General features: G+C 36.4%; 2 protein-coding genes across 2 annotated transcripts; one reads left to right on the top strand and one right to left on the bottom strand.

Annotated features, from left to right (window-relative positions):
* Window positions 1-13,253: 13,253 nt before the first annotated feature.
* On the bottom strand, window positions 13,254-26,502 carry LOC147069307 (SUN domain-containing protein 1-like). The gene is made up of 6 exons (XM_085950183.1): window positions 25,821-26,502; window positions 25,454-25,737; window positions 16,866-17,094; window positions 15,558-15,688; window positions 15,188-15,355; window positions 13,254-14,373 (listed from the first exon to the last, which is right to left on the bottom strand). Exons 2-6 carry the CDS (start codon window positions 25,664-25,666, stop codon window positions 14,149-14,151), a joined length of 966 nt encoding a protein of 321 aa, XP_085806309.1. The 5' UTR covers window positions 25,667-25,737; window positions 25,821-26,502; the 3' UTR covers window positions 13,254-14,148.
* Window positions 26,076-46,351, top strand: Polr3E (RNA polymerase III subunit E). Its single transcript, XM_085950182.1, has 7 exons — window positions 26,076-26,233; window positions 26,327-26,542; window positions 26,645-26,804; window positions 27,901-28,187; window positions 44,029-44,203; window positions 44,563-44,762; window positions 45,221-46,351. The coding sequence occupies exons 1-7, from the start codon at window positions 26,201-26,203 to the stop codon at window positions 45,671-45,673; spliced, it is 1,524 nt and encodes a 507-aa protein (XP_085806308.1). The 5' UTR covers window positions 26,076-26,200; the 3' UTR covers window positions 45,674-46,351.
* The last annotated feature ends 21,826 nt before the right edge of the window (window positions 46,352-68,177 follow it).

The following is a 68,177-nucleotide window of genomic DNA, read 5'->3' as shown; positions in this document are numbered from 1 at the left end:
AAATATAAAGAAAAAGTTGTTGAAGACTGGGAAACGTCTCACACTAAAGAAATATTTAAATACCTACACAATGAATACGCGCATTTAACTTGTGTTATAATCATCTCATTAATCTGACAGAGAAATCAATTTCACTTATTTCGAATATTCTATACTCATCTATTTAAAATTATTTGCCTATATTTGTTTATCATATAATCGAGCTTTTGCTGCCCTGATACTTACTGTATAATATTTCGTGATGAAGTTTAGTCACGCATGAGTCAAATCAGATAAAAATCCTCTTCAACTGATCCCGACGATCCTTCACCATTTTTATGCAATTTTATGTTAAGCATGTCAAATTATTTGTTACTTAAAAAATATAAAATAAAAAAGACGTTTTCCTTCAACGACCTTGAAAAAAACTATTCACCTATCTACCAATTATGCATACATTTTCGTAACACATCAGTACTTAACAGGAAAAAAAACATTAACACTGAATGGGATATGAAACCCTCAACTATTAATTACATTCTGGGATCTGACTCACTAATCACGCGGAAATTGTCTAATAATATGCAACTCAGGTACCCAACAAATTCGTTAATATTGCCGACCATTATCAGCTCTTGAAACCCAGGGGCAGACAATGTAATTAGGTGACAGACAGACATATTTTTGGCTTTGTTAGACTGATTTATTCAGGTTAGATGCCACCATGAGTGTAGTGTATTCACTACTAACACCAATAATTATTATTCTTATTGAAAATAATATGTACATATTTTTGTTAATAAAGCTATATTTATTAAAATAAACAGATTTAAGAATGTAGCATTAATTTTTAAACAGACCTCAGTAACACACATAAATATATTGAAACTTTTTGTTTCCTTATTATTCAGCTTTTATTTGTTCACATTTTGAAATCGAGACAATTGGTTAATCAATAAAGTAGACAATGGTTAGAACTAGGCACGTGCCCTTCTACAGCCTTACCGCTTCATCATTCCACTTTACTGAGTGCATTATTTTCGATTAAAGTTTCTTCTTAATTCAGAACCTTTTGAGATTTGTAGATGAACTCCACTAAATTGGTATGAACAATGTAGTCTATAAAGTATAAACTAGGTACTTATGCATGTTTCATCAATATTGGTCCAGTCGTTTTTTAATTATATCCGAATGAAACCGTAATTATTTTTCGTTACACCACTAAATAGAATGTACCTACTCCCCTATTGCGCCAAAAAGTAACCATTTCAAAAATATTAGCACCGACCGGGATTCGAAACAGCACTTAAGGTAGCCAATTAAGCTAGGTACCATACTGATCACTGCCAGTCACATTGACCGGAATCCGATGGATGAAGGTTCGAGTCTAGCTTTAATCTTTTAAAATTAATTTTAAAGAACGCAAAAAGTTGCGCAAACTGTTGATGTTAAGCGACTCACGTCCCTCAACAGACGTGGCGTCAAAGTGCGGGTCGCGTAACGATTTGGGGCCGGCTATACATACAGTCGACTCCCTCCCCTGCCCTTTGCTTCATCGCATGTACGTTCTCCATACGACATTTATGCCCGAAAATATTTCCATGGGTCGTGTGCGCCCGAGGGCCAACATAATAAGTTACGCGAGGAAGTAATTTCGGATTGGATTTTGTTTCTGAATAACTCGGCCGTGTATTCGAATTCAATTCGCGATTAAATAATAATATATAATACATTTTTGATTAAAGTTTTGTTGGTAACATTAAACCTATTCTAAGGTCGCGCCGCAGGTAATGCATTATTAACGAAAACAAACAAAATAACGCAAAAGCAAAAATTTCGTCGCATAACTTGAGTGGCGCTATAAATACGCCTCGAGCAGAATTCCCCATTTTGCTCGGTCTTCCGCACTCTTTCTCCGGATGATTGTTAACATCGCCAAAATGTTGTAAAACGTCTTTCACGAGTTTAGTACACTCAAATCCATGCAGTCAAATTATTTGGATTGACATAATACCAACATCTCAATATTAAAGTGGTGGATATTCAATTGGCAAAATAGGTCAAATGCATGAACGTAAATCTCTACTAATCGCTCTTATTTCAATTGGTTCACTTTTCGACACTAAGTACATACATTAATATAATAATTTTACAATATTAATGTAACTTTATAATGTTGCAGATGAGTGTAGACAAATTAATAAAAAAGGCAATAGTTATTGAGGTTGGTACCCATTTAGATGGTTTATAGTAGAGTACAGGACACCCCAATATTAGTCTAGTCATATTAGATCAAAATAATCCCTTAGGTACCTGGAAATAACTCCCCTAATGGGAAGACAACATTTATTTTCAAGCATATTGCTAGTGACCAGTAGTAACGTACTAAAAATCAACACTCGTATATTCATTTTATCTAAAGCCGCCATCTTTATTTACGATTTAAAATTTTTCAGTTCTGAGCACTAGTACCTACTTACTGTGCATATAATATGCAAAGTTTTCCTTTTAAGAGAATTAATTTCAAGCAAACTTCTATTTTGACTGGACTATATGTAATAATATTATGTAGTAAATACCTAGGTCTTTTGATAGATGCGGCTATATTTATAATCACAATAATATTACGGTTTTGTCGCCCAATAAAATGTAAGTAATTGAAATTATTTTATTTTTCATTTCTCTAACTTGATTATTATTTTCATCAGTGGTATTGGACGATCAAATTCGAATTGTCGCAATAAAACTTCGATAGCAACTTCAGTAAGTAATAACAATAAATTTTATCCCGAGAAACTATTGAATAATCGCATTTTAATTTTAGAGCTGCGATATCGTGAACTGGCAATTAACTGCAGCAGTCAACTTAGATTTGACTTTGATAAAATGAAAGAAAAAACGTCTTTATGGTATGAAGAAGTTTTATTGTTTTTGCTTTAAAAAGAAGCTTCACTGAAACGGAATCGTGGCCATGACAAAGATCGAATCGGTATAAATAAAAATGATTTCAAATTAAACACTATTGAATTTTAAAAATATATATATTATATATAACAAACCATGATTATTAAACATTTCAATGGTAGGTACCTACTATTATATACGTTTTTCTAATACTGTAACTATTTTTAATACAATTTTTTTGTTTTTAAACGTCATAATGTGCACGTCAATGCGATAGCACCTCTCCTGATCCAGATTTCTCTCTGATTGGCGACGGACAAAACATCGAGAGCGTCGACAGCTTCAAGTACTTGGGGGTACACATCACGGGAGATGGCATTTTGCAGAAAGAGCTCGCTATCCGAATGGGAATGGCTGGAGCAACATTCAACTCGATGCGAGATGTCTGGGACTCACGATTGTACTCGGTCAAAACCAAATGCCGCCTATTCGACGCTTGCATTCTGACGGTGCTGCTTTACGGTAGCGAATCATGGCACCTTACGAAGGCTCGGAGCAACCGTATACTGAGCTTCGAAAACAGATGTTCGCGACGAATACTGGGTGTGCAGTGGTATGACTTTAGAAGCATCGAGGAGATAAAAGAACGCACCAAGCAGCCTCTCATCACGCTGAAAGTGAAGAGGCGACGTTGGACCTGGCTCGGCCACGTGCTGCGGATGCCAGAAGAGAACTTTAACCTGGCTTGCCTGTTCTTCAAGCCGACTGGATTCCGGCGACCTGGAAGGCCGCTAAATACAATCTACAGAGTGTATACGGCGGAGCTACGGGATGCTGGTTTGACCTGGAACGAAGCAAGAAGACTGGCGAGCGACAGGGAATCTTGGAGGCGCCGCGTGGTGTCCATAAGGGGCGGATATGGCCAAAGAAGAAGAAGAATGTGCACGTCTTACGTTTATAATTTCTAAACTTCGATATATTGATATTTATGATAATGAAGACGCGCATCATATGTTCCGGATGATGCCGAGAGAAGCACTCTTGTGGCACAGCTCTCTGTAGGCTATCGAGCCACCAAAATCGTGGTCTTCCTGCACTCCATTTCTCGACTGGTCCAGTAAATGCGAGGCGTTGGGTCGGTCGTCGGTCGATATTGTTCATATATTATGCATCCGGGCCATTTATCAAAAAAGTAAAACGTTGAAAATACCTGCTATCTTTGTAGGTAATACGAATTTGTAAATTTCGGTTCAGTTACGTATTAGAGACATTTAAAAAATAAAATATCCTCTATAATGAGAAAAAATAACAAGCCTAAAAAAGTCGACCTGACTTTTATGACAATAACGGAATGCTGTATTTTTTCTTCTCGCGGGAGAGCGGGCTTATCAAGGAAATTGTAACAAAAAAGTTATTATGCCTGTCTTGAAGAAGCGACAGTAAACGGTTATCAAAATGGCGACATTGTTTGCCTCGCCCGGCCGCCTGTCTGGCGTGAAGGCCTTTTTCACAGGGCGCCGGAAGTTTTTGTTGCAAAAGAAAATTATTATTGGCAGACCCGAAATGAGTAGCGGTGTGGCCCCGGGCGTAAATATCACCAGTTCTGTCCCGAGGACACCTACAGTGTAGGAGCATCTCCGCATACTGGAAGCCGGTAGCTACTTACATTGTTTTATTATTATAATAATTATTATTTAGATTCAATAATTATTCTTTAGTGAGTATTGTTTCAGCGGTGAAGAAAATATTGGCCGATTTTTCTGCCATTAACAGGAGACGCTCGATTGAAATTATACTTACACTTTTCTTTAGTACCTAATCTTCTTAAAATATAAACTAAGTCGGTGTCACGAGATGCAAGATACACATGAAAAGGTCAGACATGTGAGCGTAACGAGGTCAAGACGGCAAACACATAATCGTGAAGAACATACAATCTAAGTGAAGAGATCTTCACGTTCGCAATATGACTCCACAATTATTCTGAATGACACAAATTGATCTTTGTGACGACGGGACAGTCTAAGGAACGGACCGTCAGACGGGCCGATGGGCCCGAGTGCTGACTCTTTCCCTTTCTTACACATTTCAGAATATTCCCAAAAGATGTTTCTTGTATCCTGTTTTCAAAAACTATTCGACTCATGAACATTTTGAAGAGGTGACAAGTCCAAGCTCATAGAGCCTGCCAGCTAAACCACCAGGTCCATTCAAAAATGTATTGGTAAAAGTACCGGAATCAAAGCGGTTATCCCCATTCGCTATCTCCAGATTAAGGCAACAGCTGACAAGGCGATCTCCGCTAAAATATTTTGGAGATAAGTTAGGTACATAATATTATCATCTGATTCCGAATACGCTGAATAAGTTTGTAAGATTATTGCGCCACCTCCATATTCTTTCAATGCTTGCAATGGTTTTAGAATACTCTCGGTTGTCGTAAGGATGTCTTCCTGGACCGGGGCATCAGGCGCGCATACTGAAAATGAATATTACAAAATAAAAAAAATATTATTGAAATTATACGGAGGAGGGGCACTTCTATGGATACATTTTAATGGCCAGACACTCCGCGCTTGGATTGTAGTAATAAAAACCATACTTGATGCCATAGCTAATGCGGGGTTATTCAAATATATCACTTCCAGGATCAATAAAAAAGTGATAAATGTGATATTATGTCGTATTCAGACAGCTAATTCCCAAGTTAACCGTCAGTCGTGATATTTTTTAACACGGCTGCACATGACCGCGTTACCGCGAGCTGTCAAATGTCGTTGAGTAGGTAATACAGTCTAATCGGTTGCATTTGGAATCAACTAAGACGCTGTGTGGTGTGTTAACAAGTATTGCTATTAATTATTTCGAGTGATATCCATGTTATTTAGGAGCAATAAAAATAACAGAAATGTGTTAACGTGTTACCTATTTAGAATAGCCTGCTGGTGAGATGCACTCCTAAAAGTCAATGCAACCCGTCACACTCCCAAAGAGCTATCGTGTGCTATATTATAACAGTTATCAGTTGTGACCGTCGGTGTATAATTGCGCCGCGCTGTTTTACTTATAGTAGATTGGTATAGATTATATTTAGACACGTCGCATGGGTCATTTGTGACTTTTTTCTTTTCTTCTGCGCATAACATGAGCATAAGATGTACCCCAAAAGATCTAAAACCTGAGTACAGACCTGGCGCATTGAAAAATATTCCTTTCAAAATATTTTGACGGCGTCTTCCCGTTCAGTGTTCCTCCCTGAGATTAATGCGCGAAATATCTTTTGAATTTGTCACGAAGTTGTCCAAGCCGAAATATACATTAAGTGCGCGACTTTTGTGTTAATTCGCGCCCTTTTATGCCGCAAACTGCTGAAAAATTGTTTCTCTCCATTGTGAGCAGTTGTAAACTATTATTATTTCTTTCTTACACTGGAGAAGATTAATGTCGGTGATTATAATAGCGTCGCCGGCGCCGTTTTTAAGATAGACCTTTCAAAGCTACGAATACTAATTGTAGGTACTTACTTTAAATACCTACCTGCATGTAGGTATTTATTTACCATGTATATTCCACATTGTGCAAGCGTATTATGAGACGCTCCCTTCATTTACTTATATCCATCTTTTGATGTGTCAACCTCTTCTTACCTCATACGCATCAAAGTGTGTGCGCGTGTCGGCTAAGTCAGGTCAGTCCAAGTCAGTCAGGCCGCCTTAGGGTACCTACGCTGGATTTACGAAATGTTAAGGTTTCATGGAATTACGTGGCAATGGATTACAAGGAACCGAGAGGAGTAGATTGAGCTTGAGGAAATATTCATCTAACATTGTACTAAAACAGACTGATGATGGCATGATCAGGGGCGGATAAAGTCAAGTGGAGGCCCTGAGCGTTCAAAAATTCGTGACCCCCAAATTCAAGTTTTATACAATACATAGAAACTCTCATTAATTTATTAACATAAATTATAACAAATGTAATAGAAATAAAATAAAATAAAATAAAACATTTTTTAAATATTAAATTTTTGTCTCGCTTTATTTCTTGAAAATTCGTCAATTATTTTGGCAGTGTCAATTCGGTTTAAAATTTCTTGCTCTATATACAAAATGGCCATTATTCTTCCATAGTAGGTAGGTACTTCTCAAATATTTTTTTACACACTTTAAAAATTGTTAAAAAAAATCAATAATATTTCTACATTTGGGAATGTGCAAGACATTTATTTCTTTGGCGGCTCGATAGATGTCTGGTGTGGTTTTAATAGTGTCCTTGTTTTCTTTAAGAAATATTAAAAAAATGGTCAAATTCATCTTCAAAAGTACAAACATCAATTGAATGTCCTCTTTGTAAATACCTATCCATCAACTTTTTTATCGCGTTATTTTTTTCTTCCATTGATAGATTCCAATCAAAATATATTTGAAAAGGCTCTATAACTATTTCATATGTTTGTGTTCTTTGCGACAGTTCTTTAGATAGACCTTTCGCAAGTCTTTCAACTCACCCCGCTTCATCTCGTAGGTCTTCTAATGCCGGTCGACCTATATAGTGAGTCACTTCCTCTCGGCTATTGCTGAACTAACATTCACGTCAGGAAAGATCATTAAATTTGGTGCATTCTTTTATTAATCGGAAACTAAGATTTGAGTAGCGAGACCATAATAAAGTAAACGATGAACTGCACCCAATCACAGAAAATTATCAAAATCCGTCTGTAAGACAATTCTTTAAAGACATTCTAAGATCTCGGGGCCCCCTTGGTACTTCGGGGCCCCACGCGGCCGCTTAGTCCGCTTACCGCTAGACCCGCCCCTGGTCATGATGCTACAAAGAATCAAACAGGAACGTTTGCTTTATTTTAGCAATATAGATACAAGTCGAACAAACAAGAAGACAGCTAAATAGATACTTACCTACAGTGCTCGAAATGGAAAATTTCACGAACAGGAACGCTCTATAATTTTCCAAAAAAAAGTATGCTTGATTTTTTTCGTTACACACGTACGTACTTTGGATGTATAAATGCAACAATAAACTTTCAACTTCTTACGTGGATGTGTATTGAGCAAGTGGGCAAGGATTGTCAGCGCCGCAGGCAAAAGAACCTCGTCTCAACAAAGTATACCGTCAAAAATTGTATTATTCTTTATTCTTACTTTATCTACCACCCATATCAGCAGGCATGATACTTCTACCACCACTCGTCACTGCTTATAACTTATATTACTGTCTCATTTGGGATAGTTCAGTTTGTTAATTAATTAGACTTAAAAAAACAACATATCCACATACCTACCATAAAGATTCAAATTGAAAATTAATTTAAATATAGCAAATTTTACAGATTATAGATTCAAGACGAGCACAGAATATTTAAAAAAATCAAAGAAATAGCAATTAGCAATTGCAGATTAGTTCTGCAGTACAGTATGTAAGCATACTTAAGATAAATCAATCGGATAAAGCCATGGATGGTATCCACACAGCTTCAAACAAAGGATCATCAACGATTTCTTTTGAACCTTCTCCACCATAAGGGCTATTAGGCCATACCTAGTTCTAAGAAAAGTTTCAAGCCATCATCACCAAACAACGTAATTATAGCATTTTAAATTACCAATGGTGTATCATTAATTATCGGCTTATGAGCTTTGAGAATCGATGTCTCCGCCGAATCTTAGGGGTACACTGGTACGACTGCGTTACAAACACCCGAGTTCGTGAGCAGACACAACAGCCTTCGGTGATTGAAGTTATCACGAAGAGATGATTTACGTGGCTGGGACACATATTTCGGATGCCGCCAAAGAGTGCGGGACTTCGTACCCTTGTGGCACAGCCTCAAGGGTTCCGTCATCGTTGCCGCCCCTCCCTCACCCTGCAGCGGTGCTACAATAGCGACCTATGTGCTGCAGGTCTGACATGGCGGGAGGCGCAGGAGTTGGCGATGGACCGAGGGAAGTGGCGCCAACTTGTGCTTGCCCTATTCCCCAATGTTGGGACGTGACAGGGTGGAAGAAGAAGAAGAAGTATCATTAATTATATAAGATAAAACATGACGGAAGGTGCAACTCGAGTTGCTAAACACGATTCCTATTGAATAATATAAAATTGTCATTAATCAGTAGGTACCTATTTATATTCAACATTATAATGACTAATATTGTAGTGTATGTAGGATGTACCTATATCATGGGCCCCAAATCGTGAAGCAAGCCCCCAGGCTAGGATCTTTGGTGGGGCCCCCTTCCTATCGCTAAGAATAAAGGCAGTATGTACGCGGTAACAATAATCTGTATATTTAGTGTTTTATTGTATATTTTAATACATCCATAGGAATTATGGAGATGTCGAGTATTGATACACAATTAAAAATGGTATCGTATAACCACATAACTTTAAATAATATTATTTTTTTTTTATTGACTTTTTTTTACTATTAAAGCAAATTTGTGATATGTGTTTATCTCACTTATCTGGTCGATTCGCCTCGCCGGGCCCCTCCTGAGCCCGGGCCTCCAGGCTAGAGCCCTCTCAGTCCCCCCTTTGTGGGGGCCATGACCTATATGTTACAATGATGATGCTTTGGTTACCATTATTGTAATATACCTACACTTACCACCTCAGATTAAAGAACTTACCACCGTATTTATTTAATCTATGACTATCACCTAAAATTATTAAATGTCCGCACTGAAGACGTACCTACCTAATTTGTGAGTGTATTTTAAACTAAACGACTCAATCTATGATGTTTGTCCTTACTCATTATTATTGCCACGGTGATGAATGATGATAATACAGAACAATAATTTATTATTATGAGAGTAATAAATTTTTATTGGAGGATATTGCTATTTTTTAAAAACAAATTTACAAACAACAAGTAACTAAAAGTTCTCTATATAGTAGGTATGTATTACTTCTATTATTTTTAAAGTAGCAAGTTACAACGTATGTAATTATAACACAATAGAAACGTCCCTTAAAAATAAACTAATTACGGTAGGCTATTCAATAGTTTCATACCAAAAACATTTTTGTAGGAAAATGGCATAATGGCATTCATTATTCATTGTAAAAATAAGGGTTTACGACACGTCATAAATATTTTTTAACACGAGTCAATGTTGTTGAGATGATATTGAATCAGAAAACCCTGTTTCCACTGTATTGTCGATCTTAAATGCTTATCGGAGTGAATTCTTAATGTTTTAGCAGATTTACACGAAGTACCTACTACTTAATTAAGCGCCTTCATTAAATTTATAAATATCCACTCAAATTTATCATTTTCAAAACGATAAAATTCTGATTGTGGCCACTGGCCAACAGAAATCAGTTTGGATACCAACGACAAAATATATATATAATAATTATATAAAAAGGTATCGCCTATTGAGATGTTTAACCAAATTTTAAGAGAACAAATTTAAATAATACAAAATGTTTTAAAAAACAAGCGATTATCACTAATAAGTATATTTTAGCGGAATTGTACGATTTAAATTACCAAATTTTATCATATTAATTTTACCACCGAAAACTCAATTCATTTGCCCGCAATAATATACGTGGGTATAAAATTAACACGGCGATTAGATGGCGATGAAAATAAATAAGTTTTATCACTCAAAATAAAATATAAGTAATAAATTAGTAGGTAAGTAAATTCGCAATGCATACCAGTCAAAGATAAAAGCGAGACTGTACTGAGATGTTTCATACTTTAGAAATTATTATACAAATATGTAGGTGCCTACTTTATTTTTTATTGAATTTAAGTTATTTAAGTACAAAAGGTTTTCAAACAATGTCAGCAAAGGCACAATTTTTTTGTAGCTTACTTGTTTTTTGTACGGTTACTTTTTTCATGTAAGTATGCAATTATTTGGAGTGTTTGGACAATGCATTTAGGCACGGATGTATCGACACAAAAAAGAAAATTGAAAGAAATTTAGGGATGTCATAAATTTTATTTTTAACCCTTGCGTGCCCGGCATAACATAACTTCGTTAATTTTTAATTTTGAGAAAAACTTTAAAAGATACATTCATATATAATTATCTCAATCTAACGAACCGCAACGCAATTTTAAATTAATCCACGAGCCGGAACGGTATATTTTGGAATTCCACGAACCACAACGGCGCTCCGGTGCGTTCCTGTCCATTCCGAGCGCTGCTTACCTACTAACATTTTAATTCTCAAATTATGATAAAACCGTTTAACTCGTCAAAAAATGTATGATACATTTTTTATGTAGAATTTGGAAATGTTTCTTTCATCACGGAATACAATATTGGTTAATGAAATATTACCCAACAAGCGTTTTAGTCGCAATTTTACCAAGATACCTATCTAGCATCGTTTGCCCAAAGGCACCGACAGGACAGTGACAGCCGGCATATTCGTAATCAGAGAAAAAAAACTGAGACAAAATCAGTCAAAAAACCTATGTGTCTCGAGAATACCAGGGCGATCAAACGATAAATTTATTCGTGTTCGCGTGTAACAAGATAAAATCCTGAACAGCCATACTTTATATGACCTTAGGAATCTTTTCGCGCTGTCGCTTGTTGGTACATATTCGGACAGCGCCTTTACTTCATTTTTGTATTGACTACACACGAGATTATCCTAATAAAAAAAAATACCGTGCTCGATCCTAAACGAATCATAAAGGCCTCCACAGGGTGGAAGTTATTTTCACTTTTTACAATGAATATTTTGTGTTAGTCATTCGTCCAAACCAATCACGCCTTGTACCTACTACCTAGATCAAATTAATATACCTACATTAAAAAATAGCATACCGTACCTACTTACATTCATTTTTGACCGTCCACAGGTTTGAACCGCGACCCACGGCTTCGTACACGTAAAAAATGGCCGCCGCCCTACGCGCTATATCGTAGCTGTTGAATAGGCATTCATCATAATTATTTATTGATAATGTTTGAATATTAAGTAAGACGTCAAATAACTTCACATTATGGTTACCTACCTATTACATAATAAATTATAACAAATACGCGTTTTGCACTTTTTTGCACCTTTTAATACACTGATATCTACGCCTCTTTCCCTGATTACCTCGCATAAAATTAGATCAAATCTAATGATATTCACTCGTATTAATATAATAATATGTAATAATAAGAAAATCAATAGAGATAATAAACGTAAAAAAAATATTTTTAGAATAATATATTTTCATCGTAGAGCCCGAGTGCAAAGTTATGAATCATAATATACTCTAAGTAGGTACTAATTGGACTCACTATTTTTTGTTTTTGTTTGGGTGGGCCTCAGGTCCAAACTGATTCTCATGCCAATCAGTAAACAAAGAGTACATACCCTAGCAGTGACGTCCCTAGACAAAATGCCGCCCCATTTGTATACGGTATTTTTTATCATCAGTTCATGACTACAATATCTAATAAATGTATTGTATGGATACATCACTAACAAAATATATACCTACCACTAAAACATACGAAATTAAATTTAGATATAAAAAGCGAATAGATAGGTAATAATAATAGGATAGGTAATTATGTTAGACACTTCACATCACCAAATCATCGAGTCTGGTTCCATGTGGTGGATATTTCCGACACATTTGGTTTGGCAATAGGTACACAGATTTATTATTTTCACACTATTTTACAACGTTTTCATTAGCTCGTATTCTTGTTTGTCCGGTGGTTGTTTGTCCAGTACAAATCTTGCAATTGATTTTTAACTAACTTTTAGAATATATCAGAACACGGTGCCAATGCATTCTTTTAAAACTTTTAGCTACCTATCTTTAAGCAGAATTGAATTCATTTTCAGTTAATTCTGTTTTGCATGGAAAGTTATTTCAGAAAAATCCGTAAAAAGTAAAAGACTATTATTGGTTGCTAAGGGGGTGGTCCTAGCAACAAAATTATTAATATATACGTGCGTTATTATGGAATTCAAAATGAAATGTCAAAATGACATTTCAGTATTATTTATTTGTTTGTTTGTTTTTTATTTACTTGATATCAAGTACAAGTTTGAGCATATTGAGCATAATAATTCAACAGAAAATTTAGAAACATTGTATATAAAAAGTTCTTTTTATTTTGTAATTATTTACTATGTTATTATTGTACCTACAACATGTAAACAAAATAATTTTAGCTATTTATATACCAAATGATTCTCCTCGATTTGCCGCCCTTCGACATTGATCAACATTGATCGCGTCTATGACCTGGATGGGTGACCGCTTGTTTTATTATCTTAATGTGTTTCTTAAATTATTAATTTATATTAACTTTTTGACAAGGATAATCTTATCGCTGGGGTCAATCAAAAAAAAACGTTTAGAACTCACAGTGTACAATCTCTTTATTTTACAAACATACGAAACACCATCAACCTCCAAATATCCGCCTGAATCAGTAGCCTGATGTTGAGTACTCCACTACATAGAAGTACATTGGAATAGTGTGTAAAACTCCCACCTCCGCACCCGTTATGTATATGCAGCCACGTCATACGCGGCCGGCTAACATAACCCTTACGTGTGCCAGATCAAAGAATTTAAGCCCTCATTTTGTCCCGAGCAGAGCCGCACAGGACTGGTGATGCAACCTTGCACCGAAGTGCGAATGCATGATGTTAATTTATATGGCAACTATCAGAGTGACTTTAATTTGAAGAGTCGCAAGGGGAGTCGAGAGTGTCCCGCTCCCCGTACGCTCTGGCGAATTTAGTAAAGGCCGCAAAAGTACATTGGAATGTGGATATGTGTCTTCAATCGCTCTCAGACATATACATGTTTCAATGTACTTCGATGTCCGATCTTAATAAGATCATAATATGGGCCTCCTTGTAAAATTTACAGCACTTTTATTGTCAGGTTAAATGTTATTTTTTTTTAAATTGAATACCTACAAAGTTACATTTCAGTTTTTCCAAATGCCTCAGCTTAGGCTCTATTTTGTTGATTCATAGAAAATATACTAAAAATTTGCTTACATTATTAATTTTCAATCAAAATTATGTACTTTTTGATTTTAATAACTATGAAACAGGACCACTGCATTTTGGCGCCAAACTTTGTAAGCCTGTACACTTCGGTAATGAAAGGTAAAACTGTCTATCTCCATCACAATACAACAAATTTATTCAAAAGACATTGGATTCAAACAATTTACTGTATAGATTATAGAAAAACACAATTATTGACAAGTACAACACGTTATTGTTTATCTATTTTTTGTATTAATCCTTCGGCAGTTCAGCTGTGTCTATTATTCCATGCACTCGCAGCCGATAAATACAAGTGTAGGCCGGGTGTCCCCAGTTGGAGTCGATCTTCAGGCGGACGATTCTGTAAGAGGTCGTCGTCGTCTTCTGCACGTTGAACATTTGTCTCGAGGAGCCGTCTCTGTCGTACGTGAACCTCCCAAAGAAGAACCCCATCGCCTCGTTTATATCAGTGAGACCCTGACAAATCGAAAAGAAGAAAATTAATATCCTTATGATAAATAACATATAGGTAGAGGGTACCCGCTCATATCTATTCATTTAATGCTCGCTGATAACAAATTTTGTATACAAGATCTTTTCAAAAGTATTCTACCTTTGGCTGGGAAAAATACAATTCTTATTAATTTAGTAATATGGTAAGCTGCATAGAAAGTGATGATTTCTTCATTTTGAAATACGTATATGGTAACACGTTAATCGATTTGAATGAAATATACAATCGAAAATCTTCATTTACTGTGAACAGGTTACCGCATCACATTCGAATATAATCAATAAATGGCACTACCATCCTATTTTGCAATTCAGTGCTGCGGCCTGTCTATTTATGGTCAACCTTGGTTTAAAGTAGTATGCAGAAGTACCTAATATAATTAGTAGATAATGAATTTACAATTACAATGAATTCAGTCTGCACAATGGTACCAATTTACCTCCGAATTTAGCGAACCTTTGAAACATATCATAAGGACTAGTATATTAGTTAAGAATTTCATCATGATTCCGAGAGATGGCAGTATGTGTACAATATATTAAATTATTTAAAATAATCGACAGGGTAATGAGTATAAAGTAGTGTGAATACACACTCATTTTCAATGGCGGGTCTTGCATGCACGGATTTGTCATACATTCGGTTATGTTGTAATTACCACCCTCAACCTTAATATGCCAAGTTTGCCATAGATTTGACAAAATGGTTCAGGGGTTGCAAGCAATATTATAAAAAAAAGGTTGTGAATCACCAGTGTAAAAATTTTTGTATACGTACATAAATGCTAAACACTTTGGGCGCAGATGTTATTTCTTGAGTGGGCGAAATTGCAACGGGAATATGCTCCAACGTCACCCCTGAGATGTGCACCCGCCCCACTAGCCTGATCACGACCTCTCCATGCGAACCGACGAACGCAAAGCACCGCCCGGGCTGGACGTCAGGCTGTAAATATCGCTCAAACATTATTATCACATCTGCAATATTTTTCTGTATTTAAAATTCACTGTATTGTATCCGTGAGCCACTGAGGAGATTACCTACCAACAAAAGTATCCATAGAGGTGATACAGACTCACCCAAACTATTTAGCTACCCTTGAAGGCATATTCAGGCAACCGGACTGGAATAGACTCAGTATATTTACCTGTATCAATGACTTAGCGGCGTCGGTCGGTGGGTACCAGACGCTCATGAAGGAGTTCCACATATTAGGCAACGCTTTTTTTGTCTCAATTTGATATGGTTTTGTATTTCGAATGCTGAGAATCTTTCCACCTACAAAAAACAAAGGTAATTTGCCTTCCATTATTATCGCAAGCCTACAAGAAGTATTTCATACTATAGACATAAACCATGATTATGTTTTCACCGTTAAAAGAACTACTTGGCCTAGTTCAGTACAATAGCCTTGCTTGACTTCTGACACGTATACTCTGTATTCAGTAAGCGGAGTAAGCCCCATCAGAGTCAAGTGAGCTATTCCATTTATTTATTACTAGGTCTGGTACATCATCAGACTACATCACTGAATCGTGGTGATCATCTAATCAATTATTTAACCAACTTGTAATTATGTATTTTCATTGTAAAACTTAAAATAAACTATTTTAAGTGCAACCCACCGATTACAAATTTAGTAATGTATGTAAATCAGGGACAGACTGATAAAAAACTACTCCCTCATCCTATATGTTTTGTTTTGGCCGGACGCCCACTTTTTTTGCATTTATATCTGGAAACCAACCATCAGGGGATATTTGAAATTGATATTACAAAAAAGTTTTTAATGGACTGCCAGAAAATGACAAAACTCCACTTCGTCGGTTCTAACAATATAGGGAATGGGACAACTGGGCGTCAGGACAATCGGATGCCGCCGTGTTGAATGACATAAATAGATGTTTGTTACGATTTTATATAGCAAGTAGACGAAGAATTTCAATCAGTTTCTATCTGCTAGTTAGTAGTTTTAATTCATTTTGCTCTACACAATGTTTTTTATTCCGGATTGACAATTATTATCATGCCCGAGGCTATACATAAAAAGAAAAGAACTCTCTTTTCTTGTTGAAACTTAAACATATGCACAATTAAATCATTATTTATGTGTTATTATAATTTAAATATAAATGATATTATTAAATATATATTTTTAAAGTACTGATAATTCATGAATGTTTATTTATTTTCGAATTTCATTCGATTGCGTGGCACCCAGTTGTGTCGGCGCCGAATTGTCGTAGATCCACAGTATAGTCTACAAGCTCTAGGAAGTTTCATTAATATTGGTTTAGTAGTTTTTGAGTTATTATGGAACAAACGTGGAAAATCATATTTAATTTTATTAAGTGCCTACCTGTAAGTAAGTGTTTACAATACTTAATCTATTTTTTACATGACATAAGTACCTATTTATAATACTGTCTTCTTCAATAAAAAATTAAATAATAACCTGCCGATTCCAGCGCAAAGTCTACCTTGGAAGTTTTGTCTGCGTCGTATTTGGCAAACTCGACACTCATCAAGTCGTCGATGTCGTCATTATCCGGTGACATCTGCGATTGCACGCACGCGCTGGCAAGGCGGCTCGATGACTCCGCCAGGTCGGGCAATGTGTGAGATATGCCTCGTATCTCCGACATCAACATATCCTGAGACCGGGCAGCCCCATTCATGTCTTTCTGTAACGAGCAATTGCAGTTTGCGGTTTTTCAAAATGTAAAAAAAAAAAATTTAGATACCAAACAAAACTTATCAGCGTCACCAAACTTACAATGGAACAGAACAGGGAACGGGTCAAAATCCAAAGTTAATTGTCAGATAGCTTTGGTAGAAGACGCAATCTCATGTCTACTGTTAAACGTCGCACTCGACAAACTAATTTGAGACACAAAAATAAATTGCTCTCGGACCATTTTCGCAAAGTCTGTACAGCTTCTGTGGCATATGGATGACATTAATATCACCAGTTTCTCAAAAGAAGATGCCAGTGAGGCTTTCATTGTCCTACCTACAGCGAGCGGTGGGAAAAGTAAAAATGCAATGTGCCGCTGCATGACATGACATGGAAGGACGACTGTCGACATGACATCTCAGTGTTTAATAGTCCAAAATGAAAATTTACTTCGAGAAGACCACAACTTTGACGATTCGATGACCGACAGAGAGAGTTGAAAGCGCGAGGGGTGATCGACCGGAGAAGCGAATGAAGGAGGCTGTAGTGCCAGAAGAGAGGAAGATTGTTTGCACCATAACAATATATTATAACTTCATTGGTTCAGTCGGAAGCCAACAGCGGTGGAGTGAGGTTGTACAACTTCGCTTGCGTATTCGTGTCGCTATTCGCCTGGTTACTCGCGAACGTTTATAAATACGTGATACAACAAAAATAATATTGTTTGTAAATGAATTTGACAATAAACTCAACATGTGTGGTCCCATGTGATTTTGACAATCAGTGCCAGTGCTTGAGAAAAAATGAAAAATATTTATTGTTGCACGGATAGTGCACTTTGTGCGGGGAGTGCGTCAAACGCTGTGAAGCGAGGGGTTGTCCACACTGTTTTTTGTTCACACTGTTGCGCGAATTCCAAGACCGCGTGAACGGCAAAAACAATAAAATGGAAAACACCACAATGGAAGTGAATAAAACCAAAAAAACGAAGAAGAAAAGAAACGATGATGAAGAGGAAGTGGTTGGAGAAAAAGAAGAAGAATGGCAGACGGTGACCTCTGGAAAAAAACCCAGAAGAGACTCTGGGGTCACTCCAAAGGGAAACCAAAACATCGTCATGATAGCGACGGGAAGTAAAATTCCATTAAAGCTGAAAATAGCGCAGATGCTGCATAAGGCAGGAGTAAAAGTACAGAAAATTTACAATAAAAATTTAAAGACGTACATCCAAGTAGAAGACGAAAAAGAAGCAGATAAAGTGAAACAAGCTGGAGAACTCAAAGATCTCGGTTTTGTGACCAAAGAGAATGACTCCTGCTCTTATGGAGTAATAAGAAAAGTCGATATTGATACGGACCTCCAAGAACTGCAAATGGAAATCAAAAGTGATGCAAAAGTAATCAACCTTAAGAGGTTGACAAGAAAAGGTGATACAGGAGAGCTGACAAAGACCTCGTCAGTCAGTATTAAATTTGGGGAGAAAATATTGCCGAGAACAATTTACATATATGGAGTCTCTTTTGCTATAGAACCGTATGTATTCAGGGTTATGCAATGCTACAAATGCTGGCGATATGGGCATATCGCGAACAATTGCGGACGTACAGTAGAAACGTGTCCTAAGTGTGGTGAAAACCACAAAACCTGCGAAAAAAATGAGGAAATTACGTGCATCAATTGCAAAGGTAACCACGCGGCAAACAGCCAAAAATGCCCAAAGTGGCAAGAGGAAAAGAATTGCAAAGAAGCAATGAAAAAAATGAACATACCTTTCAAGGAAGCAAAAAAAAATATGTTAAATAATAGCTATGCTGACATATTAAAACAAAAAAAAATCGTAGGAAGAGATGAAAGCGAAACAATTCAAAAAACTAAGGAAAGCACAAAGAAAGAAGAAGCGGTGGTAGAAGCTTCAGGCTCAACAATAATAGCTACAGGTAGTAGCGTAAAGCCTACAAAAAATAAGAAAAATTCAAAGGGGACAGAGGTTAACGCGATGGGAGAAATTATGAAAGTCTTGCTGAAAGGGGGAGACTGGCAGCAGATCATTAAACAACTAATAATTAAAGCAGTGGACTGGGTATGCAAACACTTCAAAGAAGGACACTTAGGGGAAATTCTAGGAGAGGTTCTGCAGCAAAATGGATAATAAAAAACAAATTAGGATTTTACAATGGAATGCCAGAAGTATGAAGCAAAAGAAGGATGATATAGAACTCTACTTAATAAAACAAAAAATTTCAATAGCATTAATCTCAGAGACTTGGCTGAGGTCTGAATTAGAATATCTGAAATTCAATGATTACACGATGTATAGATAAGACAGAGGGGATGGTTACGGAGGAATAGCGATTCTGGTGCATAAAACACTGGCGTCTAAAGAAAAGACCCTACAAGGCCTTCCAACTGAACTGGAGGCATGTCAAGTCGAAATCAGAGGGACACAAAAACTAAAAACAGTGACAGCAATATATTGTAAACCCAATGTTACCATTCGGAAAAACGCATGGAGCAGGCTCTTCGATCAAATGGGAGAGGGATCAATTATGGGTGGGGATTTCAATGCACACCACCCAATGTGGGATCATATACTTCGAGACGCAAGAGGAGAGGATGTCGCTGACGTATGTCTTGACTCTGACTTAGTAGCGATTAACAATGGACAAAGTACCAGGGTCGCCCCTCCAAATCAGAGAGGAGCGGCACCGGATATAACATTTATCTCCAATGAGCTTGTACTGGAAACCGATTGGAAAATAGACTCCGATACTATGGGCAGTGACCACTTACCCATTATCATCGAGTTTGTGGAAAATCAATGCCAAACAGAAATAATCCCAAGAAGAAATTACCCTAAAGCAAACTGGGAACAATATCGAGAAATTATTTCAAATGACATAGACAGACTTACAGAACCTACCAGAGATGTACAAGTAGAGTATGATGAATTGGAGGCAATATTGAATAATGGGGCAAATTCAAGCATTCCGAGACTCAAAGTATGCAGTCACCCAAACTTTAGACCAAAACCATGGTGGAACTCCGAAGTATCAAAGGCAATCGCTGAGAGAAGGCTTGCCTATACTCGCTTCAAAAAAATCAGTTCAACAGAAAACTACCTAGAACTAAAGAAAAAGCAAGCCACAACTCGAAAAGTAATCCTAAAAGCCAAAAGAGAAAGTTGGAAAGCATTTTGTGACTCCGTCAACTCAGAGACTTCCTACTCAGAAATGTGGAGAAAAATGAGTTGGATGAAGGGCAAATCGGGAAACAAATTCAAAAATCAACTGGATGAAAGCATGGCGTCACTCCTCCTTCAACAACTAGCAAGTAAAAGTGACGAAACGAAGGAAGAAATTGCAGAACAGGAAACATATATAATCCTAATGATACAATGAATGAAATTCTTACAGTGGCGGAACTAAGATCAGTAACAAAAAATAAAGACACTGCCCCCGGCATGGACGAAGTTTCATATTCCATGATCGCTCAGGTGCCAGAGACCGGAAAAAATAAACTAGTGGAGATATTCAACTTAATCATGGAAACCGGCAAAGTCCCTAGGCAATGGAAGGAAACGATGATTATCCCAATCTTAAAACCAGGGCGAGACCCTACCCTAGTGTCGTCAGTCAGACCAATTGCACTCATATCATGCATGTGCAAAACGTTCAACCAGATGATTGCAAGAAGAATCGAATGGTTTGCAGAGAAAAAACAACTATTTCATCACAATACTACGGGATTCAGAAGGCAAAAGTCGACTCTGGAGAACATAGGCAACCTAGTACTAGACATCAATACAGCACAGGTCAAAAACGAAGTAACTCTGACAACATTCCTGGACATCCAGGATGCGTATAATAATGTGCATGTGAAAGAAGTGTCAAGGGTGTTGAATGAATGGGGAATCGGTGGGAAGATCACTAAATATCTTAAGCAGTATTTAAATGAAAGAAAAATCACCATGTGCATTAATAATGAAAAGAAGAGTACGGTATGCTCAAGAGGCCTTCCGCAAGGAGACCACCTATCCCCATTACTATTCAACATTCTTACAACTGACATATTAAAGTTAATAACAAGGGTCAACATTGTACAATATGCAGATGATTTCGCACTTTTTTGTTCGGGAAAAAGAGTAGATGAATGTCAAAGGTTAATGCAGAAGAGTCTTGACGAAATAAAATTATTATTGGAAACGCGAGGCCTCAAAGTAGCTCTCAGCAAAACTAAGGTGGTACTTTTTGCCAGAGGTAAGAGACAAAACCAGCTTAACTTAAAAATCGACGGCACTATAATAGAAAGAGTAGACACTTATAAATTTTTAGGTATGAACCTGGACTATAGACTAACGTGGAAGCATCATATTAGTCATTGCGCGAATAGCCTGACACAACCTCTGAACATACTCAAAGTACTGGCGGGAGGTGGGTGGGGCGTACACCCCATTCATATGAGAAGGTTATACACGGCACTCATTAGAAGCCGATTAGATTACGGGAGCATGTTTTACCACTCCGCTGCCAAAACTAATTCGGTGAGGCTAGATCGCATCCAGTCCAAAGCATTAAGAATATGTGGAGGATTTATCAGGACAACGCCCATTCACGTGCTACAAGCGGAACTCAGCGTACCTCCACTGAATGTCAGGAGATGGGCACTGGCTACCAAGACATGGATGAAGTGGAAATCTATAATAGATAACCCCATATTGGCAAAGGTGAAACTCCTATACGAGCTCGTTGAAAGCAATACATACTATGAGAAAAGAAAGCTCCCACTACTGGTAGGAATCCTTAAAGCCACAGAAAGTTGGGAGGTATTAAATACAAAATGCCTAGGTATGTATTCGCTGAGGAGGCCAGTTGGTACCTACGACCTCAGCTCTGTTATCCAACTAGAGGTCAAAGGAATAGACAAACCAAAACGGAGCATAGTATCCGATAAAGCAAGAGAGCGTGTCGAAAAAATGCTGACAGAGAGGTACGCAGGATGGAGCCACCTTTATACAGATGGATCCAAAGATCAGAATAGAGCAGGAGCAGCTCTTGTGATACCAGAAGTAGGTATAAACAAGAGCTGGAAGCTAAACCCAGCAATACCAATAATGACGGCGGAACTCATCGCGATAAACGAACCAATTAAATACACTTTAAGCGATGATTTCTCGGCGCAATCCGCTGTCATTTTAACAGACTCCAAAAGCGCTTTACAACATCTTGCCGCAGCAACTCGCTCACATAACAGTAAAACCATAGCATACCACATCCTTGACCAGATCGACGCCAAGAAAAATAGAGGAGGAGATCTATGCCTTCAATGGATCCCATCGCACATGGGCATTGAGGGAAATGAAAGGGCAGATGATCTGGCAAAGGAAGCCGGCCATTCAGGGGTACCACATCAGTGGATACCAGAAAACCTGGACTGGAATGAGGCTATAAAAAAAATGTGCCATAGTATGTGGATAGATTTTCACCATAGGGCATCATTAGAAAAGGGGAAATGGAGTAAGTCAATTCTACCATCACCACGAGAGGTGCCCTGGTTTGTAGAGTCTTCTTTGACGAGGAATGAGCTTAAGTTAATACTGAGGCTAAGAACAGGGCACACCATGGGCAAAAGATTTGATGTCCTCATGGGAAGAAGCGAATCGCAGCTCTGCGATGAATGTCATGTTTTAGAGGACATTGTACATATAGCACTGCAATGCCCCAAATATGAAATTCACAGAGTACAGCTGCGAATTGCAGATATCTATGAGAATGTCGACGAATTGAAGGGTGTCCTGGCGGTGGGTAAGACGGAAGAGCTAGGCAAAATTGTAAAGTTATTTAACAGAATAGGAGTGAGGACCTGATCGACGGATCCCCTTCTATAAGAGAAGAGGCGATATGACAGCGAGTCGCAGTCAAAGCCTCGGTAAAATCACAAAAAAAAAAAAAAAACTTCATTGGTTGCACATGTCTCATACCGATGGGCCGATCAATTGCCTTACGTGAAAACTCAAAATTATTCTTAAATGTCAAAAACTACGAACGCATAAGATTTTGCGAAATAAATTTAAAACATATCGTATAGGTATATATCATATAATAAATAAATGATTTATGTCGAACTAAATGTAGAACTAAAAAATAATAGAAACATTCTTGATTGTAATTATTCATCCAATACCAGTGGTGAAGACTCATTTTTGTTTTGACATGTCTGATCCTAAAAAGATCATAATATTATGAGCCTCCACAAAGTGGATGTTTGTATTGACACATTTTTGTTTTTACGAGAAATGGATGTTAGCCACTCGCTCAACCTATTAGGTCCGTACTCTGACTCCAAGCACACATTGAAAAACAATATGACTCGTTACTAGATGATTATTTAGACTAGGCACTAGGCACCGATTGAGAGCCAAAGTTAATACCTTGGCAATTGAAATTCTCCGATCCTTCCATATAGCGGTAAGACGAATCAATGTATTTTTCGCAATCCGCGTGCGCCTTCTTATTTCTGACTTTTCCACTAATGGTCGATCTCAGAAATACAAACTCATCCACTGTTTCTAGGTTTCGGAGTATACTCGCCACTGGTAGAAGGTAAGCCCGATCGATAACCATTCTTTGTATATTTCACGGTATATTGTGTGCCACATTGACCAAAAATTACTGTTTTGTCATAATTTTACTGAATAAATAAAATATAATGCATGAAAAGGGAACAATAAAAATATAATTACCCAGTGAATGTCCTAAATTAACAATTTGTGATATCCATCATAAGTAGGCTTACCATAATAATATTATGAAACTCTAAGCCGGGACAAGAATGGGAGATAGGTCAAACAAACAAATTTAACCACTAAAAAATGTTTTATTATTAAAAGAAGAATAATTAATTATTCTGCTGCAGCAGAAATTTTAATTATTTTATTTATTTATTGTACTAGTCGTACTTCTCGCTGGAAAGTTGCATGTAATGCCAAAATGGCCAATTGAGTTACTCCAACGGTGTAGATATGAACATATTTATATATTATCAAAACAAGAGCTTCAATTTAAATTGACAGACTATCCACAGCAGATTGAAGTGTATTGTGCTCCCCATCCAATGCACCAAGTACTTGTTTGAGTCGGCTGTAAACGTTATTTTGCCCTCTTCTATGTACGCCTCCAAAATTCGTGTTACAATAATATTGTCACTGCAAAATGCAATCTTTTTATCAATCTCATGACGATGCACAGTTCAAATAATGTTTTCAGTCGAAATTTTCAATGTCTCACCGTGAACAGACTCAAAATCCAGCAGTTTTATGTGCATACCTTCCAATGGTAAAAAGTATATAATAACAACAGGCGCTAGTTTTACTTCTTTTCTATTTGAAGTGTTGTTAGTAACACTTACAAAATGCGTCTTCTGTCTATGGTCAATCATAATACTGTCTCATTCCCAATCATTCATACGCGGAATAGCAGCCGGGGATAAAATCCCAAACCGGTCGGGACGCCGGGACCAATGTATGAAACCGGGACAATCCCGGTCAAATCGGGACGTATGGTAAGCATAATCATAAGTACCCATATTAAAAAATGCATAAGCAAGTAGGATGGAATCGAAATATCTTAAATAAATAACTAACATTAATTACCTATTTATTTTATTGCAGTGAAACCTTGATTTTATGTGCCGGGAATTCACATTTATTCGCATGTACTTTTTGCAATGTCCCGTTTTATTTTAGTACATTTAATTTACAATTTTACATTTTCATTTCCCGCAATTTACATCTGAAATATTGAAAATTTAATTAAAAATAGGTAAGTAAGTAGGTACAATTCAATTTATTCGAACACATTCAATTAAATGCATGACATCATCGAAACTAATAAAATTCCGGGCGCACATAATATTATATCATGATTGCAGTGCACAATTCGATTGTTTAACTTTGTTGTTATATTATGTCAGTCTGAAGAATATCATAATAGGGGAAAATTTATGTTTTCCCTCCAAAAATGTAAAATCAGGGTTTCACTGTAATTATGTGTAACACTTTTTATTTTCTTATATCATCTCATATCATTCTTATATCATCCACCAAGATGATTCAGCACGTTCTACTGGGATAAATTGAGCCTCCGCTGGTGCCTCTCCAAAACTTTTATGGTAGTTGAGTCACTTTATGATTTTGTTTAATTGTTTATTATAATATTTATATCATGATCGACGCCCTGTCGCCATTCGAGACAATGAATAAACCAAAACCAACAATAAGGCTCTATTCAATAAGATTGGCAATCAATTATTGCTAGGTAGGTACAATGTATTATTAATTTGATGATAATATTAGGTAGGGAGGTACTCACTGAAATGTATTGAATAGTAGAAGAGATTTCCACCAACTCATTGGAGACTCGATGAAAACAATTTTTTATTTGAATCAGCTGAAAGAATAATCCTATAAATCCTATAGCAATTAAGCTTAAAAAGCTTATTTTAATTATGATGCTACGTGGGTTTTTCTTTAGTTGTCGATCGGCATCATTTTCATCTTCATCCTCTATACAGGTATAGACCATTTCAAAGCGTTTATCTATTCTCTGGATGGATTGAATATTGAGATATTTTTGGAATCAGTGTGTAGGATAATCTAAAAAAACAATTTAGAATTTTTTAACATAATAATAATAAATCTAATATTTTATTGAGCAATGAGTAATTAATGAGCATTACCTTAATCGAAATATCTGCACAAATGAATGTTATTAAGCTGTCATTCGCCCAAATTGGGTTTAATCATAGACTAATTGGGTTTAATGCAATAATTGGCAAGAAGAATGTTTTGTTCTCTTTTGATAATACCCATTTGAAAATATTATTACAAAATTGAATGTATGGCTAAAAAGTCTTATTTTAACTGCCAGTGCCATGACACCGAATAAAATAATGTTACCAGCAATGAACTAAAAGTGAAATTTTCACAAGTCTATGGTATTTTGACATCTCATCAATAACAAATGGCATGTCGTTATCGTTCGTTAAGCGGTACGTTCGATATTGATATCGGCGTTAATTAAATTTTATCACTGTTATCCTACCATACTAAATGCAATATGGATGAAGAAGTCGATTCTGTAGTCGCAGAAGTAAGGACTCTTGTTTGCGAGTTTTATATGAAATTTGACAGTTTTAGGTTATAATCGGCGACCATAACGATCGGTGATTTTTTCTCTCTTCAGATACCCGTTTTCCTCTCGCAGACGTTGTCGAAGCGACTCTATCTATTTCAATATCCGCTGCGGCCCATGAATAATTCCAGCTGCGGCACAGTTTTGAACTGCCGATTTAAGCCGCTGCACCAACAGGTCAAGTTAGAACTGGAACTCGACACGGACCATGACCGATATAACGCTTCGAAAGGCGAGCAGATAGCTCTCAATACGGACGGATCTCAAGTGAGTTCAAATCGTCGTTAGCTTATAATTTTTCCCGTTCCAACGATGATTGAGGATAAACTTTTAAATTAATTGACGAGCTTTGTTGTTGTCAATTTGCAGTCATCGTATATCGTCAATAAAGAGAAGGAAAAGAATGTATATTTCAAATCTGGCATCATGGATAAAATTCAATATGAGAGCAGTGCGCCCATCGTGGACTCCAGCAAATACGCAGTGGCCATCTTGCAGGACGGCGAGATGCATTTCACGCCTCTCAATGGTATTTTTTTTTTGTTTCTACCTTATATTACGACAGATTGAATTTTGTAAATGTCGTTGGGTTCATCAGACCTGCGTTCAGGTTTAGAATGTGACACGCTGGAGTGCAGAATTTAAAATACATTTTTTCACCCGAGGCATCTTCACTGTCCCCTTTTTATTTTCTGGCCTGATAAAATTGAATAGGAGTTATGATGATAAGCAAACTTCAGTCAACGGCAGAATACCTTCCTGATTGTGATTATTGTGAACAGTCACAATGTCTTGCAGACTCGTCCTGTTGTGAGCCATCATCAAATAAATAAATATTGATACACAACACAACGACATGCCGATTGAATCGTCTCAATGCTTGTCGCTCAATACGTTTGTACGCTATATAGTATGTACAAACTAATGGAGATTATGTATAAATAAGTAACTAGTTTCTGATTGCAATAACTACATTTTTTTTTAAATATTATTACCTGTTCAACTAAGTAATGACAATTACGTCGGTTGGACATGATTCATTCAATAATGTCAACATGACAGACAGTGCAGGGTGACACTGCCATCCCGGCAAATATCGATCCGCATTAATGCCTTCTCCGGTAAGAATAGAAACTTTTGTATTTTGCTCTAGGCCAATTTATGAAATATTGCATACTTTTTTAATAAAATCAACATTTATTCAAATTACCGCAATCAAACATTATCCTCTCTTAATAATATTATTGTTTCCGTATTTTGATTAAATGATAAATTTGTTATTTTTTAGGAATCGCGTTTGGTAAAAAATACATCGTACTTACCTACCTAGGTACTTATTGTGGTTTTTTCATATTATGTATTTTGAATCCAGGTTGGGGATTGGAGCAAACATTTATCGTAAAAAATTCAGTTAATTTAATTTGCAAACTGTGCTTTACTGCGAAAATAGTAAATTTACTAAAAGTTATTTCCACAATTTTAGAATATTATTTACTCCATGAAAGGTTTCGTCTTTTAATTTTGTGTTACAGAATAGCTTATGTTTAATCAGAATATTTCTAATTTAAGATGAGTCGAAGGCGAATGTAATTTTTAATGTGTGAAATGAAATTGAACACCGTCAGGTATGGTGCAGTTGCGACCGTCCTACTCATACTTCGACAAGCAAGATCGGCGGACCAAAGAAGAGGAAAAGGAAAAAGGCGATGGGGAGGGGGAGGCGGGGGCGTCCAGGGAGCGAGAGGGCGAGGGTGAAGGGGAAGCCAAGCAGGTGACGGTGTCTTTTGCGCGCACCGAGACGGACCGCAGCAAAAAGGCGCGAGAGACCTCCTTCGGATACCTCGCTCGAAAGAGCTCCGAGGAGCCTTGGTGCGAATCCGTTTGGTGGAGTTCTACGTCCGATAAAGCTGAGGTTAGTCATCTCCTCATTCGTCACTATGGGTTGCGCTGGTTATGTGCCGTCCGCATCTCTATTCCTATAGAAATGATGAGAAAATTTTACTTGGCCGTGTAACGTGTGAATTAAGTTCTGCCTAATTAAAGTAAATTGTGCATCTTGTGAATGTTGCTATAGACCAGGGATGGCCAGTGCGTCGATCGCGGACATAATAATAATATTGTACTATTTCTTGTTCAAACGAGTCAAAACTACTCGATGGTCCAGCTCTTAATCCGCTAGTTCTTATCTCTTCTCTTACATATCATTATTTTCAATTCAATTTTCAATTTTAATTTATTTTACATATTGTGGACATTACAAATTATAAGTTTAAGGCGTTCACAACATGACATTTAGAAACAAATAAATATTATTAAAAAAGTATTATGTAATATTGTAATGATGCAATATTAAGTTATTCTATAGTATAAATGTGTAAATACAAAAAATATGAAGTATATAGGTACAAGGAAGTACACCGGATGAGTTAAGCAGACCCTATTTTAAGAATTTATAAAATAACGTCCACCTATACTCATTCTCACGTAGATGGAATATATCAACATCCGAAGCAATTTGGTTGAACAGAGTTATTGCTCTACCAATTGGCATCACCAATGGCAGGTTAGTTCTGCTCCTCGGGAGAACAAACAACTGATGCTCCCGATTTCTAAGATAGTTATCAGGGACACACAAGTCAATATTACCAAGAATGGCAGAGTTCTCATTCACACCACGTATTAGTCGAAAAAAATACGTGGCCAAATATTGATATCTTCTAGCACTTAAACTACAGTATGTTAGCATACCTAAGAGAAAGTCAGTTGGATAAAGCCACGGATAGTATCCATATAACCTCAAATAAAGGAGTCTCAAAAATTTCTTTTGAACTCGCTCCACCATAAGGTCATATTTCAACTGATGCGGGGCCCAAACAATCGACCCACTCTCAAGCCGGCTTCTCACTAAGGAATTATAAAGAATTTTTAATACAGTAACATCCGAAAAGACCCGGGAAGTACGCAAGACGAAGCCCAACATTTGTAGCGCCTTTTTACAAATGATAGCTATATGACCACTAAATGAAAGCTTACTGTCAAACGTAATGCCAAGATCCCTTACAGATGGTATTCGCGAAAGAACTCTGCCATTCATCGAATATTGGAAAAATAATACTCGCGAGGCTCTGGTAAATGATAAAATATTGCATTTTTCAATATTGAAGTCCAGTTTGTTACGCCTGCCCCAATCTAATATATTGTCTATATCAAGTTGGAGTTGACGACAATCGTCCAAGGTGACAACTTCCATGAAGAGTTTCAGGTCATCAGCGAACAACAATAACATAGCATTTTTAATGACCATTGCTATGTCATTTATAAAAATCGTAAACAGCAATGGCCCCAAGTTTGAGCCCTGAGGGACACCAGAAAATGTATTGAACATCTGTGACTGATAGACGCCATACGATACGTATTGTTGACGATTCCTAAAATAGCTCCCGAATAACTTCAGAAAACGATCGGACAATCCAATTAGTTGGAGTTTTTCCAACAGGATGTCGTGATCGACTCTGTCAAACGCTTTTGAGAAGTCATTGTAGGAACAGTCAACCTGATGGCCTCTATCTAGTGCTGACGACACATAATCTACAAATACCATCAGGTTAGTTTCCGTTGATCGGCCAACTCTAAATCCATGCTGCTCATTCATTATAAATGACTCAATTTTTGGATAAATCATGTTATGCATGATCATCTCAAGAACTTTTGCGGGTGCCGAGAGAACAGCCACCGGCCTGTAGTTCTCCACTGATGACTCAGCACCACTCTTATGGATTGGAGTAACCTTTGACATCTTCCACAATTCGGGAAAGATACCCGTCTCCATCACAAGATTAAATATATATGAAAGCGGGCCTTTGACAAAGTCAATACACCCCTTTAAAAAAAATGTTGGGAGATTATCCGGCCCTAAAGATCGTGTGTTCTTTAGCTTTTTAATGAACCTAAACACAATAGCAACATCAATCGGAAGGATATCAATAGATTGGGCACCGCGTGATGGTTTTCTTGACGTTGAGGCAACATCCAGATTCGGACTACTACTTGCGTAGACAGACCTAAAGTGACCGGCAAATGCCTCTGCCACTCCAGATCCGGTCACCTCTTCGCCTTTCCAACTCATTGAATTGGCAAACCCACCATCCCTTCTTAAAGATTTAACATAGTCCCAAAACGATTTAGAATTTTCGCGGATGCAATTTTCTACCGTTTCTATATGCGCTCGATAGGCCAGTCGAACAGCTTGCCGCACTCTTGAGCGATAAAGACTAAACATTTCATAGTCTTGCTGAATATGCTTAGTCTTCCAAGTTCTATGGTAATAATGTTTGACCCTAATGTCCCCGACAATTTCCCGAGAAAACCACCTCGGGTATCGCCTTCCACCACGACATGGCGACTTCCTTGTAAAACACTGGTCAAAAATATTATAAATAATGTTGTAAAAGTGCTGTGCCGCGTCATTTACGTCACAAATTTCATACAACTCACTCCAATCTACCTCACCCATTAATGAGTAAAGTAAATCGAAGTTTCCCCCTTTAAACTTCCACCCCCTCTGCAGATTTATTCTGTGTGAGGGAATGTTAGTCCTCTGAATGAGAGTTGGACGAAAATCGTGTAAAAAAGATAAAGTAGGGTGATACGCATCTTCTCGTACGATCGGTGATATACATCGCGAAATCGATATTTTAACGTTGCTAAAAATCTTGTCTAGAAACCCATTAGCAGAGTTAGGAACATCATTGTACTGGGAAAATCCAAAAACAGCACACAGAAATTCGAGTTCCCTCTTGACCCTTTCACTGCTGCGCGCTGAATTCAGGTTAAAATCTCCCATTACAATAATCCTTCTATCCCTAATTAAGATGTCGCTAGACAACATTTTCCCAACAAATAGTTTAAACATCTCCAATTCACTCGCTGGAGGAAAATACACGACACAAACATACGTGGTCACTCCGTTACAGGTTAGTTTTACCCAAAGGTCCTCATTAAGAGTCTCCAAAACATGAAAACGTTCGGCCCGTAACCCTTCCATATTTCTAACTCCCAAAAGACAGCCTCCACCCTGCCGGTGGCCTGTTCCGGAGTCTCGATCCCTTCTGAAGACCGTATACTCACTACCAAAATATTCATGACTGAAAACACTGTTATTGAGCCACGTTTCTGTTAATGCTATGACATCATAATCATCAACCAAAACGCCACTCGAAAACTCCACAGTTTTAGTTCTCAAGCCACGGACATTTTGGTAGTAGAAAAACAGCTCATTAGAGCGGTTACTATTCCGAAGTCAGCTACTTGGTAACCTCGGGGTTTCCACATTTGCCACCCATTCCTTTATAAATGAGTGACGTGGCCAATTTTCAGCCTTCAGAACAGTATCAGTAACGTCAGAAGGGATACCCACCTTGAATGATGCGTAGTCCCCTCTTGATTTAATCCGTACTACTGTAAATTCAGCGGTATATAACTTTTTTAAATATGTCAGGAGATCATTGCTAGTAGTGTCTCGGTGAAACGGGTGAAAATGATAGTGTTTCATCACTGGCTTAACCCGTCCTTCGAGACTTCCACGTACGGCGACTCGGCGTTTCCGTGAAATGGTAGCCCATCCGTCGTCTGTTTTTGTTTTTGCTGCTGAGGTCTTATCTGAGGCCTTATCACACGGTTTTTTTATTAGAGGTTGTGAAGATGTTTCTACATTATTTGGCACGGTACTAGACCCTGGTTTAATATATGATCCTTCACATAGTATTTTTGTTTTAATTTTCGATTGCGACCGTGTCGTCCTTGCATAGGTTGGTGGCGGTGTTGTTCGCGGTGCCGGCACAGGAGGCGAGAGCGAGAAAGACACTCATGAAGAACACAAGTGATGAGAACTTGGAAGAAATTCTACAGGAAAACTAAATAATGTAAATTCCTGTCCTTGCAATTTGATGAGTCGGTAGATTACACGGATATTGCAACCTAATGCGTTTTTATTCGATTGGTTTTTAAAGACATTTTTGTTTCAGAAGAATTATTAACAGTTTTACCAATGGAGGAACGATCCAAAAGAGAAGATATATTTAATGCATTTAAGTCAAATATTAATCATACTCGATTTCCTATTCATAAACTAGTATCGGTAACGACTGATGGAGTTCCTGCTATGGTTAGGAATTATGTTGGGTTTATTACTTTATGTAAAAATGAGGCAACAGTACCCACTTTTATCAGTTATCATTGCATTATACACCAGCAGGCATGGCTCCCACAAAGGGGGGTCTGACAGGGCTCTATCCTGAGGGGAGCCCGGCGTAGCAGGTCAACCAGTTAAGTAAGAAAAACACAAGCCACAAATTTGCTCTAGTAGTAAAAAAGTCGCCTGCGGCGCTATTTTCCTATACATGGCTGTGCGATGCAATTTGATGTGATATGATTATTGATGTAATTAAATGATAATTCATATTGTATAGAATTTATTTTAAGTATGTTTCCTGGCGAAGGGTCGCATCTTGGCTACTACAAAATTTCTAATATTCGAAATTACAGTTAATGTGTACCTACTTAATTTTTTTAGAAGTGAAAGACAATAATATTACTTAAGTACCTATATTATTGTCGTTAATTCAATGTTCCTGTATCTTTATTTTTTTATATGTATAAAATATCTGTTTTCAAAACACATATTTGAATTATAAAAAATGGGGTTTTATTGTTCTCGCATGATATAATTACAAGTGATATCAGTCGATCGCCATAAATAATTTTTTCAGCTAGTCGATCCTAATCCTGTTGAAAACAAAAGTGTGGCCACCCCTGCTATATACCTAGAAATGATAAATATTTTATTTTGAATGGAGTTTGTGTAGAAATGCGGACTCCTTTATAGTGCTTTTTTAAAATAAAGTTTCAAGTTTTGTGTTGTTATTTATGTTGACATTTCGAGCAATAAACCCATCTGAACTGTCACAAAATATTGAGCCAAACCATCACTAGGTAATAGTATAATCATTATATTAGGTTTCCCAAACTTATTCTGCAATGGAACACTTTACAAACCCGGAAATTTTAACAGAACACTAATACCCCATCCACCCATTATTATCGAATGCGATTTTCCCCATCCACCCATTATTTTCGAATGCGATTTTACGCCAGATGGCGTGCGAAATGTATGCTTTGCATTCATGGAGATTTTGTACATAAGCATCTCGCCGAACCCGAACACCTAATGCCCCACTACCATAAGTTTAGTGAACCGATGAACCGATTGCAAAATTTGCCAGAGTCGATTTTTGACAGATTGCGACTGACAGTCCGCGTTTGTTGATAATTGTCATAGGTACTTGTTTTCTTCCGTATTTCATTATGACCCAGTGAATTATTTTGATTATTGTCTAATGGTATTATCTATTTTACAATTGATCCTATAATTGGTGCTTCATTTTATTCAATCATGACTGCTTTATTTATACTAAACTTTGCTTTCGTAGATGAAGCTAATCTACAATGCCGCAAATTTCGTAAAAGCGGCGACGCTTTCGAATTCAGGAGTTTCGTTAGTAAATAAATACACATCAGACGCAGATTTATGAAAATCTAATAAATATAATATTGACACCCTGGAAGTCCGGGTAGGGGGGGGGAGTCGAGGCCGCACAGCCCAATCCGACCTCCGCACTCAACTCTCCGGTCGACCTGACGTTAATAACGCCCTTGGTAGCGCGTCGTCGATCGATACGTGTGAGTCACACGACCAGCTTCCACCCAATATAACCCAATTAACTAGCTCAGTGATGGTAAATCGTTCAGGGCGGTCAATCGAAGCCGGGTTTGGTTTGGTAGAGCACGTTCAGTGTAAGGTTAGGTCTTGACAGTTGGGTTAAGATGTAGGATTGACGGTTGACGATGGTGGATATTCAAAATGAAACACACGTTGTTCGTAGCACAAATCTTAGCAGAAAGTTTTATTTTTACAATTAAGGTTCACAGAAAGGTTACTATTACACACAGATACACAATATCAATACACATGAATAATTTTGCAACAGCCCTAAATTTGTTAATGATGGGCGCCGTGGGCTGCGACAACTATAGTTTAAGAATCTATGAATCACTTGATTCGTAACACTAGCGAATTCTGAAATTATTTTGACAATTCAGCGAAAATTATAACACTAGGAGTGGCACGCGGTGAGACACCCTGTCCATCCTACCCAACGACCTCGGTTTTACTGACTTCCTTCTCCCTTTTTCGTCCCCTCGTATCCTTAGATGGATTAGGCGCGAGTCTCGCACCTCCCTGATTGGCCGATCAGATCAGGCGAAGAAACCTTGTTCATCAATTTTAGACTAGTTGTAGGTATGCCCCCGAAATGGGACTTACGCCATTTGATTTAAAAAAAAAAAATTAATATGCTAGATATGTTGCTTTAATAATTCGTTTAGAATTAATAGATCGAAAGTCGGAACTATTTATCTACAATAATTAGATTACATGCGTCCGACGCACGGTCACCAACGCATTTCCCAGAAGTGTTTTTCGCAGGTTAACCCAACCCGCTTTTGCGCCTACGGCTATCAACTTTGCATTCGGCAGGGGTATAAAATGCTGGACTGAAAACTTCGCGAATACACTTACTTTCACGAGGTTTCACATACAGCGGATTACAAACAAAAAAAATAAAATAATACCTTTTATTTTACATTTAAAAATATTTATCAGAAGAACACTTTCGCAATGAAATTCCGCGATACATAATTCGAGATACTTGTCAACCTTAATCACCATAGATACACAAAATTAATTATACTTTCACATGGCAATTTTGCGTAACATGGTTGGAAAGGAAAAAAATCAACAACGAAAATTCACGGAAAGAATGTAATCTATAATAATCATTAAATTATTAGTTAGTTGCAAAGTATATCAAAACCAAATGTAAATAAAAACAATACCTCCCACGGTGGCAACATAATAAAACAATTCACTTGTAAAGTTTTGCACCCCTTGGTTACACCTGGCGTTTCTTTTCGCCCCAAGTATGTTGAACTTTGGACCTAATCGCTACCCCAGGTATATTGTTTCAAAAATAACCTGCTTTCTCTTACCTTAATAACGACGGGAGGCTTACTAAGTACCTACGATTCAAAATTTTGTAAAAATTTAAATTTAAATTCCCGCGCCGTCGAAATGTCATACCTACGTAACTTACCCTTTCGCGTTACGGTATCGTTTTAAAAACAAAAATTATTTCTTTAGATGTCCTTTAAATACGTACTTATTATATTTTGTTTCGTTTTGTTAATTAATAAAAATACAGAGCACTTTATTTGATGGAGCGGCGATAAATGGCCACTTGGCTTAGCGGACTATAAAAAACATGAATGTGGCATCCATATCTTCGCTCGTACTTTACCCTAAAGGGGTCCTCCATACACGTAGAAACGTGGAGGTATCAATATTATATTTTTAACAACTCAATTCACATGATTGTGCTGGAATCGATTTATGCATAATAATTATATGGTAGGTAGGTAGGTACCTGTACTATCACGATAACCATTTACTTTCATTTGTTTATATTGTAATGATTATATTTATTCAATAACGTTTATTCGGCATTCGGATTATCCGGCCATAATGTAATATTAATCGAAAAATAAAAGAAATAATATGAAAGTACGTAATAGCGAGTTCAACATATAGGGACCACTAGGGATATCTAGCGGCAAAATGCGAAAATTTATCGTTTATTTGACAGTTAAGCGCCCATAGACATCAAAAAATGACCATAGAAAAAAATATTTTTCTGTTTTTATATAAGGACTACTTGTTTCAAATGGACGTGTATGTACAAACACCGTTATTTGAATGGAGCATTATGGAACATAGCGGCAACCGAATATACAGATTCGCAGACAACTGAATGAACACTCGACAAGTTTTATTACGGTAATAAACGGTTCTGGCATAAGATGCGACCGTCATAATTGGTTCGTTTTGGCCTATTTCCATTGACGGCCTATTAGCTTATTTTTTAGGTTGGGTAATTCCTACTCGTAAAAATTAAAAAAACATATTATTAAAACACGTTATTTATTTAGTAAGGTGAATCGGGGTAAGTGCATATACGGGGTAAGTGCATCTCCGCCTTCTATCTTTCATACATATTATATTAGAATGCTGCCATCTATGAAGAATCTTTTTCAATCAAGTAAATTCACAATATGACCCATAGATGGCAGGTGCACCACACACATAGGTACTTTTATGACCATTCAAAGTTTTTCAGTTGGTTTATGTCAAAGTTCGAGTCAAGAGTGTTGTCGTAATTTATCAATAACTGTACTAAAACTTGTGCTGGGAAACTACAATTTGGTAAGTACCTTTCATTTGAATTATAGTTTGATGTGTATATATTTGTTTAATGAATACTTAAAGATATTCTGACTTATAAGACCAGATGCACTCCCTCCATAATTTTACATACTGGGGTAAGTGCAACTCTCTCTAGTTGCACTTGCCCCCAAATATTTTTGTATGGAAGGAAATTTAACTAGTGATGGGAAATACTTACTTAAGTGAGTACTTAGGTACATATTTTAAAAATCTAAACAAATCTTTTTAAATTATAGTAAGTACTTACTTACTATTATTTATTTAAGTACAATATTTTAACATTGCAAATTTTAAATATAAAATGAAGTGAGTACCTACATACTTATGTTGGTTTTTTTTTTTCAGAAAGAAAATGCCGAGGAATTATATTAGAAAGACTTCTAAAGCGTCTACTTATACCAAAGAAAAACTTTTAGAAGCAGTGGAAGAGGTAAAAAACGGTCGCATAAATGGGTACCAGGCAGAGAAAAAATTCGGAATACCCAGATTGACAATTATGTGTTATGTTTCTGGGAGGCGTGGGAAAAAATCTACTACGATGGGGCGAAGTACAGCACTACCGGCTGAGGTTGAAAAAAGCCTAGCCGAAAATCTACACGTCATGGAGAAACATGGATTTGGACTTTCTAAAAAAGAAGTAATTGAGTTAGTCGCCCAATATATTGCGGATAACAATTTAACAACACCTTTTAAAAATGGAATTCCGGGTCATGATTGGTATATGGGATTTTCAAAACGGAACAATTTATCAATAAAAAAACCCCAACCTGTCGAATATGCCAGAAAAGAGTTTTAGATCCGTTTATAATAAACGAATATTTTGACATTTTAACAAACGAGATAGAAAAACTGGATCTTCAAAACCGCCCTCATCAAATATGGAACATGGATGAGACTAGTTTCTCCAAAGACCCCAGCAAAACTAAAGTCGTTGGGCTTATTGGACATGCTTCCACCAGAACGATTAGTTCACCAGGAAGAGATAACACTACTGTTCTGTTGGGATGCAGTGCAGGTGGTGATAAATGTCCACCACTTATTATTTTTAAAGGAAAGTTTGTGTGGGATGAGTGGACTGATCCTGAAAAGTCTTCAACTACCCGATATGCGGCTACCAAAAACGGTTGGATGGAGACATCAATTTTCGAAAAATATTTCAAGGAGAGTTTTCTTCCATCAGTAGGCCCAATATTATTAATTTATGATGGCCATACGACACACATAAGCTTGGGCATAATTGAGGAGGCCAGAAAACAAAATGTCACCATAATAAAATTACCTCCACATTCCAGCCATATACTCCAGCCACTCGACTTGAGTGTAATGAAATCGATGAAAGACGCATGGGATGAGAACCTCGTAAAGTGGCAACGGCTGCATGTAGGTTCCAAACTTCCAAAAAAGATTTTTTCAAAAATACTTACAGATATTTGGAATAAGCTTGATCCCCAAATAATAAAAAATGGATTCAAAAAGGGTGGTATTCAACCACTAGATAGAAACGCTATAAATACGAACAATTTTGATCCTCTAATTTTATCACGCTGGGAAAAGTTTCGTCTTCAAAAATCAGAGACGATTGAACAAATAACCACTACTGATTTTGAATTGTGTATTGATCAGAGTAATCAAGCAATCACAGAAATATTGGATAAATCAAATCACGCTTGGGATGAAGAATCAGTAGGTCCAACAATCAATAAAGAGCCTTTTTCATCAATAGAAAATTTGGAAGCATTTTATGCTATACCTTCCACCTCAGAACCTTTTGAAACACAATTTGAACCACATATAGAAGATTGTATTCAATATTCCGAGCCTTCTACTTCTACTGCAAGAAATAGCTGCCTTGACCCGTTAAAGCAGATAACAATTTTAGAAGACAAAATAATTAAGCCAGCTAATTTAGATTTCATGGATAACGATGAAAATATTTCAGAAATAGTGCCAATCAAACGGTCATTTGAAGAACTCATGTTAAGATCTATACGAAGAAATGAGCCTGCTAAAGTAAAAAAGACAAAAGTTTCACATGGAGCGGAAGTTATAACGTATGATGATGTCATAAAACGTTTAAATGATAAGCTCGAAGAGTCTAAAAATAAAATGAGTACTAAAAAGAAGTTCCAGGAGAAAACTAAAGTAATTTGCAAAAAGATAGCACCAAAAATAAATCATAAAAAACATTTACAAACTGTAGCGTCATTGTCAGAAACAGATGTCAGTGAATCTGAATGGCAATCGAGTTCTGAAGATGAAAGTGATTATTTTCTAAATTTGTTAATGGAAGAAGATCTATCGTTAGATACTTTTGATACCAATGATATTAACGAGCGATTGGAAATAAATGTACAAAATCTAAATATTGAAAAAAAAGAACTTGGTAATTGGATACTTGCCAAATTTGTGGCAAAGAAGAGCCTCAAACATTATATAGGCAACATTTTAAAAATTGACGAAAGAAAGAAGGTAATCATTGCGAAATTCGTAAGAAAGGTTTCGCATTTAAGTAAAGATAATTTTTATGTATTTTCATACCCGAAAATTGATGATATATCAGAAGTACATGACGCAGATATTATATCGATTTTGCCCAATCCCATAACAGGAAGACGAGGAGAATTCATATTTAAAATGTCTTTTAATGGTTTTAATATTCAATAAGTCATTTTGTATTTATTAAAGTATGTTTATACAACATACATAAATAAATGCATTATGTATATTTTCCCCTTATATTTCATTGAAAGTACTTACTATGTTTCAAAAATGCCATAGAGGCGAGGCGATTTGTGAGTTATTATTTCCACATTAATTTTGCTTATTCTGATATTAACTGTATTATTTAAATTTTAAACATATATTTAGGTCAGTTATTACATTTAGTAAATATTGTGAAAAACAAGATTAAAAAATAAACATATTACTTACATTTGTTTTTTTTGCCCATCACTAGCAATACTTAGGTGCACTTACCCCATCCTGACCAGTTTTATTTTAAATATGCTTTGTTACATATATATTTAGTATTTTAATAAAGCGAAATTGTGTATTTATTGCGTTTTATTGCATTGGAGATTGAACCTTTTCTTTATGTGAGCAATTAATAAAAATAATATGATAATATGCACTTACCCCGAAAGTGGGGTAAGTGCACATGTTCGTACTTTTTAAATGAAAATACTTAAAAATCAATTAAAAACAGCATATATTGTTGTGGTGATAAAATAATTAGAATAAGAAATAGTTGATATCCTTCTTATAAAAATTTGAAAGCAATGTGATACTTCTGTGAAATGTGGCACCACTTTAAATTTCATATATGCATTTTATATGGTGCACTTACCCCGATTCACCTTACTTAATTATTTTTAAATATAAAACTATAATATAATCACAGAAATATGAATAAATAAAGCACTTTGTGATCATTTCAGTTTCAGCATAAAAAGAAAATCCCGCTTCGCATAAATAGGTTATAGAAAACGGAAGTGAAACAATAATCGCTTGTTTTGAAAAATTGGGGTACTCTTCTGACAAACTCGCCCAGAAATCATTTAAAGGCTGATATTTGTATTTTCATGCGCATGGTGTGAGAAAAGATGGTCCTCCGCATGTACCTAGATACTTGACGTCAACTTGACGTCATAAACATCAGTGGAGATTGATCATCACTCGCCTTTCAATATGAAGTACATTCTTTACTAATTTTAAATTTACTTATTTTACTTCTACTTAGTAGAAAATCTTGAAATGTGTTGCAGTGTATGAAATCTTTCCAAATTGTCGCGGAACATAGCTTGGGAAACCCTATAAAAATAAAAAATAATAAAAATAAATACGTATGACTAACAAAGTTTAATGTGCACTATTTATGGTGGATCTTAACAGCCTACCTCCACCCTTCGCTACTGCTATATAGATACTTTTTTGCAACATGAAACAAAATAAATGTTATTACCACATTATTAGCTCGTATTCTTGTTTGTCCGGTACAGATTTTTTCTTGTGTGTCCAGTACAAATTTTTTCTTGTTTATCCAAGATTTGTATTGGACGATTGAAAATTTTTAACTAACTTCCCGACGAGCTAGACATTTGAAACTTTTAGAATATATCAGAACACATCGACAATACATCCTTTTAATACTTTTGGCCATCTTTAATCAGAATTGAATTCATTTTCAGTTAATTCTGTTTTGTATGTTTTGGAAAAAATTCGTTAAAAGTAATATTTACTAATCACTATTATTGGTTGCTAAGTGGGTGCTAGCTACTAAATTATTAATATATACGTACGTTACTATGGAAATCAATATGAAATGTCAAAATGACATTTCAGTATTCTATAATATCTATTCAGTATTTCTATCAAGTACAAATAAAAGTATTTATTAATACATAGAATTGTCAAGTTAATATGATTCAACAGAAAATTTAAAAACGTTGCATATAAAAAGTTCTTTTTATCTTGTAATTATTTTTTCAGTTTATTCCAAAGTTAAATTACTTTTATTTTGTTTATTAATAATTGATTTCTTTAACCGGATAACTGCCGCCAGCGTCTTAGTACGCTTTTCTATTCCAAGAACAGAGGGCCGGCCAAGCAAAATGCACGTGCAAAGACGCTCCACTTGAAACGCAATATATCGGCCGAGGTCAATGTTTTGAATAATTCAATCACATTGCCCACACAGCGACATCTCTTAGGATCATGGTGTAATACTTACATCTGACAATTTCTATATTATCATCAACGAAACATCAATTTTAAACAAAGCTTTCTTGGGTTACCGAAACGCGTCGCTAGTAGGGTTGTGCCACGGATCCGATATTTATCAAATCACACTCCGGGATTCCCGTTTACTTATAGTAGATGCAATCGAAATTATGGTTCGCTTATGCATACGAAAAACGGGGAATACTGTGATTCCTGAATATACACTAATACTCAATAGGAGTGACACATCTTGGAATATATACCAGTTGAATATTCGTAGTCGTATTTGAGGTATCTAATTCGGTTTCGCGGCTGAAATATTTTCACTTTATAATTCATTTCTTATATGATAGTTTTATAATAATTACTTTTAAACTTTTTGCATTTTTATTCGTAGTTTACGGGTACGATTTCGTAATTTTTAAACCTTCGTAATCTGTGTTGTGTCGGTAATTGTTTATTTTATAAGATATTAGTGTCAGGACTTATTTTATTCGCATAGTGCTTAACTTATTTGACTTTTTTGTATTATATCTTTTTATACGAGGGTGGGTCAATAAGTCCTTAGAAAAGCCGACAGGTGGCGCGACTAGTACTGTAAGCGGTTTGTTTTCATGCAGCGGCACTACCGATTCAGTATGCTGCGAAGTTTCAATCAGATTGGTCGGGTTGTTGTTTTTTATTTTCGTACATTTAAAAAAAAAATTTGCTTGTTTACAAAAATGGAGAAAATTGAGTTTAGAGCTGTTATTAAACATTTTAATATAAAAGGGTTAACAGCAAAGGAAATAAAAAATGAGTTGGATTTAGTTCACGGCATATCTGCTCCTTCACTTGCAACTATTTATAACTGGTTAAATGAATTTAAACGTGGTCGTACATCAACAAAGGATGAACCACGCTCAGGACGTCCTGTAGAGGTGACTACACCAGAAATGATCAATAAAATCTACGATATGGTGTTAAGTGACCGAAGATTAAAGTTGAGTGAGATAATTGAGGTTACAGGGATCTCAAAAGGTAGCGTCATTTCTATTTTACATGACAAATTGGGCATGAAAAAAGTTTCTGCAAGATGGGTGCCGCGTTTGCTCACAGTCGACAATAAACGCAATAGGGTGGTGGCCTCTAAAGCCCTGTTGTCGCTCATGCAACGCAATCCGGATGAATTTTTTCGTCGCTTTGTGACTGTAGATGAAACATGGATACACCACTATACTCCCGAGACGAAAGAACAGTCAAAGCAGTGGATTGCGAAAGGCGAACCATGTCCAAAGAAGGCGAAAACCGTAAAATCAGCTGGTAAGGTTATGGCTACTGTATTTTGGGATGCACGTGGAATTATTTTCGTTGACTATTTGGAAAAAGGAAAAACAATAACAGGGGATTATTATGCATCTTTATTGGACCAGCTAAAAAACGAAATTGAAGAAAAACTGCCTCATTTAAACAGGAAAAAAATCCTCTTTCATCAGGACAATGCCCGTGTTCACACATGTTTACGATCAATGGCTAAAATTGAAGTTCGAATTGGTCGACCACCCACCGTATTCGCCAGATTTAGCCCCCAGTGACTTTTTCCTTTTCCCAAACTTAAAAAAATGGCTAAGTGGACAACGTTTTTTTTCAAATGAAGAAGTCATCGATCGGACAAATGCTTATTTTGAGGACCTTCCGAAAACTTATTTTTCTGACGGTTTAAAAAAAATTGAGAAACGTCTAACCAAGTGTATTGAGCTCCAAGGAGATTATGTTGAGAAATAAAAAAAAAATACAAAAATAAAAACTGTTTTAATGCTTTTTTCTAAGGAATTATTGACCCACCCTCGTAATAAGTCAAGTTTCTGGGATATTTGAACTTTTTTACATATAAAATTTTTTATCTTCTTCTTAATCAAAATGGAAGGAACACATAATACATCAGAAAATGCCGAACAGGCCTCACTGTTGAATCGGATGACAGTGATTTTGATGAAGAGGAACAATATGTTTTGATTCCCAGTGCATATGAAGCTGCATATTGTAGAATTACTTCTCATACATAATCACGTTCTCATCTCTACTGTGTAAGTGTTCTGACAACCCTGACGTTTTGTGAAACATTAAGTTTGATTTATTTCGATAAATGACGGCGTAAATGGACACATCGTGTATTAATTTGGAAAGTTTATATGATATAGTATTAATATAATGCCAAAAAAGGTATATTTACTAAAGTTTATTTTTTCAAAGTAAATCGCGGCCCTCCGTATATAATACTATACTAATATATATACGGCCATACTAATACCTCCTGGCGTAAAACTGGTTAAATGGTTTTTTTTTCAAATTCTAACCGTTAATCATGAAATTTCGATTATCGCAACCATCTCTAAAACGTATACTTCGCAATCGACAGGGGGGTTAACTGTATATGATACTTATAAACCCAGCACAAGTTTACATATTAAATAGCTCGATTACGTGAAAAGAACAGTGGATTATAATATAGCAAAATGAAATTGTTTTTAGAAGTCTGTAAGGATCTGGAGTGGTGGGGAATATCTTTCCGAAATTTAAAGAAATTACCCGATGACAGAAACACGGAATAGAGCCGTTGGGTTATCTTACTGATAAAATCATGAACATGTGCATTTAGCTGGAGCGCTTGAAGCTGCTAGGAAGCGGGGGGCTGTCAGACGGACTGCAGTTGTCGGCGAAGGACTACCTCTCCGCCTTGGTCCCGCCCGACCATGAGGCCGCCCCTTCTTCTGACCTCACCCATCTCAAAAAGCTCTCCCTGCTGGAGCAGTGCAAGGTTTTACTCAAATACGGTGAGATTTTTATATTTCTTTAGTATCCATTTGAAATAGGCGGTGGTCAGAAAGCTTTCCTCTTGAATCATGGGAGCTGATCGTTGCCAATCTTAAAATCATTGACCCATGTAAAAAAAATATCCAGACATCTTGGACCTCCATATGCTGGACTGGAAATTACGAGACTTTACAAATAGCTTTGATTTCTTGCCTTATCTGCCTTGCTTTGTTATTTTATCAAAATCAAGAAAACCCTTTGTTCATATTATCACCTCACTTAAAAAAACTTTCACTTCTACCATGTGTGCCCTGCTCAAACACTCATTATTAACTTTCGACAGTGTATAATAACTAGTATTTAATATGTTCGGTTGTAGCAAAAGTTGTGACACTGGGGTGGGCGTGTGAGGTATTGGGCGCTGAAGAGGCGGGCGTGGTACGCGCGCTGGCGGGGGCGGGCCGCCTGCTGAGCGGAGGACGCTGGGCCGCCCTCTCTTCCCTCCTCTACCCGCCCGCCACGTTCTCTACGCACTCGGGGGTGCCCGACCACGTCATGTGCCGCGCCCGAGACTATGTTGTACGTATTCCCCTATATTTTATATAAATATATAAGTATATCAAAGACATCACTAATATTTATGAAGCGACTATTTCCAAAAATTCACAAGTTCAAGAAGAATGTACTTATAACTCAGAAAATATAATAAAAATAAAAAAATCAGAGGATTACACTGCATGCTATTTATTATTTTCATTCAAAAATAGCACTTACATTAAACTGGACTTGATTCAGTGATTTTTATAGTGAATCACAGAAAGCACCGTCTGGTAGTAGATCCAACATATTTGATATAGAATTATAGATGCAGACGCAAAAAGCATTTGAAGCACATTTCTATTATGTAAACTTGTCATGCACTGTGGCTTGTGAAAATTTACCCAATTCAATTAATCAAACCCGAGCGAAATGTTCATCATACGAATATCGAAATGAGGAGAATTTTCTAATGAGCCATTTTATCGGGATCTTGCAGGCTTTACCTGTTCACGCAAAGCCGCTTCGTGGACCGTCGGAAGGTGACAGCGGCCGTGAAATTGCCGCCCGACGAGGTGAAGGAGATCTTGTCATCGGTGGCACGCACGCGGCCTGGGAAAGGCTGGGAGCTCATCGTGCGTCCCGACCCGCGCTTCCAGGTCGACCATCCCGACGTGCAGCAGCGCCAGACGCATCTGTGGGAAGTGCGGCGTCGGGAGTTCGACGAGATGCTCGCAGCCGAGCCCCACCCGCCTAAGCGTGTCCGCAAGAAGTCTCTGCGGGACTCCGGCTCCGACTCGGGGACGCCCGCCCCGCGCTCCGGGGGGAGAGGGGAGCGCGTCCGCCGGGACTCCGCAGTCGGCTCGGACAGCGAGAGCGTCGCCGATCTCGTCGATAAAAGCGGAAAGTTCGCCAAGAACCCGTCCGCTCACGAAGCGGAGCGGGCTTCGTGATGTTAAAAAATAACTTCTCTGCTGTGGAAAACTTCAGGGACCTCCGTTCCCCAGCTGTGCGCCACGCATCCCTGGCACAATTATACCCCGAATGATCTTGAATACTTTTGGGCTATATTTATCAAAATAAATTTGTTATACTATTTTTTTAAAAGGTAGAAATACATTCTTCTATGATATTAAAAAAATATGGGGAGTCAGCGGTTTTATTGACGCAATATGTAAATGGGATTCTACCCGGCCGAGGATGATGACATGATTCATTTTGTTTATAAAAATGAATGCGACATGTCGACCGGTTGAATTGCTCGAGTGGTCACCGGCATCCGCAGTATATGCAGGTATGTAATAGTATAATATAATACATGACGCCATCGTTTGAATGATGTATGTATTTATTTTGCCTACTACCGGCGAGACTATTTTGACACTTCTATTCTATTCTATTCTGGATTAAAAAGGATCTGATTAAGAAGAAAATCTGAAATCCAGAATAGGAAATAGTAAACCTGGCAAGAGTCATTAGACCGACTATTTTTATTTTCCTTATAACAAACGTACTTACCTACATCAATATTATCTTACTACATTTCTATAAACAATGTACATAAATAATTAATAAATATTATTGATATGGAAAGGATTAGTGGAATAAAAGAATGTAAGTATTGCAAAGAATGATATCTTTTATTTTTTATTAACACATTACCATATGTACCAGTGGCGAACGGTGGAGGGAGGCTGTTAAGATTCAACATAAATACAGTAAAACCTCGTTAATACAAATTCCATGGACCGAAAATTGAAAAAAAATTCGAAATATGAAATGTATGGGGGGAAAATATAAAAATTTTGAATTTTGTGAATGGTGTGCTCCCCTCCGGCCCCGCCCGATGCACCGCCCGCCGCTTTACCGAGCAAGCTGAAATCCAATAAATTGGTAATTAGCGGTAATGCGCCAATTAAGGAATCGAGTCTCAATGTCAAAAGAAATTAACAACAACTGCGACTCTATGTAGTACGACAACGTCCCGAATAACCAGGTCGCAGAAGGTTTTAGATAATATCAGCAAAAAGTCTACGACCGAGATCTCGGAAACGCAGAAAAGTAGTACTTATCCAGAGCGTGACGTTATAGACATTTCGGCTGTCGGACGATCTACTGAAGGCGGAAAATGGTCTACAGTAGTGAAGAAGAAGCGATCAGTGGCTGTTCGTGGCATCTTAGGCGGAGGAGTGAAGGGGAGCGAGGTAGTTAAAGACTACCACTTCTACCCCTTTCACCCAGATACGTCTGCTGCGGATATGTCTGATTATTTTAAAAAACTTGCGAATTGTAACGCCAAATTTACAATTGCAAGGCTAAAGTCAAAAGGGGACTACGCATCTTTTAAGATAGGGATCCCTGTTAAACTGAGTGCATTGATTCTTAAGCCTGATAATTGGCCACGTTACTCATTCATCAAAAAATGGGTGTCAAAAATTGAAACACCACGGCTGCCAACCAGCTGACTTAACATCGATGAAAATAATAATTGCCCAAGGCAATTATTGTTCTACTACTTAAATGTACGTGGCTTAAAGACAAAAGCTGTCGATTTTTTGAGAAATGTTTTGGCTGACGACTATGATGTCATAGGGTTAACTGAAACATGGCTCAATGATAGTGTTTTTAATCGCAAATATTTTGGAAGTGAGTACTTAGTCTTTAGGAGGGATCGAGATTCCGGCGCAGGCCACAGGCGGGGTGGAGGCTGTCTTTTGGGGGTTAGAAGCATGGAGGGGTTGAGGGTCGAATGTGTCCATGCTTTAGAGCAGGGTTTCCCAAACTATGTTCCGCGGAACACCAGTGTTCCGCCGAACCTGAATAGGTGTTCCGCGACCATTTGGAAAGGTTTTATACACTGCAACACATTTCAAGATCTTCTACTAGGTAGAAGTAAAATAGGTAAAACTAAAATAATTAAAGAATCTACTTCATATTGAAAGGCGAGTGATGATCAATCTCCACTGATGTTTATGACGTCAAGTATCTAGATAGGTCATGGCTCCCATAAGGGAGGGGGGGGGGGGGCTGACATACCTCTAGCTTGGGGTCTGGGCTGACGGGGGGCCCAGCGTGAGAGATCGACCAGCCAAGTGAGATAAACACACATCACAAACATGCACTAATAGCATGCGCTGTTTCACTTCAAGCATACTAACATTTAATAATATGTGGTTTTGCCATACTTACAATTTTTGATTATTGTCGATATTTGACATGTCCATAATTGTACATATCAACATAAAAGTGGGTGTATTAAAAATACAAAAAATTGCTAAAAATACCTTTAATTTTGTCTCGAACACCATTTGGAATATGCAACTGTAGATCGTCACATTGCCTTTAATTTTAGCGATAAGTAGGGGGCCCGCCAAAGATCCTAGCCAGGGGGCCCGCATCAGGATGTACAGGCGGAGGACCATCTTTTGATGAAAGATGAAAGATGGGGTATATTGTTTTTAACTGACCGGCTGACAAGTCTTGTCAATTTAACGACAGTTGCCAAAACCCTGCTTTAGAGACTCCAAATGAGGACCTTTGGGTGAAACTAACCTGTGATGGAGTCACTGTTTACAATTGTGTTGTATATTTTCCTCCAGCCAGTGATGTGGAGGTGTATAAATGTTTTGTTGAGAATATGCTTATTATATCTAGTGTCAACTTCATTGGAGACAGAAGTATTATTGTGATGGGAGACTTTAATCTAACTTCAGCGTGCAACGGTTAAAGGGTCTAGAGTGACCTGGAATTTAGATTAGAATAGAATAGAGTATTCAGCAACATCAATTTGTCAGTTTCCCGATGCATGTCCCCTCTTGTACGAGAGGATGACTATCATCCTAATTTGGTTTTTGTGCTCAGGTTTTGGTCGACTCGCCTGCTACGAACTTAAATACCCTCACATGAAACCGATCAGTGCAGGGGATGGTAGTTTGAAGGTGGAAACTTCAAGCTACTTAACTCATTAATGAGTGAAGTGGATTGAAGTGAGTTGCTCGGGATTTGTGATGTGAATGAGGCGATTCTTTTATAATACTGTATACAATGTGTTTGATGAATGTTTTTCAAGGAGGTCGCCATGTCGTGGTGGAAGGCGATACCCGAGGTGGTTTTCTCGGGAGATTATTGGGGACATTCAGATCAAGCATTGCTATCACAAAGCTTGGAAGGCTGAGCATAGTCAACGCGACTATGAAATGTTTAGCCTTTATCGCTTGCGAGTGAGGCGAGCTGTTCGAATGGCCTATCGAACATATATGGAATCGGTAGAAGATTGCATTCGTAAGAATCCCAAATCGTTTTGGGATTATATTAAATCATTAAGAAAGGATGGTGGGTATGCCGATTCGATGAGTTGGAAAGGCGAAGAGGTGACCGGACATGGAGTGGCAGAAGCGTTTGCTGGTCACTTCAGGTCTGTCTACGCAGTAGTATTCCTTATTTGGATGTTGCCTCCACGTCGAGACAGCCATCATGCGGCGCCCAGTCCATTGATATTTTTCCAGTTGATGAGAGTGATGTGTTAAAATTTATTAAAAAACTAAAAAATACTCGCTCTTTGGGACCTGATAACGTCCCTACATTTTTTTTAAAGGGGTGTGTTGATTTTGTCAAAGGCCCACTTGCATATATATATAATCTTACAATGGAGAGAGGTATCTTTCCGGAAACGTGGAAGATGTCGAAGGTTACTCCAATCCATGAGTGGTACAGAGTCGAATACGAGCTTGATTGGCAAATATTCGCTTTGGTGTGTGGACCTCTTATCATTAACATGTTAGAGTATCCCCAAGGTCCATTTACCTGGATCACCCAATGTTAAAACTCCAACTTTTTTGGGTGCGTTCGTTTGTGCACCTATAATAACCGAAAAAATTCAATTTCAAATTGGGTGTTCCAGCTAAACATTGGATCACCCAATGTTGAAATTTCAACTTTTTTTGAGTGCGTTCATTTGTGCATCGCTATTGCACGTTTGTGCATGCGTTTTTTTCGTTTGTGCACTCACATGAGGGGGTTATTCGAATTTCAATTTGGGTGACCCAGCTAAATGCTGGATACTTGTGTCACTAAACTTGGTTATTTTTTTAAATTTAAATTTTAAACACTTGTGCGTCGGTAGTGAACGTTAGAGCACGATTCTTTTTAGCCTTTTCACCTATATTCAGCGCGCTGTTTGATTTTTAAGTTTGTACGCAAAACCTGACAGCGTGGGTTGAAAATTTTTTTTTTGTGAAATCTCTTGTCGCATAGCTAATGCGCGATCTTACATACTTTTTTATTTTTTTTCTCATATAGAGCGTGAGATATTTAGTATGAAATATTTGATGAACGTTAACTAGAACCACCCAACAAACTTTTTATAAGGTCATCAATTTGTCTATTATTGGCTTAAGTGTGTGCACGTGCTTTTTTTGTTTTCGAGATTATATCATGGGAGTACCTATTATTTTTAATTTAGTGACTTGATACTTGAACCATTAAATTTGCTTTAAAATTACGATTAGGTATAATTATTTAAACTTTTAACACGAATCTTTTTATTTGCATCCCTTATATTAAGCTAGAAATTTGTTTTGAGTGGCCGTCAAGTTTTAACACCAAATATGTTTTTTTCAAATTTTTTAAATGCATACCTTCGAGTAATTTTATTGCATGTTTTTTCATGTATTTTTTATTGTTTTTCTATTTAAATTACGTGAAAAATTCGTAATTTTGTATTTTCACTAAGTACCCCGTCAAAATATCCCAAATATTCTTGAATTCTTCGGAAAGCATTTTTGGTCGGAAGAGGTACATAAAATACCAACAAAAATACAAAAAACCTATACATTTTCGACAGATGACAACACGTACTATATTTTTCCCCCAAATACTATAATTTTCGAGGCTCTGTACTATAATCTCACTTTGAAAAGATGGCAACACTGTTCTTTGGGGCTCCGAACGGGAGGAGATGCTCAGGTCGGTCCAACCAGCTGTTGGGCCCATCGGGCCGTCTCTCTTGGTTGCTACTAAGGCCAATTATCTTGCATTTAAAAAAATTGCGGCGTCTTACTGCGGGCGTTAAGAACTCTTCATATAATCTTTGCTGTCCGTATGGTTAGTAAGATACCCGGGGTTCCAGCGGCTAGCTCAGGTGTCCATCGAACCCCGGATTCACAAAAAAAAAGATATAAACGGTTAGAGTGGAAATAAAACTCGGTCTTTCGTGTTCGTGACGTGGTCTTATATTTTCTTATTGAGATCCCCGGGGTTCCAGCGGCTAGCTCAGGCGTCCATCGAACCCCGGATTCACAAAAAAAAAGTATATAAACGGTTGGAGTGTAAATAAAACACGGTCTTTCGTGCTCGTAACGTGGTCTTCTTATATTTTACATTTTCTTTAAACGTTTACATATTTTGTTTTAACAATAAGTTTCGCAGGTCCTATCCTATCGGAAAGGGGACGCTTACTAATTACTTTTTTCTTTTTCAAACTTCTCGTACCCACGCCATTCCAGCAAAAAGGACTCTCGTGATTGGCCAAATTTTATCGCGTGATCTTTGATTCGGCGAATCACGAGCCTGACCCTGGCGCAGGCGCGTCGAAATTTGGACGTTGCCGACAAGCGCGGCAAAATTTATTATATTTAAATACTTATATTTAGTCTTAAAATTATCGCTTTCATCCATCATCATTTATACTTTTTAAATTAAATTAAATTTATCTTAATTACACCTCCGCCCAATATGTGATTTTCACACACCGGACGAAGGCCCTTACTTATAAATAAAAAAATACTTACGTGGTTGAGCAAGGAATCAGATTAGATGTTTTATGAAGCCGTTTCTAGAGGTCAGGGTTACGTTTCGACTTGAGCTACTAAATGATTATTTTACACCGGGAGAAGCCCGCCTGTAACAGGGGTGTATCATTATGATTTTTAGTTTCACAAATTTATCTGGGTTTTTACGATTATAGTCGCAGGTCCTATCCTATTGGAAAAGGGACGCTTACTAACCTTTTTTTTTTCTTTTTCAAACTTCGCGTACCCACGCCATTCTACAAAAAGGACTCTCGTGATTGGCCAAATTTTATCGCATGATTTTGATTTGACGAATCACGAGGACCACCTCGGCGCAGGCGCGCAGATATTTCGACGTAGCCGGCAAGTGCGGCAAAATTTATTATTTTTGAATCCTTATATTTAGTCTTAAAATTATCTCTTTCATCCATCATCATTTTTACTTTTTAAATTAAATTAAATTTATCTTAATTACACCTCCGCCCAATATGCGATTTTCACACACCGGACGAAGGCCTTTACCTATGAATAAAATACTTACGTGGTTGAGCAAGGAATCAGATTAGATGTTTTATGAAGCCGTTTCTAGAGGTCAGGGTTACGTTTCGACTTATAGCTACTAAATGATTATTTTACACCGGGAGAAGCCCGCCTGTAACAGGGGTTATCATTAGCTTCATTGTTTTTGTTATATATACACTAGAATCATTTTTATTTTTATAATTTCCTTGTGACCTTCTCTCCCCGGCACTTTGCATTAGAAACTAACTTCTTTAAACAAACTCAGAGCTCACTTTGAGCGTAGCAACCTTAGTCCTGGGTATCTTCTCCCAGGCCATTCCCGGCCTAAAACTGAACTAGATGTTTCACATCGCCAATGTAGGGCCACGTGATACGCTCGATTAAGACCGAGTGTAGTGCGTGGCGGGTTTTGGTTTGGAGGGATTAACTATAATGTCAGTTGTCACCGCCAAATATAATAAAAATATTTCAATTTTGTTTTGTAGTCAAAAGTGGAACTGGATATCCTATTTAATACAAATTTAATTATTAATGCCACATCCCTGTTGAAGCAACTAAAGTGGATAATTGCCCTCCCTAGAATTTTCCCAGCACCTAGGCAAATAGGTAACTGTATGATACTAATGTCACGATAACGTCATTACCCTATGTCGATGGATGTGCCATAAACCACCAGGACCTGTGCCACGTGCGCTCCACGAAGATAACTAGGTAGGACACCGTCTGAACTGAGAGAATCTTATGATGTGATAACACTGACATAAGACTTAATGTAGCTCTGCATTCAGCTGATGAACTTAAAAACTGCAACATGTATTCTGTTTTTTTATTGTATTTAAATTCTATTAATAAAAGTATTGCAAACAATATTTTATTTGTATGCTAAGAGAATGCGTGACAGGACATGAAAATACTCACCATAACATACCTACTTACATTATTAATTGAAAACACCTCAGAGACATTGGCGCTTGAAAAAAAATGACGCCAGATAGGATTCGAGCCTGTATACACTGGGTTCCGGCTGATGTGCTTTACCAATTTAGTCACCAATCTAATTACGGTGTAATTAACTATCTAAAATTCATCTGAAGCATTTTACAAGATTCACTAATATTGGTCATTGGCCTTCGCAGTTTGGCCGGATCACAGCTTCAAGTCATGTCCGGTGCCATATTACTCCAACTGGTGTGTTTCGAAGGTGTTTTAAAATTATGTATGTTTCACCAGTCACCAACAATGGCAGCGCGGCTTAAGCGTTGGCGTATTGCGTCGAGGGTCCCAGGTTCGAATCCTGGGTCTGGCAAGTACGCATATTATTGTTTTTCAATTTGCGTATGAGTCAGAGTATGGACCTAATAGGTTGAGCAAGTGGCTGACATCCATTTCTCGTATAAACTAAATCTGTTAAAACAAACCTCCACTCTGTGGGGGTCCATATGATCTTATAAGTAATGGACATGGTTGAAAACAAAATGTGTCATAATATGTAGGTATTTTAAGACTACCACGTCGCGAGAATCTGTATAAAAATACATCGCATTTATTAGATTTTTCATCAGAATGTGTCATTGTGTCTTTTAAAACATTAATTCGAGAGCATCTATATGAACACAAATCGCATTTATGAGGGTGATCACCAGTATTGCCATTCCACATGTTTTAATTTTTAAATGACATATTTGATTACATTTCAAATCACAATCATCACACGCAACTGGTTTTTCTTCTTAATATATAAGTTTTTGAGTTCTAAAACAAAGTAGGTATTCAATTCGTTGCTGTCAAAAGTTGGTAAGTCGATATTTTAGGTATTTTTAGTTTACCACGGATAAGATGTATATACTTATATACGTTTGCTAGAAAAAAAATCAAGGTCATCCGATTTTTAGAACATAGTTTTTTTTAGGTATTCATTATGTCGATAAAAAATACGTAACTCTTGATTTTTCAATTTACCAACATCAAAAAACTGTAAAGATGTTTACAGCATTAATCTAGATAAAAATCCAACCAAATGTCTTATTTTTATTGAGTTTAAATGTTTTATTATTTTTCAATAGTTGAGCTAAAAGTTAAGACTTCTTCCGAAATAAGTTTGTAAATATGGTAAAATGGCATAGAAATTACATTACTTTCAATAGTAGGTATATGGAGGAAATATCAGAAACATATTAAAATTACATAAACTTATTCAATGAAAGAACTTATAAACTTACACATTCAGGAGAAAAACCATTTGCATATTGTGATGAATGTGATTTCCAGTGTAATTAAATATTTCATTTAAAAATACTTAGTAAGCTTAAAACATATGGAATGGCAATACTGGTGAAAAACTTATAAATGCGATGAATGTTCATATAGATGCTCGCAAATTAGTTATCTTCTCTTCTTAGGTTAGGTTAGTAACACGGCCACAAAATGCGGGCCATCAACCAGCATTTTCGCGACGATTTTATGACGTCACAACTGTTTTGGTCTGATCGTTGATGTCAATTCTGCGTTCAATTACGGGTGTCTGCCTCAAGACGAAGCTAAAAGAATATGTAATAAGTCCCATGGTTCAGTCTGAGTGACTTACAGCCACTAAGAGTGAACAGCTATGGATGGTTTTTCTGGCTGACCAAAATGGTCTTTGTAAGAAAAATGTAAGTACTTACTTAAAAGTCTAGAATATAAGGTTGAAAATAAACAATTTTATGTAAACAACTTATACGATATCATTGTCTAAATGCTGTAAACTAAAACAAATTTATAACCGTAATTTTTTTGCATTATATTAAATTATTCTGCGTGCGTAATATTTTTGATACCGCGCGAGAAAAACATGAGTTCAAAGCGCTATGAGATAGAGGGAGAAGCCTATTTAATAAATAAATCCATGCGAGTGAGAGAGGCACTCCTCGGAACAGAATTAACTCTATGAAAATACTTTAATTAATTAAAGTATGATATCGAATAATGTTGTGATAGAAATTAAATGATCAGATATTGTGAGTATTGGCTGCGTGTATCTAATGTAAATGATAAATTAGAATTTTTGCTCGTATTTATCTCGATCGTAAGCAGTGCTCGAAATGGAAAATTTCACGAACAGGAACGCTCTATAATTTTCCGAAAAAACGGTATGCTTAATTTTTTTCTTTACATACGTACGTACTTTGGATGTATAAATGCAACAATAAACTTTGAACTTCTTACGCGGATGTATATTGAGCAAGTGGGCAAGGATTGTCAGCGCCGCAGGCGAAAGAACCTCGTCTCAACAAAGTATACCGTCAAGAATTGTATTATTCTTTACTCTTACTTTATCTACCACCCATAATCAGCAGGCATGTTACTTCTACCACCACTCGTCACTGCTTATAACTTATATTACTGTCTCATTTGGGATAGTTCAGTTTGTTAATTAATTAAACTTAAAAAACAACATATCCACATACCTACCATAAAGATTCAAATTAAAAATTAATTTACATATAACAAATTTTACAGATTATAGATTCAAGACGAGCACAGAATATTTTTAAAAAAATTAAAGAAATAGTATTAAAATAGTGTTTAAAAATAAAGAAATAGATGCAGCAACTATTAAAAAAATAGTAAGTACCTATACAGAGACGAGTAAATACAAAATTTATACAGTACATATCTGTATACCGATAGAGCTAACTACGCCATTTAATTATTTAAGAAGTTATCAAACTAAGAATTTATAAATCGTTCACATAAACTCGTTCTCACGCAGGAGGAATATACCAATATCCGAAGCGATTTGGTTGAACACAGTGTGTAAGCGTTCTTAAGATAAATCAATCGGATAAAGCCATGGATGGCATCCACACAGCTTCAAACAAAGGATCCTCAAAGATTTCTTTTGGAACTTCTCCACCATAAGGGCCATTAGGCCATACCTACTTCTAAGAAAAGCTTCAAGCCATCATCGCCAAACTACGTAATTATAGCATTTTAAATTACCAATGGTGTATCATTAATTATCGGCTTTTGAGCTTTGAGAATCGATGTCTCCGCCGAATCTTAGGGGTACATTGGTACGACCGCGTTACAAATACCCGAGTTCGTGAGCACAGCAGCCTTCGGTGATTGAAGTTATCACGAAGAGACGATTTACGTGGCTGGGACACGTATTCCGGATGCCGCCAAAGAGTGCGGCACTTCGTACCCTTGTGGCACAGCCTCAAGGGTTCCATCGCCGTGGCCGCCTCTCCCTCACCCTGCAGCGGTGCTACAAAAGCGACCTATTTGCTGCAGGTCTGACATAGCGGGAGGCGCATGGCGATGGATCGAGGGAAGTGGCGCCAATGCTTGCCCTATGCCCCAATATTAGGACATGACAGGGTAGAAGAAGAAGTATCATTAATTATATAAGATAAAACATGACGGAAGGTGCAACTCGAGTTGCTAAACACGATTTCTATAGAATAATATAAAATTGTCATTAATCAGTAGGTACCTACCTATATTCAACATTATAAGGACTAATATTGTAGTGTATGTATATACCTATACCATAGGCCCCACATCGTGAAGCTGGCCCCCAGGCTAGGATCTTTGGTGGGGCCCCCTTCTTATCGCTAAGAATAAAGGCAGTAGTATGTACGGGGTAACAATAATCTGTATATTTAGTGTTTTATTGTATATTTTAAAACATCCATACGAATTTTGAAGATGTCGAGTATTGATAAACAATTAAGAATTGTTTCGTATAACCACATAACTATAAATAATAGTATTGTAAGAAAATTCTTTTTTTTTACTATTAAAGCAAATTTGTGATGTGTGTTTATCTCACTTATCTGGTCGATTCGCCTCGCCGGGCTCCTCCTGAGCACGGGCTCCCAGGCTAGAGCCCTTTCAGCCCCTCGTTGTGGAGACCATGACCTATATGTTACAATGATGATGCTTTGGTTACCATTATTGTAATATACGTACACTTACCACCTCAGATTAAAGAACTTACCACCGTATTTATTTAATCTATGACTACCATCTAAAATTATTTGTTGTCCGCACTGAACACGTACCTACCTAATTTGTGAGTGTATTTTAAACTAAACGATTCAATTTGTGATGTTTGTCCTTACCTAGACTCATTATAGTCATTATTATTGCCACGGTGATGAATAATGATAATACAGAACAATAATTTATTATTATGATAGTAATAAAATTTTATTGGAGGGTATTCCTTTTTTTAAAAACAAATTTACAAACAAAAATTAACTAAAAGTTCTCTACATAGTCATCATCATCATCATCATCAGCCTGAATCTATCCACTGCTGGATGAAGGCCTCTTCAAGTTGCTTCCACTTCTCTCGGTCCTGTGCATTGCGTTGCCACGTACTTCCGCAGAACTTTATCATTTCATCGATCCAGCGGCCTCTAGGTCTACCTTGTGGACGTTTTGTACTTCTTGGATACCACTGGATGACTAGATTTGTCCAACGATTGTCTCTTCTTCGAGCTATGTGTCCAGCCCATCTCCATTTAAGGCTTTTAATAAACTCTATTACATCGCAAACCCTTGTCTGCTTCCTTATCCACTCATTCCTCTTTTTGTCCTTTCGCGTTATGCCCAGCATGCACCTCTCCATACCACGTTGTGCTACTCTAAGTTTCTGGATCTCTCTTTTACTTAGGGTCCATGTTTCACACGCATATGTCATCACGGGAAGCACACACTGGTTGAACACTTTGCGCTTTAGGCACAGTGGAAGGTCACTTTTGAAGACATTATTCAGGCGGCCAAAAGCACTCCAGCCTAGCTTTACTCTGCGAACAATTTCATCAAATATACATCCATCTATAGATACTTGTTGTCCCAGATAGATGTAGCTTTTCACCTGTTCGAGCTGAGTGCCATTGATGAGGATCTCTTTTTGGCCTGCAAAGCAGTTGAACATGACTTTCGTCTTTGTTACATTTATTTTCAAACCTACTTTGTTGCTTACTTCAGCGAGTTCCTGCATTCTGCTTTGGAGGTCTTCTGAGTCTTGCGAGAAAATTACTATGTCATCGGCAAAGCGCAGATGACTCAGGTATTCTCCATTTATGGGGATCCCTTTGTCATTCCAGTCAAGTTGCCTGAATAAGTCTTCAACGGTAGCTGTAAATAGTTTAGGTGAGATTGTATCACCTTGTCGGACTCCTTTGCTGATAGGAAATCTGCGCGATGGTTTATGGAGATTTACAGATGCTGTTGCGCTACTGTATATATTATTGAAAATATTTATATAGCGTCCAGGGATTCCTTGTTTTCTGAGTGCGTCGAGTATTGAACATTTCTTTATCGAATCAAACGCCTTCTCATAGTCAATAAAACCCATGCATAGTGGCAGTTTGTATTTTCTACATAGTAGGTATCTATTATTTCTATTATTTTTAAAGTAGCAAGTTACAACGTATGTAATAACACAATAGAAACGTCCCTTAAAAATAAACTAATTACGGTAGGCTATTCAATAGTTTCATACCAAAAACATTTTTGTAGGAAAATGGCATAATGGTGCATTTATTTATTACTCATTGTAAAAATAAGGGTTTACGACACGTCATAAATATTTTTAACACGTCGAGTCAATTGTCGAAATGACATTGAATCAGAAAACCCTGTTTCAACTGTATTGTCGATCTTAAATGCTTATCGGAGTGAATTCTTAATTTTTTAGCAGATTTACACGAAGTACCTACTACTTAATTAAACCTTCATAAAATTTATAAATATCCACTCATATTTATCATTTTCAAAACGAAAAAATTCTGCTTGTGGCCACTGGTCAACAGCATTATATGTTAAATCAGTTTGGATACCAACGACAAAAAATATACTTATATGTAATATATAGAAAGGTATCGCCTGCTGAGATGTTTAACCAAATTTCAAGAGAACAAATTTAAATAATACAAAATGTTTTAAAAAACAAGCGATTATCACTAATAAGTAGATTTTAGCGGAATTGTACGATTTAAATTACCAAACTTTATCATATTAATTTTACCACCGAAAATTTTGCCCGCAAAAATAGACGTGGGTATAAAATTAACACGGCGATTAGATGGCGATGAAAATAAATAAGTTTTATCACTCACAATAAAATATAAGTAATAAATTAGTAGGAAAGTAAATTCGCAATGCATACCAGTCAAAGGTAAAAGCGAGACTGTACTGAGATATTTCATACTTTAGAAATTATTATACAAATATGTAGGTGCCATCTTTATTTTTTATTGAATTTAAGTTATTTAAGTACAAAAGGTTTTCAAACAATGTCAGCAAAGGCACAATTCTTTTGTAGCTTGCAGCTGTAGTTACTTTTTTTATGTAAGTATGCAATTATTTGGAGTGTTTAGACAATGCATTTAGACACGGATGTATCGACACAAAAAAGAAAATTGAAAGAAATTTAGGGATGTCATAAATTTTATTTTTAACCCTTGCACTCCCGGCATGACATAACTTCGTTAATTTTTAATTTTGAGAAAAACTTTAAAAGATATATTCACACATAAATACCTCAATCTAACGAACCGCAACGCAATTTTAAATGAATCCACGAGCCGGAACGGTATATTTTGGAATTCCACGAACCACAACGGCGCTCCGGTGCGTTCCTGTCCATTTCGAGCGCTGATCGTAAGTATTTAGTACATACTTATGTGGTAAATGAATAAGTAAATATGAAAGTTGCAAATGTAATAATGTAAATCTTGAGGCACTATTATTTTGTTAATTTACAATTAAAAATTATATCTTAGATCTGTCAGCTAAGCCTTACAGACCGTTTTCAATCTATAAAAAAATACATTAAAACAGGTAAACTTTGGACCTCGTAAACCCACACTTTTGTCGTGAAGATATCGTTTAGGTCTTAAACTTTATAATTGTCTTACATTACCTTATAAACATATTTGTATATATCGATGTCGTGTTTTCCCCCTGAACGAGGGAAAACAGCGCGGAAAATGTTGACTATAAAAAACAACGTGAGTTTTAATTTTAATTCATTCCAGCGATCGCTGCAAGCTCGCACGGTTATTTGAGACCTGATATTTCCGTACATATTAGCAATATGTGCCTTTTTAAATTAATAAAATCTTCTTTTATGTTATAATAACCCCGATATTTGAATCGGAAAATATTTACCTGATTTCCGTACTAGTAGGACTTTTGCGATGATTATGAAATTTGCCCCACCTGTAGGTACCTGGGGAACGCTTGTTTCTAACTCAGTTAGATGCTCATAATTTTCCGGACATGTGGGAAAACAAATCGCTTTTCCGTGATTGGCCCGAGGATTTTGCTCCTGGTCTGGTGAAAGGAGACGAAAGCGATCTCATTGATCCACCTTCCGCGCGCAAAAGCATCATGTAACGTCATGTACGGCCTTTTCCTACATTTTCCCAAACTTTAAACAGTTAATATATATATCACGACAGCGGGAATCGAGGCCGTCATCGGCCTGTATAATTTTTTGATCAGAATTATTAACGATACTCTAGATATTTAGTAAAGTCCTAAGAAAGAAGGGAGCCTTGTCTCTCTGACGTCAATTTTTCAGGGAAATTACCGCCAGTCTCCTAGGTATATTATAAACCAGAATTTTTCCATAAAAAATCAGTTATCGGCTCCTACGTTTAGTGATAAGTCCTCCAACCCACGCTGCTCTTCGCGAAGATTTTCTGTTTTTCGTGTTTTTGAAAAACTCAATCGTTCTCCGTTCGTAGTACGTGCAAATACGTCATCGTTATCCGCGTCATCTGTATATGACGCGGCGGGAAATCATTCACTCGTAGGTGAATACGTCACTAAGTACGTAGTTACTAAGTGCTCGGGAGTATACCTATTAAAAGGGACGGCGGTTCCCAATCTTTATAGTCGGTGCCTCAATAATATAATAAATGCGCAGCCATACCTATAAAATAAATAGTTATATAGAATAAAATTAAGTAACTAGTAAAATAAGTTTATATAAATAAATATTGTTAATTTATTAGTAAATAAAATATAGTGTTAAGATATCTAATAAAAAATAATTATGATAACATTATTTTATGGAAGAATAATTCAATACATAATTAAAATAATAACTACAAGGTCTTTTAATTCAAATAGACCCGCGATCTATATTACGAGTCCCATAATTCGGTACGTAAGCCTGGTGACATTGAACTTGAATCACCAGCTGTTCCTTTTTGACGTTTCACGCAGTAGGTGAGGAACGATTGCAAATTAAATAAATAAAATATACATTAGATTCTGACGTCATCCTATTATCGGGTGGCGTTTTTAAATCATTTATAGCAATATTGTTATTGTGTGTTCTCAAGTATCGTTTAGAACTCTTACTTGACTACCCTTTCCGACCCTGTGCTGAGCTAGCCTAAAGCAGGGGTTCTCAATCTGGTCTAGGGACAAGACCGGTCGAGACTTTAACGCACTTGTATCTTCACCAGGACATCGTCATTAGGTTAGGTTAGTGACACGACCTCAAAATGCGTGCCTAAAGCTAGCATTTTTTGCGACGATTTTATGACGTCACAACTGTTTTGGTCCGATCGTGGATGTTGATTCTACGCCCAAGTACGTGGCCTACCTAGAGACAAAGCTAAAAGAAACATGTCGACGGGCCCCATAAAAACCGGTGTAAGTCTAAAATCACAAATGTTCAGGAGAGCGAAAAAACTAAAATATTTACGCTGTTAAATTCATCATACTTTACAAAATGAGTAAGTTTTTTCTTATCTTATTTAAGTAAATCAGATAGACCATTTTATGGTCTATATTCCTATCAAAATTGAATGGTGTTTAATTATTAAACAGCTGAGATATAGTCAAAAAATCGTTTTTATTTGGAATAATATTACGCGCTTGGTGTTTTGACTTGATTCAACATGCTTTTGCGCGGACGAATTAAATTACAGACTCTGCATTACAGACTCATACTCTGAGATAGAACCTTGTTTTACGTTGCGTTTTTCTTACGCTATACGATTTTATTTAGTACAACTATATTTATTGTATTAAGAACCATCATTGCGCAATGTTTAACTCGAAATAATACAGCGTGTCTATAACGTTTTAACAAAGAGTATGGAGATATATGGACGTATATTTTTTTATATGGAGTTTTGTAATTTAAAAGTATTTAAGTATGATTTTTTTGCAAATTATTATTGATATTTTTATAACTAATGAGAATATTATGTACATTACGAAACAATAAACATTCAGGAAAAATGTTAATAATGGAATAATAAAGAAGTTGTGTGAGAAATTAGTACATAACACTGGTTTCGATGAAAAAAATAACTAAAAGAAATGTTATTTTATTCTTTACAACATAATTTTCAATAAAACTGTTGAAAAAACATAATTTCAATCGCCATGTAAATCACTAAGACAATTTTAATTTATTAATAGTAATTGACTTAATTATGAAAACTAGGGAAATCATTACTTATATTATTATTCTATTAACTACATCATTGTAAGCTAGTTAATGGTTTACAAAAATAATTTTCTGAGGGAATGATTAATTAAATAAGTAATTACCATTTTAGAAAAAACATATGTACGGTTTAATACAATAATATAAATTACTAACTGCTTTGCTTTTTTGAACATAAATGTAGGTTGTAAACAACTACTGGAATATATTCTTGAATGGCACAGATATACCTATCTAAGTATCATAATATTTGCAAAAATATAGATTTTCAAATTAGAAAATTATGACTACATATTAACAAAATAACAGCTAATGTCATGTACCTAACAATATATCATATACCTAACAATTATAATTATAATCATAATACCTAATAATAAATAATCATATACCTAACAATTATTATTGAAAGACAGATTTATTACTTTCGTTCTCATGTGAGCCGCAGTCAACTGTTCATCATCAGAAATCTTTATAAAAATTTATAATCAATATAATTATTAGGTTTGTATTACAAGCGCATTCGATTAGGTATGATTAGGTACCTATCTAAAATGGTATTCATACAGTATCTGTATAAACAAGAGAAATTCCTTTGTCAGTGCCTACCTTCTATTTTTTTAAGAGTATCCTTATTTGTGCATCTAATTTTATAATACCTTTCCATAATTAAACAAGTAGGGACACTTATTAGATTATAAAATTTCATATAAATTCTGACCATATTAATAAAATTATCGTTTGTATTTTTTAATCTCTATCGTTGATATGAATGTTATTGCCAATTATAATTAAATATAGATTGATTATATTCTATTGTCAACATAAATCATGATACATCAGTAAGTATATTTCTTAATTGAGCTCAGTTACGTTAGTTAATATGAGGTTTTATGATTTTTATTATTTATTTAAAAGGTTGAAATAAATGTGTACCGACGCTCTCAAATTTAAATAACCAAATTTATTTTGTTGGTGTGGATTTGCATTTTTTTATAAACTGATAAAAAATAAAATAATTTGCATTCAAGTAGTATTTTCTTGAAATGTTATTATATTGTTATGTAATCGATTGCGTAGAGCTTTATTACAAATTTTCTCAAAGAAACACAGTTTACCTACTATATCAGTTATCCATTCATACATAACTATTTTTTTTTTTATTTATTTTGATAGTTTTACAAAATGTATAATTCAGACCGATTTAATTTGGATGAAATAATAATTAGGTAGTTACTATTTAAAGTGGTAATAATTTATTACATAGTCAATAGGTGAATAGGAGGTAAGTATATGAATTTAAGTACCTACTTATCATTGCAGACTTTTCAAATCCAATTGATATTTTAATTGAAAATCTACCAAATACCGTGTACGATATCACCATTTGACATGGTTTATTTGAGTTTTCACAAACTATAGGTACATAATATTTATGTATCTATAGTGTTAAAACTCAAATAAGCCATGTCAAATTGTAATCAAAATATTATAGAAATGTTATTGTTAGTTAAAAGCAACATTGTATATTTATTTTGAACAAATTTAACTAACATCAAAAATTATGTCACTACTCACCAATGCTAAGATTATAATATATGTCTTTAATTAGTAGGTAATATTAAAAATTTTCAATCACCGTCGATCGTCACCAGTCGATGGGTTAGTTATCAGAATACCTACACATAATTTTGTTTACTTTACTACATCCTTTTTCCAAAATATATCTACTTATATAAGCATAAAATGCTTAAGCAATAATTGACCATTACAATTTTATTTTTACATTCGCATTGTATTGCAAACAATGGCTAACTACACATCTTCAAAAATCCCTGCCGCCTAATCCTTTCGGCGAAGAGCATGTACTAAAATAATATAATCCCTTGGGTAATTTCGATCTTTGAGGAATATTCAAAATACAAAAGTATGCATAATATACTTAACGTGTACCCTTTTATATTTTCAAAAATACTAAGAACACGTAGACGCACGTGTTAATGGTATTTAGATGTAGTCGCATTATTATTATAATATTTCCAAAGCAAGCCATTCATAAATAATTCCATTTCAAAGTGCAATGAAAAGGATTGTTTAACTTGGTAGGATCATAAAAAATTAGTCCGCAATTAGTAATGTTTTCAAACTGAACGATGATAATAGTGATTTTTTAATATCTTTCTGCAAGATTAATTTAATCAAAATATGTAATGTCATTTTCTACTAATGATAAAATAATATAATAATAAAGATAGTGGAATCAGCTTGGAGATTAGCGAGGCCTTCATCCAGCAGTGAATAGATTCAGGCTGGTGATGATGATGATGACAAAATAAAATTTTTAAAAAAAATGTGTTTTTCTTTGTTATATTTATACCTATATTTTTTTTTAACTTATAAATTGTTTTATTTTGGCTAGGTAAATAAGATCCAAATAAGATGCAAATCCACATTAACAAAATATCTTTAGAGACAGAGGGATGCAAATCCACACTACGTTTTTTATTTTTTATTTTTTTATATATAAAATTGTATTATATTTATTCCTTTCTTACATATTCCAGAAGTACTTTTATTGAATTAGAATAAAAAAAATAATGATCATTCTATGTATATTTTCTTAGAAGTTATGAGTATTCGTTTAAAATAAAAATAGTTTTTTGGCTCTCCTGAACAATTGGGTATTTGGATTTGCATCCGTCTGCCTCTGAGGTACAGATATAAGTAATGATTTCCCTAGTTTTCATAATTAAGTCAATTACTATTAATAAATTAAAATTGTCTTAGTGATTTACATGGCGATTGAAATTATGTTTTTTCAACAGTTTTATTGAAAATTATGTTGTAAAGAATAAAATAACATTTCTTTTAGTTATTTTTTTCATCGAAACCAGTGTTATGTACTAATTTCTCACACAACTTCTTTATTATTCCATTATTAACATTTTTCCTGAATGTTTATTGTTTCGTAATGTACATAATATTCTCATTAGTTATAAAAATATCAATAATAATTTGCAAAAAAATCATACTTAAATACTTTTAAATTACAAAACTCCATATAAAAAAATATACGTCCATATATCTCCATACTCTTTGTTAAAACGTTATAGACACGCTGTATTATTTCGAGTTAAACATTGCGCAATGATGGTTCTTAATACAATAAATATAGTTGTACTAAATAAAATCGTATAGCGTAAGAAAAACGCAACGTAAAACAAGGTTCTATCTCAGAGTATGAGTCTGTAATGCAGAGTCTGTAATTTAATTCGTCCGCGCAAAAGCATGTTGAATCAAGTCAAAACACCAAGCGCGTAATATTATTCCAAATAAAAACGATTTTTTGACTATATCTCAGCTGTTTAATAATTAAACACCATTCAATTTTGATAGGAATATAGACCATAAAATGGTCTATCTGATTTACTTAAATAAAATAAGAAAAAACTTACTCATTTTGTAAAGTATGATGAATTTAACAGCGTAAATATTTTAGTTTTTTCGCTCTCCTGAACATTTGTGATTTTAGACTTACACCGGTTTTTATGGGGCCCGTCGACATGTTTCTTTTAGCTTTGTCTCTAGGTAGGCCACGTACTTGGGCGTAGAATCAACATCCACGATCGGACCAAAACAGTTGTGACGTCATAAAATCGTCGCAAAAAATGCTAGCTTTAGGCACGCATTTTGAGGTCGTGTCACTAACCTAACCTAATGACGATGTCCTGGTGAAGATACAAGTGCGTTAAAGTCTCGACCGGTCTTGTCCCTAGACCAGATTGAGAACCCCTGCTTTAGGCTAGCTCAGCACAGGGTCGGAAAGGGTAGTCAAGTAAGAGTTCTAAACGATACTTGAGAACACACAATAACAATATTGCTATAAATGATTTAAAAACGCCACCCGATAATAGGATGACGTCAGAATCTAATGTATATTTTATTTATTTAATTTGCAATCGTTCCTCACCTACTGCGTGAAACGTCAAAAAGGAACAGCTGGTGATTCAAGTTCAATGTCACCAGGCTTACGTACCGAATTATGGGACTCGTAATATAGATCGCGGGTCTATTTGAATTAAAAGACCTTGTAGTTATTATTTTAATTATGTATTGAATTATTCTTCCATAAAATAATGTTATCATAATTATTTTTTATTAGATATCTTAACACTATATTTTATTTACTAATAAATTAACAATATTTATTTATATAAACTTATTTTACTAGTTACTTAATTTTATTCTATATAACTATTTATTTTATAGGTATGGCTGCGCATTTATTATATTATTGAGGCACCGACTATAAAGATTGGGAACCGCCGTCCCTTTTAATAGGTATACTCCCGAGCACTTAGTAACTACGTACTTAGTGACGTATTCACCTACGAGTGAATGATTTCCCGCCGCGTCATATACAGATGACGCGGATAACGATGACGTATTTGCACGTACTACGAACGGAGAACGATTGAGTTTTTCAAAAACACGAAAAACAGAAAATCTTCGCGAAGAGCAGCGTGGGTTGGAGTTAGGTAAGGTTAGGTTAGGTTAGGTTAGGTTAGGTTAGGTTAGTATCACTTCCCTCCATTTTGGTATGTGTGAAATTCTCAACTGTCACTTTGTGTTTTGTTTTCTTTTTTATCGTCTGTATTTGGGATGAAGGTGGATAATTAAGGCACCGGAATTGTGATGAAAGCGGCGAGTTTATTTACGTTTATTATACTATATGGTTACATTTTTTAATAATTTAATTCTACGGAGGGCGAAATGTACGCGTTCGCGATTTTGCTGCTTGTCGTGATCTGCGCGCCATCTTGTGATTTTTTCCAACGAGAGCCGTTGGCGAAAAAAAGCGACGTTGCAAATCATCAACGGTTATATTATGGCATTGTTGCCATTCAACATATTATAATCTACTCTAAGGCATTGCCGGCTCGGCTCTGTTATTATTATTTAATTATTTTCGCAATCAGCCATTATTATTTGTTGGCTTCGATACCGATTCGGGCGTCTCCAGATACACAAAGACATCCCCAAATGGGGACCATACGGGGGTGTCACAAGCGCACCTCTCCGGAAAGGCCCGAATGGGGATCGGGCCAACTAAGGGCTGATTACGATAGCGTGTGTAACTGGACAGTGCGGCGGCTTGATAAGGGGGGGTTGCATTTCTAGACGTTGAAGGATCAAAGCCCTCCCGGTACGTCGGCGGCTGGAGAGACTCGGATGCAGCACTGTAGCATAGTGGTTCGCGGTTCCCAGGCCTACCGTAAAGCTGCTGAGAGAGGAGGGCGTCGCGCCCAGCCCTCTCAACACCCTCAGACCGACGGCAACCGGAGAGTTTCGGATGCAGCACTACGCCGCTTTGTGGGCGTAATGGTTCGCGGCTCCCCATGTCTACCGTACGGGCGGATGCTGAGAGAGGACGTCGCACCCAGCCTTCCCAACAGCGACCGTCCGAAAATCAGTCGATCCCTCACGAAAATGCATACCGGCGCTTTACTCGACCCCCTTTTTTGCTCGCTTGCCCTGCCGCGGCTATCGAATTACACGCACTACACTGATATTATACTAATATAATATGCAGAAAACTTAATTTAATACTTAAATGGCTTTAAAGTTTATAAAAATAATTTTAAAAATATATCAGGGCCCGAAATGGACTGG

The sequence above is a fragment of the Rhyacophila brunnea genome, unplaced genomic scaffold (assembly GCF_057557595.1).
Source record: "Rhyacophila brunnea isolate RB1 unplaced genomic scaffold, BYU_Rbru_1.0 scaffold_23, whole genome shotgun sequence".
Lineage (NCBI taxonomy): Eukaryota > Metazoa > Arthropoda > Insecta > Trichoptera > Rhyacophilidae > Rhyacophila > Rhyacophila brunnea.
This window is presented reverse-complemented; position numbering and strand designations above follow the sequence as displayed.

Excerpts from the sequence above, each read along its gene's own strand:
- LOC147069307 (XM_085950183.1), bottom strand. The coding sequence starts at position 25,666 with ATGGTCTATACCTGTATAGAGGATGAAGATGAAAATGATGCCGATCGA. Across the intron at positions 15,689-16,865 it reads CTTTGCGCTGGAATCGGCAG|GTGGAAAGATTCTCAGCATT; the intron begins GTTATTATTTAA and ends TGTTTTTTGTAG. Across the intron at positions 15,356-15,557 it reads CCGCTAAGTCATTGATACAG|CCTGACGTCCAGCCCGGGCG; the intron begins GTAAATATACTG and ends CGATATTTACAG.
- Polr3E (XM_085950182.1), top strand. The coding sequence starts at position 26,201 with ATGGATGAAGAAGTCGATTCTGTAGTCGCAGAA. Across the intron at positions 26,543-26,644 it reads TCAATACGGACGGATCTCAA|TCATCGTATATCGTCAATAA; the intron begins GTGAGTTCAAAT and ends GTCAATTTGCAG. Across the intron at positions 44,763-45,220 it reads GCCGCGCCCGAGACTATGTT|CTTTACCTGTTCACGCAAAG; the intron begins GTACGTATTCCC and ends GGATCTTGCAGG.